This window comes from Pagrus major, chromosome 21, assembly GCF_040436345.1.
Source record: "Pagrus major chromosome 21, Pma_NU_1.0".
NCBI lineage: Eukaryota > Metazoa > Chordata > Actinopteri > Spariformes > Sparidae > Pagrus > Pagrus major.
The window spans coordinates 30,134,729-30,206,298 of record NC_133235.1 but is presented as its reverse complement, the minus strand read 5'-3'; the positions used below and the strand labels follow the sequence as shown (position 1 = coordinate 30,206,298).

Sequence of the window (71,570 nt, the reverse complement as noted above, 5' to 3'; positions counted from 1 at the left end):
CCACTTTTTTCTTTAAAATATTCACCAAAAATACAATTTTCACCGGAATCCGATGGGGACTGCTGTGTCTCATTCAGCGAGTAGAGGACCACATTCGTGACGAATTTCGAGTCAATCGGTCAAAAGACGACCGTAACCCTAACCCTAGCTCCATAACCCTAACCCTAACCCTAACCCTAATGCCAGCCTTAAGGCAGTCTCATGAAACATTGTCTCTTTTCACTAAAATATTCACCAAAAATACAAATTTCACCGGAATCCGATGGGGACTGCTGTGTCTCGTTCAGCCAGTATAGGAGCACATTTGGGAGCGATTTTGAGTCAATCGGTCAAAAGACGACCGTAACCCTACCCCTAGCTCCATAACCCTAACCCTAACCCTAACCCTAATGCCAGCCTTAAGGCAGTCTCATGAAACATTGTCTCTTTTCACTAAAATATTCACCAAAAATACAAATTTCACCGGAATCCGATGGGGACTGCTGTGTCTCGTTCAGCCAGTATAGGAGCACATTTGGGAGCGATTTCGAGTCAATCGGTCCAAAGACCTGGAAGCTATTGAAAAAATGGGCCACTTTTTTCTTTAAAATATTCACCAAAAATACAAATTTCACCGGAATCCGATGGGGACTGCTGTGTCTCGTTCAGCCAGTATAGGAGCACATTTGGGAGCGATTTCAAGTCAATCGGTCCAAAGACCTGGTAGCTATTGAAAAATGGGCCACTTTTTTCTTTAAAATATTCACCAAAAATACAATTTTCACCGGAATCCGATGGGGACTGCTGTGTCTCATTCAGCGAGTAGAGGACCACATTCGTGACCAATTTCGAGTCAATCGGTCAAAAGACGACCGTAACCCTAACCCTAGCTCCATAACCCTAACCCTAACCCTAACCCTAATGCCAGCCTTAAGGCAGTCTCATGAAACATTGTCTCTTTTCACTAAAATATTCACCAAAAATACAAATTTCACCGGAATGCGATGGGGACTGCTGTGTCTCGTTCAGCCAGTATAGGAGCACATTTGGGAGCGATTTCGAGTCAATCGGTCCAAAGACCTGGAAGCTATTGAAAAAATGGGCCACTTTTTTCTTTAAAATATTCACCAAAAATACAAATTTCACCGGAATCCGATGGGGACTGCTGTGTCTCATTCAGCGAGTAGAGGACCACATTCGTGACGAATTTCAAGTCAATCGGTCAAAAGACGACCGTAACCCTAACCCTAGCTCCATAACCCTAACCCTAACCCTAACCCTAATGCCAGCCTTAAGGCAGTCTCATGAAACATTGTCTCTTTTCACTAAAATATTCACCAAAAATACAAATTTCACCGGAATCCGATGGGGACTGCTGTGTCTCGTTCAGCCAGTATAGGAGCACATTTGGGAGCGATTTCGAGTCAATCGGTCCAAAGACCTGGAAGCTATTGAAAAAATGGGCCACTTTTTTCTTTAAAATATTCACCAAAAATACAAATTTCACCGGAATCCGATGGGGACTGCTGTGTCTCGTTCAGCCAGTATAGGAGCACATTTGGGAGCGATTTCGAGTCAATCGGTCCAAAGACCTGGAAGCTATTGAAAAAATGGGCCACTTTTTTCTCTAAAATATTCACCAAAAATACAAATTTCACCGGAATCCGATGGGGACTGCTGTGTCTCATTCAGCGAGTAGAAGACCACATTCGTGACGAATTTCGAGTCAATCGGTCAAAAGACGACCGTAACCCTACCCCTAGCTCCATAACCCTAACCCTAACCCTAACCCTAATGCCAGCCTTAAGGCAGTCTCATGAAACATTGTCTCTTTTCACTAAAATATTCACCAAAAATACAAATTTCACCGGAATCCGATGGGGACTGCTGTGTCTCGTTCAGCCAGTATAGGAGCACATTTGGGAGCGATTTCGAGTCAATCGGTCCAAAGACCTGGAAGCTATTGAAAAAATGGGCCACTTTTTTCTTTAAAATATTCACCAAAAATACAAATTTCACCGGAATACGATGGGGACTGCTGTGTCTCGTTCAGCCACTATAGGAGCACATTTGGGAGCGATTTCGAGTCAATCGGTCCAAAGACCTGGAAGCTATTGAAAAAATGGGCCACTTTTTTCTTTAAAATATTCACCAAAAATACAAATTTCACCGGAATCCGATGGGGACTGCTGTGTCTGGTTCAGCCAGTATAGGAGCACATTTGGGAGCGATTTCGAGTCAATCGGTCCAAAGACCTGGTAGCTATTGAAAAAATGGGCCACTTTTTTCTTTAAAATATTCACCAAAAATACAATTTTCACCGGAATGTGATGGGGACTGCTGTGTCTCATTCAGCGAGTAGAGGACCACATTCGTGACGAATTTCGAGTCAATCGGTCAAAAGACGACCGTAACCCTAACCCTAGCTCCATAACCCTAACCCTAACCCTAACCCTAATGCCAGCCTTAAGGCAGTCTCATGAAACATTGTCTCTTTTCACTAAAATATTCAACAAAAATACAAATTTCACCGGAATCCGATGGGGACTGCTGTGTCTCGTTCAGCCAGTATAGGAGCACATTTGGGAGCGATTTTGAGTCAATCGGTCAAAAGACGACCGTAACCCTACCCCTAGCTCCATAACCCTAACCCTAACCCTAACCCTAATGCCAGCCTTAAGGCAGTCTCATGAAACATTGTCTCTTTTCACTAAAATATTCACCAAAAATACAAATTTCACCGGAATCCGATGGGGACTGCTGTGTCTCGTTCAGCCAGTATAGGAGCACATTTGGGAGCGATTTCGAGTCAATCGGTCCAAAGACCTGGAAGCTATTGAAAAAATGGGCCACTTTGTTCTTTAAAATATTCACCAAAAATACAAATTTCACCGGAATCCGATGGGGACTGCTGTGTCTGGTTCAGCCAGTATAGGAGCACATTTGGGAGCGATTTCGAGTCAATCGGTCCAAAGACCTGGTAGCTATTGAAAAAATGGGCCACTTTTTTCTTTAAAATATTTTCTTTAAAATATTCACCAAAAATACAATTTTCACCGGAATCCGATGGGGACTGCTGTGTCTCATTCAGCGAGTAGAGGACCACATTCGTGACGAATTTCGAGTCAATCGGTCAAAAGACGACCGTAACCCTAACCCTAGCTCCATAACCCTAACGCTAACCCTAACCCTAATGCCAGCCTTAAGGCAGTCTCATGAAACATTGTCTCTTTTCACTAAAATATTCACCAAAAATACAAATTTCACCGGAATCCGATGGGGACTGCTGTGTCTCGTTCAGCCAGTATAGGAGCACATTTGGGAGCGATTTTGAGTCAATCGGTCAAAAGACGACCGTAACCCTACCCCTAGCTCCATAACCCTAACCCTAACCCTAACCCTAATGCCAGCCTTAAGGCAGTCTCATGAAACATTGTCTCTTTTCACTAAAATATTCACCAAAAATACAAATTTCACCGGAATCCGATGGGGACTGCTGTGTCTCGTTCAGCCAGTATAGGAGCACATTTGGGAGCGATTTCGAGTCAATCGGTCCAAAGACCTGGAAGCTATTGAAAAAATGGGCCACTTTGTTCTTTAAAATATTCACCAAAAATACAAATTTCACCGGAATCCGATGGGGACTGCTGTGTCTCGTTCAGCCAGTATAGGAGCACATTTGGGAGCGATTTCGAGTCAATCGGTCCAAAGACCTGGAAGCTATTGAAAAAATGGGCCACTTTTTTCTTTAAAATATTCACCAAAAATACAAATTTCACCGGAATCCGATGGGGACTGCTGTGTCTCATTCAGCGAGTAGAAGACCACATTCGTGACGAATTTCGAGTCAATCGGTCAAAAGACGACCGTAACCCTACCCCTAGCTCCATAACCCTAACCCTAACCCTAACCCTAATGCCAGCCTTAAGGCAGTCTCATGAAACATTGTCTCTTTTCACTAAAATATTCACCAAAAATACAAATTTCACCGGAATCCGATGGGGTTCAGCCAGTATAGGAGCACATTTGGGAGCGATTTCGAGTCAATCGGTCCAAAGACCTGGAAGCTATTGAAAAAATGGGCCACTTTTTTCTTTAAAATATTCACCAAAAATACAAATTTCACCGGAATACGATGGGGACTGCTGTGTCTCGTTCAGCCACTATAGGAGCACATTTGGGAGCGATTTCGAGTCAATCGGTCCAAAGACCTGGAAGCTATTGAAAAAATGGGCCACTTTTTTCTTTAAAATATTCACCAAAAATACAAATTTCACCGGAATCCGATGGGGACTGCTGTGTCTGGTTCAGCCAGTATAGGAGCACATTTGGGAGCGATTTCGAGTCAATCGGTCCAAAGACCTGGTAGCTATTGAAAAAATGGGCCACTTTTTTCTTTAAAATATTCACCAAAAATACAATTTTCACCGGAATCCGATGGGGACTGCTGTGTCTCATTCAGCGAGTAGAGGACCACATTCGTGACGAATTTCGAGTCAATCGGTCAAAAGACGACCGTAACCCTAACCCTAGCTCCATAACCCTAACCCTAACCCTAACCCTAATGCCAGCCTTAAGGCAGTCTCATGAAACATTGTCTCTTTTCACTAAAATATTCACCAAAAATACAAATTTCACCGGAATCCGATGGGGACTGCTGTGTCTCGTTCAGCCAGTATAGGAGCACATTTGGGAGCGATTTTGAGTCAATCGGTCAAAAGACGACCGTAACCCTACCCCTAGCTCCATAACCCTAACCCTAACCCTAACCCTAATGCCAGCCTTAAGGCAGTCTCATGAAACATTGTCTCTTTTCACTAAAATATTCACCAAAAATACAAATTTCACCGGAATCCGATGGGGACTGCTGTGTCTCGTTCAGCCAGTATAGGAGCACATTTGGGAGCGATTTCGAGTCAATCGGTCCAAAGACCTGGAAGCTATTGAAAAAATGGGCCACTTTGTTCTTTAAAATATTCACCAAAAATACAAATTTCACCGGAATCCGATGGGGACTGCTGTGTCTGGTTCAGCCAGTATAGGAGCACATTTGGGAGCGATTTCGAGTCAATCGGTCCAAAGACCTGGTAGCTATTGAAAAAATGGGCCACTTTTTTCTTTAAAATATTCACCAAAAATACAATTTTCACCGGAATCCGATGGGGACTGCTGTGTCTCATTCAGCGAGTAGAGGACCACATTCGTGACGAATTTCGAGTCAATCGGTCAAAAGACGACCGTAACCCTAACCCTAGCTCCATAACCCTAACCCTAACCCTAACCCTAATGCCAGCCTTAAGGCAGTCTCATGAAACATTGTCTCTTTTCACTAAAATATTCACCAAAAATACAAATTTCACCGGAATCCGATGGGGACTGCTGTGTCTCGTTCAGCCAGTATAGGAGCACATTTGGGAGCGATTTTGAGTCAATCGGTCAAAAGACGACCGTAACCCTACCCCTAGCTCCATAACCCTAACCCTAACCCTAACCCTAATGCCAGCCTTAAGGCAGTCTCATGAAACATTGTCTCTTTTCACTAAAATATTCACCAAAAATACAAATTTCACCGGAATCCGATGGGGACTGCTGTGTCTCGTTCAGCCAGTATAGGAGCACATTTGGGAGCGATTTCGAGTCAATCGGTCCAAAGACCTGGAAGCTATTGAAAAAATGGGCCACTTTTTTCTTTAAAATATTCACCAAAAATACAAATTTCACCGGAATCCGATGGGGACTGCTGTGTCTCGTTCAGCCAGTATAGGAGCACATTTGGGAGCGATTTCGAGTCAATCGGTCCAAAGACCTGGTAGCTATTGAAAAATGGGCCACTTTTTTCTTTAAAATATTCACCAAAAATACAATTTTCACCGGAATCCGATGGGGACTGCTGTGTCTCATTCAGCGAGTAGAGGACCACATTCGTGACGAATTTCGAGTCAATCGGTCAAAAGACGACCGTAACCCTAACCCTAGCTCCATAACCCTAACCCTAACCCTAACCCTAATGCCAGCCTTAAGGCAGTCTCATGAAACATTGTCTCTTTTCACTAAAATATTCACCAAAAATACAAATTTCACCGGAATCCGATGGGGACTGCTGTGTCTCGTTCAGCCGGTATAGGAGCACATTTGGGAGCGATTTCGAGTCAATCGGTCCAAAGACCTGGAAGCTATTGAAAAAATGGGCCACTTTTTTCTTTAAAATATTCACCAAAAATACAAATTTCACCGGAATCCGATGGGGACTGCTGTGTCTCGTTCAGCCAGTATAGGAGCACATTTGGGAGCGATTTGGAGTCAATCGGTCCAAAGACCTGGAAGCTATTGAAAAAATGGGCCACTTTTTTCTTTAAAATATTCACCAAAAATACAAATTTCACCGGAATCCGATGGGGACTGCTGTGTCTCATTCAGCGAGTAGAGGACCACATTCGTGACGAATTTCGAGTCAATCGGTCAAAAGACGACCGTAACCCTAACCCTAGCTCCATAACCCTAACCCTAACCCTAACCCTAATGCCAGCCTTAAGGCAGTCTCATGAAACATTGTCTCTTTTCACTAAAATATTCACTAAAAATACAAATTTCACCGGAATCCGATGGGGACTGCTGTGTCTCATTCAGCGAGTAGAGGACCACATTCGTGACGAATTTCGAGTCAATCGGTCAAAAGACGACCGTAACCCTAACCCTAGCTCCATAACCCTAACCCTAACCCTAACCCTAACCCTAATGCCAGCCTTAAGGCAGTCTCATGAAACATTGTCTCTTTTCACTAAAATATTCACCAAAAATACAAATTTCACCGGAATCCGATCGGGACTGCTGTGTCTCATTCAGCGAGTAGAGGACCACATTCGTGACGAATTTCGAGTCAATCGGTCGAAAGACGACCGTAACCCTAACCCTATCTCCATAACCCTAACCCTAACCGTAATGCCAGCCTTAAGGCAGTCTCATGAAACATTGTCTCTTTTCACTAAAATATTCACTAAAAATACAAATTTCACCGGAATCCGATGGGGACTGCTGTGTCTCGTTCAGCCAGTATAGGAGCACATTTGGGAGCGATTTGGAGTCAATCGGTCCAAAGACCTGGAAGCTATTGAAAAAATGGGCCACTTTTTTCTTTAAAATATTCACCAAAAATACAAATTTCACCGGAATCCGATGGGGACTGCTGTGTCTCGTTCAGCCAGTATAGGAGCACATTTGGGAGCGATTTCGAGTCAATCGGTCCAAAGACCTGGAAGCTATTGAAAAAATGGGCCACTTTTTTCTTTAAAATATTCACCAAAAATACAAATTTCACCGGAATCCGATGGGGACTGCTGTGTCTCATTCAGCGAGTAGAGGACCACATTCGTGACGAATTTCGAGTCAATCGGTCAAAAGACGACCGTAACCCTAACCCTAGCTCCATAACCCTAACCCTAACCCTAACCCTAATGCCAGCCTTAAGGCAGTCTCATGAAACATTGTCTCTTTTCACTAAAATATTCACCAAAAATACAAATTTCACCGGAATCCGATGGGGACTGCTGTGTCTCGTTCAGCCAGTATAGGAGCACATTCGTGACGAATTTCGAGTCAATCGGTCCAAAGACCTGGAAGCTATTGAAAAAATGGGCCACTTTTTTCTTTAAAATATTCACCAAAAATACAAATGTCACCGGAATCCGATGGGGACTGCTGTGTCTCGTTCAGCCAGTATAGGAGCACATTTGGGAGCGATTTCGAGTCAATCGGTCCAAAGACCTGGAAGCTATTGAAAAAATGGGCCACTTTTTTCTTTAAAATATTCACCAAAAATACAAATTTCACCGGAATCCGATGGGGACTGCTGTGTCTCATTCAGCGAGTAGAGGACCACATTCGTGACGAATTTAGAGTCAATCGGTCAAAAGACGACAGTAACCCTAACCCTAGCTCCATAACCCTAACCCTAACCCTAACCCTAACCCTAATGCCAGCCTTAAGGCAGTCTCATGAAACATTGTCTCTTTTCACTAAAATATTCACCAAAAATACAAATTTCACCGGAATCCGATGGGGACTGCTGTGTCTCATTCAGCGAGTAGAGGACCACATTCGTGACGAATTTCGAGTCAATCGGTCGAAAGACGACCGTAACCCTAACCCTATCTCCATAACCCTAACCCTAACCGTAATGCCAGCCTTAAGGCAGTCTCATGAAACATTGTATCTTTTCACTAAAATATTCACCAAAAATACAAATTTCACCGGAATCCGATGGGGAGTGCTGTGTCTCGTTCAGCCAGTATAGGAGCACATTTGGGAGCGATTTGGAGTCAATCGGTCCAAAGACCTGGAAGCTATTGAAAAAATGGGCCACTTTTTTCTTTAAAATATTCACCAAAAATACAAATTTCACCGGAATCCGATGGGGACTGCTGTGTCTCATTCAGCGAGTAGAGGACCACATTCGTGACGAATTTCGAGTCAATCGGTCGAAAGACGACCGTAACCCTAACCCTATCTCCATAACCCTAACCCTAACCGTAATGCCAGCCTTAAGGCAGTCTCATGAAACATTGTATCTTTTCACTAAAATATTCACCAAAAATACAAATTTCACCGGAATCCGATGGGGAGTGCTGTGTCTCGTTCAGCCAGTATAGGAGCACATTTGGGAGCGATTTGGAGTCAATCGGTCCAAAGACCTGGAAGCTATTGAAAAAATGGGCCACTTTTTTCTTTAAAATATTCACCAAAAATACAAATTTCACCGGAATCCGATGGGGACTGCTGTGTCTCATTCAGCGAGTAGAGGACCACATTCGTGACGAATTTCGAGTCAATCGGTCAAAAGACGACCGTAACCCTAACCCTAGCTCCATAACCCTAACCCTAATGCCAGCCTTAAGGCAGTCTCATGAAACATTGTATCTTTTCACTAAAATATTCACCAAAAATACAAATTTCACCGGAATCCGATGGGGAGTGCTGTGTCTCGTTCAGCCAGTATAGGAGCACATTTGGGAGCGATTTGGAGTCAATCGGTCCAAAGACCTGGAAGCTATTGAAAAAATGGGCCACTTTTTTCTTTAAAATATTCACCAAAAATACAAATTTCACCGGAATCCGATGGGGACTGCTGTGTCTCGTTCAGCCACTATAGGAGCACAGTTGGGAGCGATTTCGAGTCAATCGGTCCAAAGACCTGGAAGCTATTGAAAAAATGGGCCACTTTTTTCACTAAAATATTCACCAAAAATACAAATTTCAACGGAATCCGATGGGGACTGCTGTGTCTCATTCAGCGAGTAGAGGACCACATTCGTGACGAATTTCGAGTCAATCGGTCAAAAGACGACCGTAACCCTAACCCTAGCTCCATAACCCTAACCCTAACCCTAACCCTAATGCCAGCCTTAAGGCAGTCTCATGAAACATTGTCTCTTTTCACTAAAATATTCACCAAAAATACAAATTTCACCGGAATCCGATGGGGACTGCTGTGTCTCGTTCAGCCAGTATAGGAGCACATTTGGGAGCGATTTCGAGTCAATCGGTCCAAAGACCTGGAAGCTATTGAAAAAATGGGCCACTTTGTTCTTTAAAATATTCACCAAAAATACAAATTTCACCGGAATCCGATGGGGACTGCTGTGTCTGGTTCAGCCAGTATAGGAGCACATTTGGGAGCGATTTCGAGTCAATCGGTCCAAAGACCTGGTAGCTATTGAAAAAATGGGCCACTTTTTTCTTTAAAATATTCACCAAAAATACAATTTTCACCGGAATCCGATGGGGACTGCTGTGTCTCATTCAGCGAGTAGAGGACCACATTCGTGACGAATTTCGAGTCAATCGGTCAAAAGACGACCGTAACCCTAACCCTAGCTCCATAACCCTAACCCTAACCCTAACCCTAATGCCAGCCTTAAGGCAGTCTCATGAAACATTGTCTCTTTTCACTAAAATATTCACCAAAAATACAAATTTCACCGGAATCCGATGGGGACTGCTGTGTCTCGTTCAGCCAGTATAGGAGCACATTTGGGAGCGATTTTGAGTCAATCGGTCAAAAGACGACCGTAACCCTACCCCTAGCTCCATAACCCTAACCCTAACCCTAACCCTAATGCCAGCCTTAAGGCAGTCTCATGAAACATTGTCTCTTTTCACTAAAATATTCACCAAAAATACAAATTTCACCGGAATCCGATGGGGACTGCTGTGTCTCGTTCAGCCAGTATAGGAGCACATTTGGGAGCGATTTCGAGTCAATCGGTCCAAAGACCTGGAAGCTATTGAAAAAATGGGCCACTTTTTTCTTTAAAATATTCACCAAAAATACAAATTTCACCGGAATCCGATGGGGACTGCTGTGTCTCGTTCAGCCAGTATAGGAGCACATTTGGGAGCGATTTCGAGTAAATCGGTCCAAAGACCTGGTAGCTATTGAAAAATGGGCCACTTTTTTCTTTAAAATATTCACCAAAAATACAATTTTCACCGGAATCCGATGGGGACTGCTGTGTCTCATTCAGCGAGTAGAGGACCACATTCGTGACGAATTTCGAGTCAATCGGTCAAAAGACGACCGTAACCCTAACCCTAGCTCCATAACCCTAACCCTAACCCTAACCCTAATGCCAGCCTTAAGGCAGTCTCATGAAACATTGTCTCTTTTCACTAAAATATTCACCAAAAATACAAATTTCACCGGAATCCGATGGGGTTCAGCCAGTATAGGAGCACATTTGGGAGCGATTTCGAGTCAATCGGTCCAAAGACCTGGAAGCTATTGAAAAAATGGGCCACTTTTTTCTTTAAAATATTCACCAAAAATACAAATTTCACCGGAATCCGATGGGGACTGCTGTGTCTCGTTCAGCCACTATAGGAGCACATTTGGGAGCGATTTCGAGTCAATCGGTCCAAAGACCTGGAAGCTATTGAAAAAATGGGCCACTTTTTTCTTTAAAATATTCACCAAAAATACAAATTTCACCGGAATCCGATGGGGACTGCTGTGTCTCGTTCAGCCACTATAGGAGCACATTTGGGAGCGATTTCGAGTCAATCGGTCCAAAGACCTGGAAGCTATTGAAAAAATGGGCCACTTTTTTCTTTAAAATATTCACCAAAAATACAAATTTCACCGGAATCCGATGGGGACTGCTGTGTCTCATTCAGCGAGTAGAGGACCACATTCGTGACGAATTTCGAGTCAATCGGTCAAAAGACGACCGTAACCCTAACCCTAGCTCCATAACCCTAACCCTAACCCTAACCCTAATGCCAGCCTTAAGGCAGTCTCATGAAACATTGTCTCTTTTCACTAAAATATTCACCAAAAATACAAATTTCACCGGAATCCGATGGGGACTGCTGTGTCTCGTTCAGCCAGTATAGGAGCACATTTGGGAGCGATTTCGAGTCAATCGGTCCAAAGACCTGGAAGCTATTGAAAAAATGGGCCACTTTTTTCTTTAAAATATTCACCAAAAATACAAATTTCACCGGAATCCGATGGGGACTGCTGTGTCTCATTCAGCGAGTAGAGGACCACATTCGTGACGAATTTCGAGTCAATCGGTCAAAAGACGACCGTAACTCTAACCCTAGCTCCATAACCCTAACCCTAACCCTAATGCGAGCCTTAAGGCAGTCTCATGAAACATTGTCTCTTTTCACTAAAATATTCACCAAAAATACAAATTTCACCGGAATCCGATGGGGTTCAGCCAGTATAGGAGCACATTTGGGAGCGATTTCGAGTCAATCGGTCCAAAGACCTGGAAGCTATTGAAAAAATGGGCCACTTTTTTCTTTAAAATATTCACCAAAAATACAAATTTCACCGGAATCCGATGGGGACTGCTGTGTCTCGTTCAGCCACTATAGGAGCACATTTGGGAGCGATTTCGAGTCAATCGGTCCAAAGACCTGGAAGCTATTGAAAAAATGGGCCACTTTTTTCTTTAAAATATTCACCAAAAATACAAATTTCACCGGAATCCGATGGGGACTGCTGTGTCTCGTTCAGCCACTATAGGAGCACATTTGGGAGCGATTTCGAGTCAATCGGTCCAAAGACCTGGAAGCTATTGAAAAAATGGGCCACTTTTTTCTTTAAAATATTCACCAAAAATACAAATTTCACCGGAATCCGATGGGGACTGCTGTGTCTAATTCAGCGAGTAGAGGACCACATTCGTGACGAATTTCGAGTCAATCGGTCAAAAGACGACCGTAACCCTAACCCTAATGCCAGCCTTAAGGCAGTCTCATGAAACATTGTCTCTTTTCACTAAAATATTCACCAAAAATACAAATTTCACCGGAATCCGATGGGGACTGCTGTGTCTCATTCAGCGAGTAGAGGACCACATTCGTGACGAATTTCGAGTCAATCGGTCAAAAGACGACCGTAACCCTAACCCTAGCTCCATAACCCTAACCCTAACCCTAATGCCAGCCTTAAGGCAGTCTCATGAAACATTGTCTCTTTTCACTAAAATATTCACCAAAAATACAAATTTCACCGGAATCCGATGGGGTTCAGCCAGTATAGGAGCACATTTGGGAGCGATTTTGAGTCAATCGGTCAAAAGACGACCGTAACCCTACCCCTAGCTCCATAACCCTAACCCTAACCCTAACCCTAATGCCAGCCTTAAGGCAGTCTCATGAAACATTGTCTCTTTTCACTAAAATATTCACCAAAAATACAAATTTCACCGGAATCCGATGGGGACTGCTGTGTCTCGTTCAGCCAGTATAGGAGCACATTTGGGAGCGATTTCGAGTCAATCGGTCCAAAGACCTGGAAGCTATTGAAAAAATGGGCCACTTTGTTCTTTAAAATATTCACCAAAAATACAAATTTCACCGGAATCCGATGGGGACTGCTGTGTCTGGTTCAGCCAGTATAGGAGCACATTTGGGAGCGATTTCGAGTCAATCGGTCCAAAGACCTGGTAGCTATTGAAAAAATGGGCCACTTTTTTCTTTAAAATATTCACCAAAAATACAATTTTCACCGGAATCCGATGGGGACTGCTGTGTCTCATTCAGCGAGTAGAGGACCACATTCGTGACGAATTTCGAGTCAATCGGTCAAAAGACGACCGTAACCCTAACCCTAGCTCCATAACCCTAACCCTAACCCTAACCCTAATGCCAGCCTTAAGGCAGTCTCATGAAACATTGTCTCTTTTCACTAAAATATTCACCAAAAATACAAATTTCACCGGAATCCGATGGGGACTGCTGTGTCTCGTTCAGCCAGTATAGGAGCACATTTGGGAGCGATTTCGAATCAATCGGTCCAAAGACCTGGAAGCTATTGAAAAAATGGGCCACTTTTTTCTTTAAAATATTCACCAAAAATACAAATTTCACCGGAATCCGATGGGGACTGCTGTGTCTCGTTCAGCCAGTATAGGAGCACATTTGGGAGCGATTTCGAGTCAATCGGTCCAAAGACCTGGTAGCTATTGAAAAATGGGCCACTTTTTTCTTTAAAATATTCACCAAAAATACAATTTTCACCGGAATCCGATGGGGACTGCTGTGTCTCATTCAGCGAGTAGAGGACCACATTCGTGACGAATTTCGAGTCAATCGGTCAAAAGACGACCGTAACCCTAACCCTAGCTCCATAACCCTAACCCTAACCCTAACCCTAATGCCAGCCTTAAGGCAGTCTCATGAAACATTGTCTCTTTTCACTAAAATATTCACCAAAAATACAAATTTCACCGGAATGCGATGGGGACTGCTGTGTCTCGTTCAGCCAGTATAGGAGCACATTTGGGAGCGATTTCGAGTCAATCGGTCCAAAGACCTGGAAGCTATTGAAAAAATGGGCCACTTTTTTCTTTAAAATATTCACCAAAAATACAAATTTCACCGGAATCCGATGGGGACTGCTGTGTCTCATTCAGCGAGTAGAGGACCACATTCGTGACGAATTTCGAGTCAATCGGTCAAAAGACGACCGTAACCCTAACCCTAGCTCCATAACCCTAACCCTAACCCTAATGCCAGCCTTAAGGCAGTCTCATGAAACATTGTCTCTTTTCACTAAAATATTCACCAAAAATACAAATTTCACCGGAATCCGATGGGGTTCAGCCAGTATAGGAGCACATTTGGGAGCGATTTCGAGTCAATCGGTCCAAAGACCTGGAAGCTATTGAAAAAATGGGCCACTTTTTTCTTTAAAATATTCACCAAAAATACAAATTTCACCGGAATCCGATGGGGACTGCTGTGTCTCGTTCAGCCACTATAGGAGCACATTTGGGAGCGATTTCGAGTCAATCGGTCCAAAGACCTGGAAGCTATTGAAAAAATGGGCCACTTTTTTCTTTAAAATATTCACCAAAAATACAAATTTCACCGGAATCCGATGGGGACTGCTGTGTCTAATTCAGCGAGTAGAGGACCACATTCGTGACGAATTTCGAGTCAATCGGTCAAAAGACGACCGTAACCCTAACCCTAATGCCAGCCTTAAGGCAGTCTCATGAAACATTGTCTCTTTTCACTAAAATATTCACCAAAAATACAAATTTCACCGGAATCCGATGGGGACTGCTGTGTCTCATTCAGCGAGTAGAGGACCACATTCGTGACGAATTTCGAGTCAATCGGTCAAAAGACGACCGTAACCCTAACCCTAGCTCCATAACCCTAACCCTAACCCTAATGCCAGCCTTAAGGCAGTCTCATGAAACATTGTCTCTTTTCACTAAAACATTCACCAAAAATACAAATTTCACCGGAATCCGATGGGGTTCAGCCAGTATAGGAGCACATTTGGGAGCGATTTCGAGTCAATCGGTCCAAAGACCTGGAAGCTATTGAAAAAATGGGCCACTTTTTTCTTTAAAATATTCACCAAAAATACAAATTTCACCGGAATCCGATGGGGACTGCTGTGTCTCGTTCAGCCACTATAGGAGCACATTTGGGAGCGATTTCGAGTCAATCGGTCCAAAGACCTGGAAGCTATTGAAAAAATGGGCCACTTTTTTCTTTAAAATATTCACCAAAAATACAAATTTCACCGGAATCCGATGGGGACTGCTGTGTCTAATTCAGCGAGTAGAGGACCACATTCGTGACGAATTTCGAGTCAATCGGTCAAAAGACGACCGTAACCCTAACCCTAATGCCAGCCTTAAGGCAGTCTCATGAAACATTGTCTCTTTTCACTAAAATATTCACCAAAAATACAAATTTCACCGGAATCCGATGGGGACTGCTGTGTCTCATTCAGCGAGTAGAGGACCACATTCGTGACGAATTTCGAGTCAATCGGTCAAAAGACGACCGTAACCCTAACCCTAGCTCCATAACCCTAACCCTAACCCTAATGCCAGCCTTAAGGCAGTCTCATGAAACATTGTCTCTTTTCACTAAAATATTCACCAAAAATACAAATTTCACCGGAATCCGATGGGGTTCAGCCAGTATAGGAGCACATTTGGGAGCGATTTCGAGTCAATCGGTCCAAAGACCTGGAAGCTATTGAAAAAATGGGCCACTTTTTTCTTTAAAATATTCACCAAAAATACAAATTTCACCGGAATCCGATGGGGACTGCTGTGTCTCGTTCAGCCACTATAGGAGCACATTTGGGAGCGATTTCGAGTCAATCGGTCCAAAGACCTGGAAGCTATTGAAAAAATGGGCCACTTTTTTCTTTAAAATATTCACCAAAAATACAAATTTCACCGGAATCCGATGGGGACTGCTGTGTCTCGTTCAGCCACTATAGGAGCACATTTGGGAGCGATTTCGAGTCAATCGGTCCAAAGACCTGGAAGCTATTGAAAAAATGGGCCACTTTTTTCTTTAAAATATTCACCAAAAATAAAAATTTCACCGGAATCCGATGGGGACTGCTGTGTCTCATTCAGCGAGTAGAGGACCACATTTGGGAGCGATTTCGAGTCAATCGGTCCAAAGACCTGGAAGCTATTGAAAAAATGGGCCACTTTTTTCTTTAAAATATTCACCAAAAATACAAATTTCACCGGAATCCGATGGGGACTGCTGTGTCTCATTCAGCGAGTAGAGGACCACATTCGTGACGAATTTCGAGTCAATCGGTCAAAAGACGACCGTAACCCTAACCCTAGCTCCATAACCCTAACCCTAACCCTAACCCTAATGCCAGCCTTAAGGCAGTCTCATGAAACATTGTCTCTTTTCACTAAAATATTCACCAAAAATACAAATTTCACCGGAATCCGATGGGGACTGCTGTGTCTCGTTCAGCCAGTATAGGAGCACATTTGGGAGCGATTTCGAGTCAATCGGTCCAAAGACCTGGAAGCTATTGAAAAAATGGGCCACTTTTTTCTTTAAAATATTCACCAAAAATACAAATTTCACCGGAATCCGATGGGGACTGCTGTGTCTCATTCAGCGAGTAGAGGACCACATTCGTGACGAATTTCGAGTCAATCGGTCAAAAGACGACCGTAACCCTAACCCTAGCTCCATAACCCTAACCCTAACCCTAATGCCAGCCTTAAGGCAGTCTCATGAAACATTGTCTCTTTTCACTAAAATATTCACCAAAAATACAAATTTCACCGGAATCCGATGGGGTTCAGCCAGTATAGGAGCACATTTGGGAGCGATTTCGAGTCAATCGGTCCAAAGACCTGGAAGCTATTGAAAAAATGGGCCACTTTTTTCTTTAAAATATTCACCAAAAATACAAATTTCACCGGAATCCGATGGGGACTGCTGTGTCTCGTTCAGCCACTATAGGAGCACATTTGGGAGCGATTTCGAGTCAATCGGTCCAAAGACCTGGAAGCTATTGAAAAAATGGGCCACTTTTTTCTTTAAAATATTCACCAAAAATACAAATTTCACCGGAATCCGATGGGGACTGCTGTGTCTCGTTCAGCCACTATAGGAGCACATTTGGGAGCGATTTCGAGTCAATCGGTCCAAAGACCTGGAAGCTATTGAAAAAATGGGCCACTTTTTTCTTTAAAATATTCACCAAAAATACAAATTTCACCGGAATCCGATGGGGACTGCTGTGTCTAATTCAGCGAGTAGAGGACCACATTCGTGACGAATTTCGAGTCAATCGGTCAAAAGACGACCGTAACCCTAACCCTAATGCCAGCCTTAAGGCAGTCTCATGAAACATTGTCTCTTTTCACTAAAATATTCACCAAAAATACAAATTTCACCGGAATCCGATGGGGACTGCTGTGTCTCATTCAGCGAGTAGAGGACCACATTCGTGACGAATTTCGAGTCAATCGGTCAAAAGACGACCGTAACCCTAACCCTAGCTCCATAACCCTAACCCTAACCCTAATGCCAGCCTTAAGGCAGTCTCATGAAACATTGTCTCTTTTCACTAAAATATTCACCAAAAATACAAATTTCACCGGAATCCGATGGGGTTCAGCCAGTATAGGAGCACATTTGGGAGCGATTTCGAGTCAATCGGTCCAAAGACCTGGAAGCTATTGAAAAAATGGGCCACTTTTTTCTTTAAAATATTCACCAAAAATACAAATTTCACCGGAATCCGATGGGGACTGCTGTGTCTCGTTCAGCCACTATAGGAGCACATTTGGGAGCGATTTCGAGTCAATCGGTCCAAAGACCTGGAAGCTATTGAAAAAATGGGCCACTTTTTTCTTTAAAATATTCACCAAAAATACAAATTTCACCGGAATCCGATGGGGACTGCTGTGTCTCGTTCAGCCACTATAGGAGCACATTTGGGAGCGATTTCGAGTCAATCGGTCCAAAGACCTGGAAGCTATTGAAAAAATGGGCCACTTTTTTCTTTAAAATATTCACCAAAAATACAAATTTCACCGGAATCCGATGGGGACTGCTGTGTCTAATTCAGCGAGTAGAGGACCACATTCGTGACGAATTTCGAGTCAATCGGTCAAAAGACGACCGTAACCCTAACCCTAATGCCAGCCTTAAGGCAGTCTCATGAAACATTGTCTCTTTTCACTAAAATATTCACCAAAAATACAAATTTCACCGGAATCCGATGGGGACTGCTGTGTCTCGTTCAGCCAGTATAGGAGCACATTTGGGAGCGATTTCGAGTCAATCGGTCCAAAGACCTGGAAGCTATTGAAAAAATGGGCCACTTTTTTCTTTAAAATATTCACCAAAAATACAAATTTCACCGGAATCCGATGGGGACTGCTTTGTCTCGTTCAGCCACTATAGGAGCACATTTGGGAGCGATTTCGAGTCAATCGGTCCAAAGACCTGGAAGCTATTGAAAAAATGGGCCACTTTTTTCTTTAAAATATTCACCAAAAATACAAATTTCACCGGAATCCGATGGGGACTGCTGTGTCTCATTCAGCGAGTAGAGGACCACATTCGTGACGAATTTCGAGTCAATCGGTCAAAAGACGACCGTAACCCTAACCCTAGCTCCATAACCCTAACCCTAACCCTAACCCTAATGCCAGCCTTAAGGCAGTCTCATGAAACATTGTCTCTTTTCACTAAAATATTCACCAAAAATACAAATTTCACCGGAATCCGATGGGGACTGCTGTGTCTCGTTCAGCCAGTATAGGAGCACATTTGGGAGCGATTTCGAGTCAATCGGTCCAAAGACCTGGAAGCTATTGAAAAAATGGGCCACTTTTTTCTTTAAAATATTCACCAAAAATACAAATTTCACCGGAATCCGATGGGGACTGCTGTGTCTCATTCAGCGAGTAGAAGACCACATTCGTGACGAATTTCGAGTCAATCGGTCAAAAGACGACCGTAACCCTACCCCTAGCTCCATAACCCTAACCCTAACCCTAACCCTAATGCCAGCCTTAAGGCAGTCTCATGAAACATTGTCTCTTTTCACTAAAATATTCACCAAAAATACAAATTTCACCGGAATCCGATGGGGACTGCTGTGTCTCGTTCAGCCAGTATAGGAGCACATTTGGGAGCGATTTCGAGTCAATCGGTCCAAAGACCTGGAAGCTATTGAAAAAATGGGCCACTTTTTTCTTTAAAATATTCACCAAAAATACAAATTTCACCGGAATCCGATGGGGACTGCTGTGTCTCGTTCAGCCAGTATAGGAGCACATTTGGGAGCGATTTCGAGTCAATCGGTCCAAAGACCTGGTAGCTATTGAAAAAATGGGCCACTTTTTTCTTTAAAATATTCACCAAAAATACAATTTTCACCGGAATCCGATGGGGACTGCTGTGTCTCATTCAGCGAGTAGAGGACCACATTCGTGACGAATTTCGAGTCAATCGGTCAAAAGACGACCGTAACCCTAACCCTAGCTCCATAACCCTAACCCTAACCCTAACCCTAATGCCAGCCTTAAGGCAGTCTCATGAAACATTGTCTCTTTTCACTAAAATATTCACCAAAAATACAAATTTCACCGGAATCCGATGGGGACTGCTGTGTCTCGTTCAGCCAGTATAGGAGCACATTTGGGAGCGATTTCGAGTCAATCGGTCCAAAGACCTGGAAGCTATTGAAAAAATGGGCCACTTTTTTCTTTAAAATATTCACCAAAAATACAAATTTCACCGGAATCCGATGGGGACTGCTGTGTCTCATTCAGCGAGTAGAGGACCACATTCGTGACGAATTTCAAGTCAATCGGTCAAAAGACGACCGTAACCCTAACCCTAGCTCCATAACCCTAACCCTAACCCTAACCCTAATGCCAGCCTTAAGGCAGTCTCATGAAACATTGTCTCTTTTCACTAAAATATTCACAAAAAATACAAATTTCACCGGAATCCGATGGGGACTGCTGTGTCTCGTTCAGCCAGTATAGGAGCACATTTGGGAGCGATTTTGAGTCAATCGGTCAAAAGACGACCGTAACCCTACCCCTAGCTCCATAACCCTAACCCTAACCCTAATGCCAGCCTTAAGGCAGTCTCATGAAACATTGTCTCTTTTCACTAAAATATTCACCAAAAAAACAAATTTCACCGGAATCCGATGGGGACTGCTGTGTCTCGTTCAGCCAGTATAGGAGCACATTTGGGAGCGATTTCGAGTCAATCGGTCCAAAGACCTGGAAGCTATTGAAAAAATGGGCCACTTTTTTCCTTAAAATATTCACCAAAAATACAAATTTCACCGGAATCCGATGGGGACTGCTGTGTCTCATTCAGCCAGTATAGGAGCACATTTGGGAGCGATTTCGAGTCAATCGGTCCAAAGACCTGGAAGCTATTGAAAAAATGGGCCACTTTTTTCTTTAAAATATTCACCAAAAATACAAATTTCACCGGAATCCGATGGGGACTGCTGTGTCTCATTCAGCGTGTAGAGGACCACATTCGTGACGAATTTCGAGTCAATCGGTCAAAAGACGACCGTAACCCTAACCCTAGCTCCATAACCCTAACCCTAACCCTAACCCTAATGCCAGCCTTAAGGCAGTCTCATGAAACATTGTCTCTTTTCACTAAAATATTCACCAAAAATTCAAATTTCACCGGAATCCGATGGGGACTGCTGTGTCTCGTTCAGCCAGTATAGGAGCACATTCGTGACGAATTTCGAGTCAATCGGTCAAAAGACGACCGTAACCCTAACCCTAGCTCGATAACCCTAAACCTAACCCTAACCCTAATGCCAGCCTTAAGGCAGTCTCATGAAACATTGTCTCTTTTCACTAAAATATTCACCAAAAATACAAATTTCACCGGAATCCGATGGGGACTGCTGTGCCTCGTTCAGCCAGTATAGGAGCACATTCGTGACGAATTTCTAGTCAATCGGTCAAAAGACGATCGTAACCCTAACCCTAGCTCCATAACCCTAACCCTAACCCTAACCCTAATGCCAGCCTTAAGGCAGTCTCATGAAACATTGTCTCTTTTCACTAAAATATTCACCAAAAATACAAATTTCACCGGAATCCGATGGGGACTGCTGTGTCTCGTTCAGCCAGTATAGGAGCACATTTGGGAGCGATTTCGAGTCAATCGGTCCAAAGACCTGGAAGCTATTGAAAAAATGGGCCACTTTTTTCTTTAAAATATTCACCAAAAATACAAATTTCACCGGAATCCGATGGGGACTGCTGTGTCTCGTTCAGCCAGTATAGGAGCACATTTGGGAGCGATTTCGAGTCAATCGGTCCAAAGACCTGGAAGCTATTGAAAAAATGGGCCACTTTTTTCTTTAAAATATTCACCAAAAATACAAATTTCACCGGAATCCGATGGGGACTGCTGTGTCTCGTTCAGCCAGTATAGGAGCACATTTGGGAGCGATTTCGAGTCAATCGGTCCAAAGACCTGGAAGCTATTGAAAAAATGGGCCACTTTTTTCTTTAAAATATTCACCAAAAATACAAATTTCACCGGAATCCGATGGGGACTGCTGTGCCTCGTTCAGCCAGTATAGGAGCACATTCGTGACGAATTTCTAGTCAATCGGTCAAAAGACGACCGTAACCCTAACCCTAGCTCCATAACCCTAACCCTAACCCTAATGCCAGCCTTAAGGCAGTCTCATGAAACATTGTCTCTTTTCACTAAAATATTCACCAAAAAAACAAATTTCACCGGAATCCGATGGGGACTGCTGTGTCTCGTTCAGCCAGTATAGGAGCACATTTGGGAGCGATTTTGAGTCAATCGGTCAAAAGACGACCGTAACCCTAACCCTAGCTCCATAACCCTAACCCTAACCCTAACCCTAATGCCAGCCTTAAGGCAGTCTCATGAAACATTGTCTCTTTTCACTAAAATATTCACCAAAAATACAAATTTCACCGGAATCCGATGGGGACTGCTGTGTCTCGTTCAGCCAGTATAGGAGCACATTTGGGAGCGATTTCGAGTCAATCGGTCCAAAGACCTGGAAGCTATTGAAAAAATGGGCCACTTTTTTCTTTAAAATATTCACCAAAAATACAAATTTCACCGGAATCCGATGGGGACTGCTGTGTCTCATTCAGCGAGTAGAGGACCACATTCGTGACGAATTTCAAGTCAATCGGTCAAAAGACGACCGTAACCCTAACCCTAGCTCCATAACCCTAACCCTAACCCTAACCCTAATGCCAGCCTTAAGGCAGTCTCATGAAACATTGTCTCTTTTCATTAAAATATTCACCAAAAATACAAATTTCACCGGAATCCGATGGGGACTGCTGTGTCTCGTTCAGCCAGTATAGGAGCACATTTGGGAGCGATTTCGAGTCAATCGGTCCAAAGACCTGGAAGCTATTGAAAAAATGGGCAACTTTTTTCTTTAAAATATTCACCAAAAATACAAATTTCACCGGAATCCGATGGGGACTGCTGTGTCTCATTCAGCGAGTAGAGGACCACATTCGTGACGAATTTCGAGTCAATCGGTCAAAAGAAGACCGTAACCCTAACCCTAGCTCCATAACCCTAACCCTAACCCTAACCCTAATGCCAGCCTTAAGGCAGTCTCATGAAACATTGTCTCTTTTCACTAAAATATTCACCAAAAATACAAATTTCACCGGAATCCGATGGGGACTGCTGTGTCTCGTTCAGCCAGTATAGGAGCACATTTGGGAGCGATTTCGAGTCAATCGGTCCAAAGACCTGGAAGCTATTGAAAAAATGGGCCACTTTTTTCTTTAAAATATTCACCAAAAATACAAATTTCACCGGAATCCGATGGGGACTGCTGTGTCTCATTCAGCGTGTAGAGGACCACATTCGTGACGAATTTCGAGTCAATCGGTCAAAAGACGACCGTAACCCTAACCCTAGCTCCATAACCCTAACCCTAACCCTAACCCTAATGCCAGCCTTAAGGCAGTCTCATGAAACATTGTCTCTTTTCACTAAAATATTCACCAAAAATACAAATTTCACCGGAATCCGATGGGGACTGCTGTGTCTCGTTCAGCCAGTATAGGAGCACATTTGTGACGAATTTCGAGTCAATCGGTCAAAAGACGACCGTAACCCTAACCCTAGCTCGATAACCCTGAACCTAACCCTAACCCGAATGCCAGCCTTAAGGCAGTCTCATGAAACATTGTCTCTTTTCACTAAAATATTCACCAAAAATACAAATTTCACCGGAATCCGATGGGGACTGCTGTGTCTCGTTCAGCCAGTATAGGAGCACATTTGGGAGCGATTTCGAGTCAATCGGTCCAAAGACCTGGAAGCTATTGAAAAAATGGGCCACTTTTTTCTTTAAAATATTCACCAAAAATACAAATTTCACCGGAATCCGATGGGGACTGCTGTGTCTCGTTCAGCCAGTATAGGAGCACATTTGGGAGCGATTTCGAGTCAATCGGTCCAAAGACCTGGAAGCTATTGAAAAAATGGGCCACTTTTTTCTTTAAAATATTCACCAAAAATACAAATTTCACCGGAATCCGATGGGGACTGCTGTGTCTCATTCAGCGAGTAGAGGACCACATTCGTGACGAATTTCGAGTCAATCGGTCAAAAGACGACCGTAACCCTAACCCTAGCTCCATAACCCTAACCCTAACCCTAACCCTAACCCTAATGCCAGCCTTAAGGCAGTCTCATGAAACATTGTCTCTTTTCACTAAAATATTCACCAAAAATACAAATTTCACCGGAATCCGATGGGGACTGCTGTGTCTCGTTCAGCCAGTATAGGAGCACATTTGGGAGCGATTTCGAGTCAATCGGTCCAAAGACCTGGAAGCTATTGAAAAAATGGGCCACTTTTTTCTTTAAAATATTCACCAAAAATACAAATTTCACCGGAATCCGATGGGGACTGCTGTGTCTCATTCAGCGTGTAGAGGACCACATTCGTGACGAATTTCGAGTCAATCGGTCAAAAGACGACCGTAACCCTAACCCTAGCTCCATAACCCTAACCCTAACCCTAACCCTAATGCCAGCCTTAAGGCAGTCTCATGAAACATTGTCTCTTTTCACTAAAATATTCACCAAAAATACAAATTTCACCGGAATCCGATGGGGACTGCTGTGTCTCGTTCAGCCAGTATAGGAGCACATTTGTGACGAATTTCGAGTCAATCGGTCAAAAGACGACCGTAACCCTAACCCTAGCTCGATAACCCTGAACCTAACCCTAACCCTAATGCCAGCCTTAAGGCAGTCTCATGAAACATTGTCTCTTTTCACTAAAATATTCACCAAAAATACAAATTTCACCGGAATCCGATGGGGACTGCTGTGTCTCGTTCAGCCAGTATAGGAGCACATTTGGGAGCGATTTCGAGTCAATCGGTCCAAAGACCTGGAAGCTATTGAAAAAATGGGCCACTTTTTTCTTTAAAATATTCACCAAAAATACAAATTTTACCGGAATCCGATGGGGACTGCTGTGTCTCGTTCAGCCAGTATCGGAGCACATTTGGGAGCGATTTCGAGTCAATCGGTCCAAAGACCTGGAAGCTATTGAAAAAATGGGCCACTTTTTTCTTTAAAATATTCACCAAAAATACAAATTTCACCGGAATCCGATGGGGACTGCTGTGTCTCATTCAGCGAGTAGAGGACCACATTCGTGACGAATTTCGAGTCAATCGGTCAAAAGACGACCGTAACCCTAACCCTAGCTCCATAACCCTAACCCTAAGCCTAACCCTAATGCCAGCCTTAAGGCAGTCTCATGAAACATTGTCTCTTTTCACTAAAATATTCACCAAAAATTCAAATTTCACCGGAATCCGATGGGGACTGCTGTGTCTCGTTCAGCCAGTATAGGAGCACATTCGTGACGAATTTCGAGTCAATCGGTCAAAAGACGACCGTAACCCTAACCCTAGCTCGATAACCCTAAACCTAACCCTAACCCTAATGCCAGCCTTAAGGCAGTCTCATGAAACATTGTCTCTTTTCACTAAAATATTCACCAAAAATACAAATTTCACCGGAATCCGATGGGGACTGCTGTGTCTCGTTCAGCCAGTATAGGAGCACATTTGGGAGCGATTTCGAGTCAATCGGTCCAAAGACCTGGAAGCTATTGAAAAAATGGGCCACTTTTTTCTTTAAAATATTCACCAAAAATACAAATTTCACCGGAATCCGATGGGGACTGCTGTGTCTCGCTCAGCCAGTATAGGAGCACATTTGGGAGCGATTTCGAGTCAATCGGTCCAAAGACCTGGAAGCTATTGAAAAAATGGGCCACTTTTTTCTTTAAAATATTCACCAAAAATACAAATTTCACCGGAATCCGATGGGGACTGCTGTGTCTCATTCAGCGAGTAGAGGACCACATTCGTGACGAATTTCGAGTCAATCGGTCAAAAGACGACCGTAACCCTAACCCTAGCTCCATAACCCTAACCCTAACCCTAACCCTAATGCCAGCCTTAAGGCAGTCTCATGAAACATTGTCTCTTTTCACTAAAATATTCACCAAAAATACAAATTTCACTGGATTCCGATGGGGACTGCTGTGTCTCGTTCAGCCAGTATAGGAGCACATTTGGGAGCGATTTCGAGTCAATCGGTCCAAAGACCTGGAAGCTATTGAAAAAATGGGCCACTTTTTTCTTTAAAATATTCACCAAAAATACAAATTTCACCGGAATCCGATGGGGACTGCTGTGTCTCATTCAGCGAGTAGAGGACCACATTCGTGACGAATTTCGAGTCAATCGGTCAAAAGACGACCGTAACCCTAACCCTAGCTCCATAACCCTAACCCTAACCCTAACCCTAATGCCAGCCTTAAGGCAGTCTCATGAAACATTGTCTCTTTTCACTAAAATATTCACCAAAAATACAAATTTCACCGGAATCCGATGGGGACTGCTGTGTCTCGTTCAGCCAGTATAGGAGCACATTCGTGACGAATTTCGAGTCAATCGGTCAAAAGACGACCGTAACCCTAACCCTAGCTCGATAACCCTAAACCTAACCCTAACCCTAATGCCAGCCTTAAGGCAGTCTCATGAAACATTGTCTCTTTTCACTAAAATATTCACCAAAAATACAAATTTCACCGGAATCCGATGGGGACTGCTGTGTCTCATTCAGCGAGTAGAGGACCACATTCGTGACGAATTTCGAGTCAATCGGTCAAAAGACGACCGTAACCCTAACCCTAGCTCCATAACCCTAACCCTAACCCTAACCCTAATGCCAGCCTTAAGGCAGTCTCATGAAACATTGTCTCTTTTCACTAAAATATTCACCAAAAATACAAATTTCAACGGAATCCGATGGGGACTGCTGTGCCTCGTTCAGCCAGTATAGGAGCACATTCGCGACGAATTTCTAGTCAATCGGTCAAAAGACGACCGTAACCCTAACCCTAGCTCCATAACCCTAACCCTAACCCTAACCCTAATGCCAGCCTTAAGGCAGTCTCATGAAACATTGTCTCTTTTCACTAAAATATTCACCAAAAATACAAATTTCACCGGAATCCGATGGGGACTGCTGTGTCTCGTTCAGCCAGTATAGGAGCACATTTGGGAGCGATTTCGAGTCAATCGGTCCAAAGACCTGGAAGCTATTGAAAAAATGGGCCACTTTTTTCTTTAAAATATTCACCAAAAATACAAATTTTACCGGAATCCGATGGGGACTGCTGTGTCTCGTTCAGCCAGTATAGGAGCACATTTGGGAGCGATTTCGAGTCAATCGGTCCAAAGACCTGGAAGCTATTGAAAAAATGGGCCACTTTTTTCTTTAAAATATTCACCAAAAATACAAATTTCACCGGAATCCGATGGGGACTGCTGTGTCTCGTTCAGCCAGTATAGGAGCACATTTGGGAGCGATTTCGAGTCAATCGGTCCAAAGACCTGGAAGCTATTGAAAAAATGGGCCACTTTTTTCTTTAAAATATTCACCAAAAATACAAATTTCACCGGAATCCGATGGGGACTGCTGTGTCTCATTCAGCGAGTAGAGGACCACATTCGTGACGAATTTCGAGTCAATCGGTCAAAAGACGACCGTAACCCTAACCCTAGCTCCATAACCCTAACCCTAACCCTAACCCTAACCCTAATGCCAGCCTTAAGGCAGTCTCATGAAACATTGTCTCTTTTCACTAAAATATTCACCAAAAATACAAATTTCACCGGAATCCGATGGGGACTGCTGTGTCTCGTTCAGCCAGTATAGGAGCACATTTGGGAGCGATTTCGAGTCAATCGGTCCAAAGACCTGGAAGCTATTGAAAAAATGGGCCACTTTTTTCTTTAAAATATTCACCAAAAATACAAATTTCACCGGAATCCGATGGGGACTGCTGTGTCTCATTCAGCGTGTAGAGGACCACATTCGTGACGAATTTCGAGTCAATCGGTCAAAAGACGACCGTAACCCTAACCCTAGCTCCATAACCCTAACCCTAACCCTAACCCTAATGCCAGCCTTAAGGCAGTCTCATGAAACATTGTCTCTTTTCACTAAAATATTCACCAAAAATACAAATTTCACCGGAATCCGATGGGGACTGCTGTGTCTCGTTCAGCCAGTATAGGAGCACATTTGTGACGAATTTCGAGTCAATCGGTCAAAAGACGACCGTAACCCTAACCCTAGCTCGATAACCCTGAACCTAACCCTAACCCTAATGCCAGCCTTAAGGCAGTCTCATGAAACATTGTCTCTTTTCACTAAAATATTCACCAAAAATACAAATTTCACCGGAATCCGATGGGGACTGCTGTGTCTCGTTCAGCCAGTATAGGAGCACATTTGGGAGCGATTTCGAGTCAATCGGTCCAAAGACCTGGAAGCTATTGAAAAAATGGGCCACTTTTTTCTTTAAAATATTCACCAAAAATACAAATTTTACCGGAATCCGATGGGGACTGCTGTGTCTCGTTCAGCCAGTATCGGAGCACATTTGGGAGCGATTTCGAGTCAATCGGTCCAAAGACCTGGAAGCTATTGAAAAAATGGGCCACTTTTTTCTTTAAAATATTCACCAAAAATACAAATTTCACCGGAATCCGATGGGGACTGCTGTGTCTCATTCAGCGAGTAGAGGACCACATTCGTGACGAATTTCGAGTCAATCGGTCAAAAGACGACCGTAACCCTAACCCTAGCTCCATAACCCTAACCCTAACCCTAACCCTAATGCCAGCCTTAAGGCAGTCTCATGAAACATTGTCTCTTTTCACTAAAATATTCACCAAAAATTCAAATTTCACCGGAATCCGATGGGGACTGCTGTGTCTCGTTCAGCCAGTATAGGAGCACATTCGTGACGAATTTCGAGTCAATCGGTCAAAAGACGACCGTAACCCTAACCCTAGCTCGATAACCCTAAACCTAACCCTAACCCTAATGCCAGCCTTAAGGCAGTCTCATGAAACATTGTCTCTTTTCACTAAAATATTCACCAAAAATACAAATTTCACCGGAATCCGATGGGGACTGCTGTGTCTCGTTCAGCCAGTATAGGAGCACATTTGGGAGCGATTTCGAGTCAATCGGTCCAAAGACCTGGAAGCTATTGAAAAAATGGGCCACTTTTTTCTTTAAAATATTCACCAAAAATACAAATTTCACCGGAATCCGATGGGGACTGCTGTGTCTCGCTCAGCCAGTATAGGAGCACATTTGGGAGCGATTTCGAGTCAATCGGTCCAAAGACCTGGAAGCTATTGAAAAAATGGGCCACTTTTTTCTTTAAAATATTCACCAAAAATACAAATTTCACCGGAATCCGATGGGGACTGCTGTGTCTCATTCAGCGAGTAGAGGACCACATTCGTGACGAATTTCGAGTCAATCGGTCAAAAGACGACCGTAACCCTAACCCTAGCTCCATAACCCTAACCCTAACCCTAACCCTAATGCCAGCCTTAAGGCAGTCTCATGAAACATTGTCTCTTTTCACTAAAATATTCACCAAAAATACAAATTTCACTGGATTCCGATGGGGACTGCTGTGTCTCGTTCAGCCAGTATAGGAGCACATTTGGGAGCGATTTCGAGTCAATCGGTCCAAAGACCTGGAAGCTATTGAAAAAATGGGCCACTTTTTTCTTTAAAATATTCACCAAAAATACAAATTTCACCGGAATCCGATGGGGACTGCTGTGTCTCATTCAGCGAGTAGAGGACCACATTCGTGACGAATTTCGAGTCAATCGGTCAAAAGACGACCGTAACCCTAACCCTAGCTCCATAACCCTAACCCTAACCCTAACCCTAATGCCAGCCTTAAGGCAGTCTCATGAAACATTGTCTCTTTTCACTAAAATATTCACCAAAAATACAAATTTCACCGGAATCCGATGGGGACTGCTGTGTCTCGTTCAGCCAGTATAGGAGCACATTCGTGACGAATTTCGAGTCAATCGGTCAAAAGACGACCGTAACCCTAACCCTAGCTCGATAACCCTAAACCTAACCCTAACCCTAATGCCAGCCTTAAGGCAGTCTCATGAAACATTGTCTCTTTTCACTAAAATATTCACCAAAAATACAAATTTCACCGGAATCCGATGGGGACTGCTGTGTCTCGTTCAGCCAGTATAGGAGCACATTTGGGAGCGATTTCGAGTCAATCGGTCCAAAGACCTGGAAGCTATTGAAAAAATGGGCCACTTTTTTCTTTAAAATATTCACCAAAAATACAAATGTCACCGGAATCCGATGGGGACTGCTGTGTCTCATTCAGCGAGTAGAGGACCACATTCGTGACGAATTTCGAGTCAATCGGTCAAAAGACGACCGTAACCCTAACCCTAGCTCCATAACCCTAACCCTAACCCTAACCCTAATGCCAGCCTTAAGGCAGTCTCATGAAACATTGTCTCTTTTCACTAAAATATTCACCAAAAATACAAATTTCAACGGAATCCGATGGGGACTGCTGTGCCTCGTTCAGCCAGTATAGGAGCACATTCGCGACGAATTTCTAGTCAATCGGTCAAAAGACGACCGTAACCCTAACCCTAGCTCCATAACCCTAACCCTAACCCTAACCCTAATGCCAGCCTTAAGGCAGTCTCATGAAACATTGTCTCTTTTCACTAAAATATTCACCAAAAATACAAATTTCACCGGAATCCGATGGGGACTGCTGTGTCTCGTTCAGCCAGTATAGGAGCACATTTGGGAGCGATTTCGAGTCAATCGGTCCAAAGACCTGGAAGCTATTGAAAAAATGGGCCACTTTTTTCTTTAAAATATTCACCAAAAATACAAATTTTACCGGAATCCGATGGGGACTGCTGTGTCTCGTTCAGCCAGTATAGGAGCACATTTGGGAGCGATTTCGAGTCAATCGGTCCAAAGACCTGGAAGCTATTGAAAAAATGGGCCACTTTTTTCTTTAAAATATTCACCAAAAATACAAATTTCACCGGAATCCGATGGGGACTGCTGTGTCTCATTCAGCGAGTAGAGGACCACATTCGTGACGAATTTCGAGTCAATCGGTCAAAAGACGACCGTAACCCTAACCCTAGCTCCATAACCCTAACCCTAACCCGAACCCTAATGCCAGCCTTAAGGCAGTCTCATGAAACATTGTCTCTTTTCACTAAAATATTCACCAAAAATACAAATTTCACCGGAATCCGATGGGGACTGCTGTGTCTCGTTCAGCCAGTATAGGAGCACATTCGTGACGAATTTCGAGTCAATCGGTCAAAAGACGACCGTAACCCTAACCCTAGCTCGATAACCCTAAACCTAACCCTAACCCTAATGCCAGCCTTAAGGCAGTCTCATGAAACATTGTCTCTTTTCACTAAAATATTCACCAAAAATACAAATTTCACCGGAATCCGATGGGGACTGCTGTGTCTCGTTCAGCCACTATAGGAGCACATTTGGGAGCGATTTCGAGTCAATCGGTCCAAAGACCTGGAAGCTATTGAAAAAATGGGCCACTTTTTTCTTTAAAATATTCACCAAAAATACAAATTTCACCGGAATCCGATGGGGACTGCTGTGTCTCATTCAGCGAGTAGAGGACCACATTCGTGACGAATTTCGAGTCAATCGGTCAAAAGACGACCGTAACCCTAACCCTAGCTCCATAACCCTAACCCTAACCCTAACCCTAATGCCAGCCTTAAGGCAGTCTCATGAAACATTGTCTCTTTTCACTAAAATATTCACCAAAAATACAAATTTCACCGGAATCCGATGGGGACTGCTGTGCCTCGTTCAGCCAGTATAGGAGCACATTCGTGACGAATTTCTAGTCAATCGGTCAAAAGACGACCGTAACCCTAACCCTAGCTCCATAACCCTAACCCTAACCCTAACCCTAATGCCAGCCTTAAGGCAGTCTCATGAAACATTGTCTCTTTTCACTAAAATATTCACCAAAAATACAAATTTCACCGGAATCCGATGGGGACTGCTGTGTCTCGTTCAGCCAGTATAGGAGCACATTCGTGACGAATTTCGAGTCAATCGGTCAAAAGACGACCGTAACCCTAACCCTAGCTCGATAACCCTAAACCTAACCCTAACCCTAATGCCAGCCTTAAGGCAGTCTCATGAAACATTGTCTCTTTTCACTAAAATATTCACCAAAAATACAAATTTCACCGGAATCCGATGGGGACTGCTGTGTCTCGTTCAGCCAGTATAGGAGCACATTTGGGAGCGATTTCGAGTCAATCGGTCCAAAGACCTGGAAGCTATTGAAAAAATGGGCCACTTTTTTCTTTAAAATATTCACCAAAAATACAAATGTCACCGGAATCCGATGGGGACTGCTGTGTCTCATTCAGCGAGTAGAGGACCACATTCGTGACGAATTTCGAGTCAATCGGTCAAAAGACGACCGTAACCCTAACCCTAGCTCCATAACCCTAACCCTAACCCTAACCCTAATGCCAGCCTTAAGGCAGTCTCATGAAACATTGTCTCTTTTCACTAAAATATTCACCAAAAATACAAATTTCAACGGAATCCGATGGGGACTGCTGTGCCTCGTTCAGCCAGTATAGGAGCACATTCGCGACGAATTTCTAGTCAATCGGTCAAAAGACGACCGTAACCCTAACCCTAGCTCCATAACCCTAACCCTAACCCTAACCCTAATGCCAGCCTTAAGGCAGTCTCATGAAACATTGTCTCTTTTCACTAAAATATTCACCAAAAATACAAATTTCACCGGAATCCGATGGGGACTGCTGTGTCTCGTTCAGCCAGTATAGGAGCACATTTGGGAGCGATTTCGAGTCAATCGGTCCAAAGACCTGGAAGCTATTGAAAAAATGGGCCACTTTTTTCTTTAAAATATTCACCAAAAATACAAATTTTACCGGAATCCGATGGGGACTGCTGTGTCTCGTTCAGCCAGTATAGGAGCACATTTGGGAGCGATTTCGAGTCAATCGGTCCAAAGACCTGGAAGCTATTGAAAAAATGGGCCACTTTTTTCTTTAAAATATTCACCAAAAATACAAATTTCACCGGAATCCGATGGGGACTGCTGTGTCTCGTTCAGCCAGTATAGGAGCACATTTGGGAGCGATTTCGAGTCAATCGGTCCAAAGACCTGGAAGCTATTGAAAAAATGGGCCACTTTTTTCTTTAAAATATTCACCAAAAATACAAATTTCACCGGAATCCGATGGGGACTGCTGTGTCTCATTCAGCGAGTAGAGGACCACATTCGTGACGAATTTCGAGTCAATCGGTCAAAAGACGACCGTAACCCTAACCCTAGCTCCATAACCCTAACCCTAACCCTAACCCTAACCCTAATGCCAGCCTTAAGGCAGTCTCATGAAACATTGTCTCTTTTCACTAAAATATTCACCAAAAATACAAATTTCACCGGAATCCGATGGGGACTGCTGTGTCTCGTTCAGCCAGTATAGGAGCACATTTGGGAGCGATTTCGAGTCAATCGGTCCAAAGACCTGGAAGCTATTGAAAAAATGGGCCACTTTTTTCTTTAAAATATTCACCAAAAATACAAATTTCACCGGAATCCGATGGGGACTGCTGTGTCTCATTCAGCGTGTAGAGGACCACATTCGTGACGAATTTCGAGTCAATCGGTCAAAAGACGACCGTAACCCTAACCCTAGCTCCATAACCCTAACCCTAACCCTAACCCTAATGCCAGCCTTAAGGCAGTCTCATGAAACATTGTCTCTTTTCACTAAAATATTCACCAAAAATACAAATTTCACCGGAATCCGATGGGGACTGCTGTGTCTCGTTCAGCCAGTATAGGAGCACATTTGTGACGAATTTCGAGTCAATCGGTCAAAAGACGACCGTAACCCTAACCCTAGCTCGATAACCCTGAACCTAACCCTAACCCTAATGCCAGCCTTAAGGCAGTCTCATGAAACATTGTCTCTTTTCACTAAAATATTCACCAAAAATACAAATTTCACCGGAATCCGATGGGGACTGCTGTGTCTCGTTCAGCCAGTATAGGAGCACATTTGGGAGCGATTTCGAGTCAATCGGTCCAAAGACCTGGAAGCTATTGAAAAAATGGGCCACTTTTTTCTTTAAAATATTCACCAAAAATACAAATTTTACCGGAATCCGATGGGGACTGCTGTGTCTCGTTCAGCCAGTATCGGAGCACATTTGGGAGCGATTTCGAGTCAATCGGTCCAAAGACCTGGAAGCTATTGAAAAAATGGGCCACTTTTTTCTTTAAAATATTCACCAAAAATACAAATTTCACCGGAATCCGATGGGGACTGCTGTGTCTCATTCAGCGAGTAGAGGACCACATTCGTGACGAATTTCGAGTCAATCGGTCAAAAGACGACCGTAACCCTAACCCTAGCTCCATAACCCTAACCCTAACCCTAACCCTAATGCCAGCCTTAAGGCAGTCTCATGAAACATTGTCTCTTTTCACTAAAATATTCACCAAAAATTCAAATTTCACCGGAATCCGATGGGGACTGCTGTGTCTCGTTCAGCCAGTATAGGAGCACATTCGTGACGAATTTCGAGTCAATCGGTCAAAAGACGACCGTAACCCTAACCCTAGCTCGATAACCCTAAACCTAACCCTAACCCTAATGCCAGCCTTAAGGCAGTCTCATGAAACATTGTCTCTTTTCACTAAAATATTCACCAAAAATACAAATTTCACCGGAATCCGATGGGGACTGCTGTGTCTCGTTCAGCCAGTATAGGAGCACATTTGGGAGCGATTTCGAGTCAATCGGTCCAAAGACCTGGAAGCTATTGAAAAAATGGGCCACTTTTTTCTTTAAAATATTCACCAAAAATACAAATTTCACCGGAATCCGATGGGGACTGCTGTGTCTCGCTCAGCCAGTATAGGAGCACATTTGGGAGCGATTTCGAGTCAATCGGTCCAAAGACCTGGAAGCTATTGAAAAAATGGGCCACTTTTTTCTTTAAAATATTCACCAAAAATACAAATTTCACCGGAATCCGATGGGGACTGCTGTGTCTCATTCAGCGAGTAGAGGACCACATTCGTGACGAATTTCGAGTCAATCGGTCAAAAGACGACCGTAACCCTAACCCTAGCTCCATAACCCTAACCCTAACCCTAACCCTAATGCCAGCCTTAAGGCAGTCTCATGAAACATTGTCTCTTTTCACTAAAATATTCACCAAAAATACAAATTTCACTGGATTCCGATGGGGACTGCTGTGTCTCGTTCAGCCAGTATAGGAGCACATTTGGGAGCGATTTCGAGTCAATCGGTCCAAAGACCTGGAAGCTATTGAAAAAATGGGCCACTTTTTTCTTTAAAATATTCACCAAAAATACAAATTTCACCGGAATCCGATGGGGACTGCTGTGTCTCATTCAGCGAGTAGAGGACCACATTCGTGACGAATTTCGAGTCAATCGGTCAAAAGACGACCGTAACCCTAACCCTAGCTCCATAACCCTAACCCTAACCCTAACCCTAATGCCAGCCTTAAGGCAGTCTCATGAAACATTGTCTCTTTTCACTAAAATATTCACCAAAAATACAAATTTCACCGGAATCCGATGGGGACTGCTGTGTCTCGTTCAGCCAGTATAGGAGCACATTCGTGACGAATTTCGAGTCAATCGGTCAAAAGACGACCGTAACCCTAACCCTAGCTCGATAACCCTAAACCTAACCCTAACCCTAATGCCAGCCTTAAGGCAGTCTCATGAAACATTGTCTCTTTTCACTAAAATATTCACCAAAAATACAAATTTCACCGGAATCCGATGGGGACTGCTGTGTCTCGTTCAGCCAGTATAGGAGCACATTTGGGAGCGATTTCGAGTCAATCGGTCCAAAGACCTGGAAGCTATTGAAAAAATGGGCCACTTTTTTCTTTAAAATATTCACCAAAAATACAAATGTCACCGGAATCCGATGGGGACTGCTGTGTCTCATTCAGCGAGTAGAGGACCACATTCGTGACGAATTTCGAGTCAATCGGTCAAAAGACGACCGTAACCCTAACCCTAGCTCCATAACCCTAACCCTAACCCTAACCCTAATGCCAGCCTTAAGGCAGTCTCATGAAACATTGTCTCTTTTCACTAAAATATTCACCAAAAATACAAATTTCAACGGAATCCGATGGGGACTGCTGTGCCTCGTTCAGCCAGTATAGGAGCACATTCGCGACGAATTTCTAGTCAATCGGTCAAAAGACGACCGTAACCCTAACCCTAGCTCCATAACCCTAACCCTAACCCTAACCCTAATGCCAGCCTTAAGGCAGTCTCATGAAACATTGTCTCTTTTCACTAAAATATTCACCAAAAATACAAATTTCACCGGAATCCGATGGGGACTGCTGTGTCTCGTTCAGCCAGTATAGGAGCACATTTGGGAGCGATTTCGAGTCAATCGGTCCAAAGACCTGGAAGCTATTGAAAAAATGGGCCACTTTTTTCTTTAAAATATTCACCAAAAATACAAATTTTACCGGAATCCGATGGGGACTGCTGTGTCTCGTTCAGCCAGTATAGGAGCACATTTGGGAGCGATTTCGAGTCAATCGGTCCAAAGACCTGGAAGCTATTGAAAAAATGGGCCACTTTTTTCTTTAAAATATTCACCAAAAATACAAATTTCACCGGAATCCGATGGGGACTGCTGTGTCTCATTCAGCGAGTAGAGGACCACATTCGTGACGAATTTCGAGTCAATCGGTCAAAAGACGACCGTAACCCTAACCCTAGCTCCATAACCCTAACCCTAACCCGAACCCTAATGCCAGCCTTAAGGCAGTCTCATGAAACATTGTCTCTTTTCACTAAAATATTCACCAAAAATACAAATTTCACCGGAATCCGATGGGGACTGCTGTGTCTCGTTCAGCCAGTATAGGAGCACATTCGTGACGAATTTCGAGTCAATCGGTCAAAAGACGACCGTAACCCTAACCCTAGCTCGATAACCCTAAACCTAACCCTAACCCTAATGCCAGCCTTAAGGCAGTCTCATGAAACATTGTCTCTTTTCACTAAAATATTCACCAAAAATACAAATTTCACCGGAATCCAATGGGGACTGCTGTGTCTCGTTCAGCCACTATAGGAGCACATTTGGGAGCGATTTCGAGTCAATCGGTCCAAAGACCTGGAAGCTATTGAAAAAATGGGCCACTTTTTTCTTTAAAATATTCACCAAAAATACAAATTTCACCGGAATCCGATGGGGACTGCTGTGTCTCATTCAGCGAGTAGAGGACCACATTCGTGACGAATTTCGAGTCAATCGGTCAAAAGACGACCGTAACCCTAACCCTAGCTCCATAACCCTAACCCTAACCCTAACCCTAATGCCAGCCTTAAGGCAGTCTCATGAAACATTGTCTCTTTTCACTAAAATATTCACCAAAAATACAAATTTCACCGGAATCCGATGGGGACTGCTGTGCCTCGTTCAGCCAGTATAGGAGCACATTCGTGACGAATTTCTAGTCAATCGGTCAAAAGACGACCGTAACCCTAACCCTAGCTCCATAACCCTAACCCTAACCCTAACCCTAATGCCAGCCTTAAGGCAGTCTCATGAAACATTGTCTCTTTTCACTAAAATATTCACCAAAAATACAAATTTCACCGGAATCCGATGGGGACTGCTGTGTCTCGTTCAGCCAGTATAGGAGCACATTCGTGACGAATTTCGAGTCAATCGGTCAAAAGACGACCGTAACCCTAACCCTAGCTCGATAACCCTAAACCTAACCCTAACCCTAATGCCAGCCTTAAGGCAGTCTCATGAAACATTGTCTCTTTTCACTAAAATATTCACCAAAAATACAAATTTCACCGGAATCCGATGGGGACTGCTGTGTCTCGTTCAGCCAGTATAGGAGCACATTTGGGAGCGATTTCGAGTCAATCGGTCCAAAGACCTGGAAGCTATTGAAAAAATGGGCCACTTTTTTCTTTAAAATATTCACCAAAAATACAAATTTCACCGGAATCCGATGGGGACTGCTGTGTCTCATTCAGCGAGTAGAGGACCACATTCGTGACGAATTTCGAGTCAATCGGTCAAAAGACGACCGTAACCCTAACCCTAGCTCCATAACCCTAACCCTAACCCTAACCCTAATGCCAGCCTTAAGGCAGTCTCATGAAACATTGTCTCTTTTCACTAAAATATTCACCAAAAATACAAATTTCACCGGAATCCGATGGGGACTGCTGTGCCTCGTTCAGCCAGTATAGGAGCACATTCGTGACGAATTTCTAGTCAATCGGTCAAAAGACGACCGTAACCCTAACCCTAGCTCCATAACCCTAACCCTAACCCTAACCCTAATGCCAGCCTTAAGGCAGTCTCATGAAACATTGTCTCTTTTCACTAAAATATTCACCAAAAATACAAATTTCACCGGAATCCGATGGGGACTGCTGTGTCTCGTTCAGCCAGTATAGGAGCACATTCGTGACGAATTTCGAGTCAATCGGTCAAAAGACGACCGTAACCCTAACCCTAGCTCGATAACCCTAAACATAACCCTAACCCTAATGCCAGCCTTAAGGCAGTCTCATGAAACATTGTCTCTTTTCACTAAAATATTCACCAAAAATACAAATTTCACCGGAATCCGATGGGGACTGCTGTGTCTCGTTCAGCCAGTATAGGAGCACATTTGGGAGCGATTTCGAGTCAATCGGTCCAAAGACCTGGAAGCTATTGAAAAAATGGGCCACTTTTTTCTTTAAAATATTCACCAAAAATACAAATGTCACCGGAATCCGATGGGGACTGCTGTGTCTCGTTCAGCCAGTATAGGAGCACATTTGGGAGCGATTTCGAGTCAATCGGTCCAAAGACCTGGAAGCTATTGAAAAAATGGGCCACTTTTTTCTTTAAAATATTCACCAAAAATACAAATTTCACCGGAATCCGATGGGGACTGCTGTGTCTCATTCAGCGAGTAGAGGACCACATTCGTGACGAATTTCGAGTCAATCGGTCAAAAGACGACCGTAACCCTAACCCTAGCTCCATAACCCTAACCCTAACCCTAACCCTAATGCCAGCCTTAAGGCAGTCTCATGAAACATTGTCTCTTTTCACTAAAATATTCACCAAAAATACAAATTTCACCGGAATCCGATGGGGACTGCTGTGTCTCGTTCAGCCAGTATAGGAGCACATTCGTGACGAATTTCGAGTCAATCGGTCAAAAGACGACCGTAACCCTAACCCTAGCTCGATAACCCTAAACCTAACCCTAACCCTAATGCCAGCCTTAAGGCAGTCTCATGAAACATTGTCTCTTTTCACTAAAATATTCACCAAAAATACAAATTTCACCGGAATCCGATGGGGACTGCTGTGTCTCGTTCAGCCAGTATAGGAGCACATTTGGGAGCGATTTCGAGTCAATCGGTCCAAAGACCTGGAAGCTATTGAAAAAATGGGCCACTTTTTTCTTTAAAATATTCACCAAAAATACAAATTTCACCGGAATCCGATGGGGACTGCTGTGTCTCATTCAGCGAGTAGAGGACCACATTCGTGACGAATTTCGAGTCAATCGGTCAAAAGACGACCGTAACCCTAACCCTAGCTCCATAACCCTAACCCTAACCCTAACCCTAATGCCAGCCTTAAGGCAGTCTCATGAAACATTGTCTCTTTTCACTAAAATATTCACCAAAAATACAAATTTCACCGGAATCCGATGGGGACTGCTGTGCCTCGTTCAGCCAGTATAGGAGCACATTCGTGACGAATTTCTAGTCAATCGGTCAAAAGACGACCGTAACCCTAACCCTAGCTCCATAACCCTAACCCTAACCCTAACCCTAATGCCAGCCTTAAGGCAGTCTCATGAAACATTGTCTCTTTTCACTAAAATATTCACCAAAAATACAAATTTCACCGGAATCCGATGGGGACTGCTGTGTCTCGTTCAGCCAGTATAGGAGCACATTCGTGACGAATTTCGAGTCAATCGGTCAAAAGACGACCGTAACCCTAACCCTAGCTCGATAACCCTAAACCTAACCCTAACCCTAATGCCAGCCTTAAGGCAGTCTCATGAAACATTGTCTCTTTTCACTAAAATATTCACCAAAAATACAAATTTCACCGGAATCCGATGGGGACTGCTGTGTCTCGTTCAGCCAGTATAGGAGCACATTTGGGAGCGATTTCGAGTCAATCGGTCCAAAGACCTGGAAGCTATTGAAAAAATGGGCCACTTTTTTCTTTAAAATATTCACCAAAAATACAAATTTCACCGGAATCCGATGGGGACTGCTGTGTCTCATTCAGCGAGTAGAGGACCACATTCGTGACGAATTTCGAGTCAATCGGTCAAAAGACGACCGTAACCCTAACCCTAGCTCCATAACCCTAACCCTAACCCTAACCCTAATGCCAGCCTTAAGGCAGTCTCATGAAACATTGTCTCTTTTCACTAAAATATTCACCAAAAATACAAATTTCACCGGAATCCGATGGGGACTGCTGTGCCTCGTTCAGCCAGTATAGGAGCACATTCGTGACGAATTTCTAGTCAATCGGTCAAAAGACGACCGTAACCCTAACCCTAGCTCCATAACCCTAAACATAACCCTAACCCTAATGCCAGCCTTAAGGCAGTCTCATGAAACATTGTCTCTTTTCACTAAAATATTCACCAAAAATACAAATTTCACCGGAATCCGATGGGGACTGCTGTGTCTCGTTCAGCCAGTATAGGAGCACATTTGGGAGCGATTTCGAGTCAATCGGTCCAAAGACCTGGAAGCTATTGAAAAAATGGGCCACTTTTTTCTTTAAAATATTCACCAAAAATACAAATTTCACCGGAATCCGATGGGGACTGCTGTGTCTCATTCAGCGAGTAGAGGACCACATTCGTGACGAATTTCGAGTCAATCGGTCAAAAGACGACCGTAACCCTAACCCTAGCTCCATAACCCTAACCCTAACCCTAACCCTAATACCAGCCTTAAGGCAGTCTCATGAAACATTGTCTCTTTACACTAAAATATTCACCAAAAATACAAATTTCACCGGAATCCGATGGGGACTGCTGTGCCTCGTTCAGCCAGTATAGGAGCACATTCGTGACGAATTTCTAGTCAATCGGTCAAAAGACGACCGTAACCCTAACCCTAGCTCCATAACCCTAACCCTAACCCTAACACTAATGCCAGCCTTAAGGCAGTCTCATGAAACATTGTCTCTTTTCACTAAAATATTCACCAAAAATACAAATTTCACCGGAATCCGATGGGGACTGCTGTGTCTCGTTCAGCCAGTATAGGAGCACATTTGGGAGCGATTTCGAGTCAATCGGTCCAAAGACCTGGAAGCTATTGAAAAAATGGGCCACTTTTTTCTTTAAAATATTCACCAAAAATACAAATTTCACCGGAATCCGATGGGGACTGCTGTGTCTCATTCAGCGAGTAGAGGACCACATTCGTGACGAATTTCGAGTCAATCGGTCAAAAGACGACCGTAACCCTAACCCTAGCTCCATAACCCTAACCCTAACCCTAACCCTAATGCCAGCCTTAAGGCAGTCTCATGAAACATTGTCTCTTTTCACTAAAATATTCACCAAAAATACAAATTTCACCGGAATCCGATGGGGACTGCTGTGCCTCGTTCAGCCAGTATAGGAGCACATTCGTGACGAATTTCGAGTCAATCGGTCAAAAGACGACCGTAACCCTAACCCTAGCTCGATAACCCTAAACCTAACCCTAACCCTAATGCCAGCCTTAAGGCAGTCTCATGAAACATTGTCTCTTTTCACTAAAATATTCACCAAAAATACAAATTTCACCGGAATCCGATGGGGACTGCTGTGTCTCGTTCAGCCAGTATAGGAGCACATTTGGGAGCGATTTCGAGTCAATCGGTCCAAAGACCTGGAAGCTATTGAAAAAATGGGCCACTTTTTTCTTTAAAATATTCACCAAAAATACAAATTTCACCGGAATCCGATGGGGACTGCTGTGTCTCGTTCAGCCAGTATAGGAGCACATTTGGGAGCGATTTCGAGTCAATCGGTCCAAAGACCTGGAAGCTATTGAAAAAATGGGCCACTTTTTTCTTTAAAATATTCACCAAAAATACAAATTTCACCGGAATCCGATGGGGACTGCTGTGTCTCATTCAGCGAGTAGAGGACCACATTCGTGACGAATTTCGAGTCAATCGGTCAAAAGACGACCGTAACCCTAACCCTAGCTCCATAACCCTAACCCTAACCCTAACCCTAATGCCAGCCTTAAGGCAGTCTCATGAAACATTGTCTCTTTTCACTAAAATATTCACCAAAAATACAAATTTCACCGGAATCCGATGGGGACTGCTGTGTCTCGTTCAGCCAGTATAGGAGCACATTTGGGAGCGATTTCGAGTCAATCGGTCCAAAGACCTGGAAGCTATTGAAAAAATGGGCCACTTTTTTCTTTAAAATATTCACCAAAAATACAAATTTCACCGGAATCCGATGGGGACTGCTGTGTCTCGTTCAGCCAGTATAGGAGCACATTTGGGAGCGATTTCGAGTCAATCGGTCCAAAGACCTGGAAGCTATTGAAAAAATGGGCCACTTTTTTCTTTAAAATATTCACCAAAAATACAAATTTCACCGGAATCCGATGGGGACTGCTGTGTCTCATTCAGCGAGTAGAGGACCACATTCGTGACGAATTTCGAGTCAATCGGTCAAAAGACGACCGTAACCCTAACCCTAGCTCCATAACCCTAACCCTAACCCTAACCCTAATGCCAGCCTTAAGGCAGTCTCATGAAACATTGTCTCTTTTCACTAAAATATTCACCAAAAATACAAATTTCACCGGAATCCGATGGGGACTGCTGTGTCTCGTTCAGCCAGTATAGGAGCACATTTGGGAGCGATTTCGAGTCAATCGGTCCAAAGACCTGGAAGCTATTGAAAAAATGGGCCACTTTTTTCTTTAAAATATTCACCAAAAATACAAATTTCACCGGAATCCGATGGGGACTGCTCTGTCTCGTTCAGCCAGTATAGGAGCACATTTGTGACGAATTTCGAGTCAATCGGTCAAAAGACGACCGTAACCCTAACCCTAGCTCGATAACCCTGAACCTAACCCTAACCCTAATGCCAGCCTTAAGGCAGTCTCATGAAACATTGTCTCTTTTCACTAAAATATTCACCAAAAATACAAATTTCACCGGAATCCGATGGGGACTGCTGTGTCTCGTTCAGCCAGTATAGGAGCACATTTGGGAGCGATTTCGAGTCAATCGGTCCAAAGACCTGGAAGCTATTGAAAAAATGGGCCACTTTTTTCTTTAAAATATTCACCAAAAATACAAATTTCACCGGAATCCGATGGGGACTGCTGTGTCTCATTCAGCGAGTAGAGGACCACATTCGTGACGAATTTCGAGTCAATCGGTCAAAAGACGACCGTAACCCTAACCCTAGCTCCATAACCCTAACCCTAACCCTAACCCTAATGCCAGCCTTAAGGCAGTCTCATGAAACATTGTCTCTTTTCACTAAAATATTCACCAAAAATACAAATTTCACCGGAATCCGATGGGGACTGCTGTGTCTCGTTCAGCCAGTATAGGAGCACATTCGTGACGAATTTCGAGTCAATCGGTCAAAAGACGACCGTAACCCTAACCCTAGCTCGATAACCCTAAACATAACCCTAACCCTAATGCCAGCCTTAAGGCAGTCTCATGAAACATTGTCTCTTTTCACTAAAATATTCACCAAAAATACAAATTTCACCGGAATCCGATGGGGACTGCTGTGTCTCGTTCAGCCAGTATAGGAGCACATTTGGGAGCGATTTCGAGTCAATCGGTCCAAAGACCTGGAAGCTATTGAAAAAATGGGCCACTTTTTTCTTTAAAATATTCACCAAAAATACAAATTTCACCGGAATCCGATGGGGACTGCTGTGTCTCATTCAGCGAGTAGAGGACCACATTCGTGACGAATTTCGAGTCAATCGGTCAAAAGACGACCGTAACCCTAACCCTAGCTCCATAACCCTAACCCTAACCCTAACCCTAATGCCAGCCTTAAGGCAGTCTCATGAAACATTGTCTCTTTACACTAAAATATTCACCAAAAATACAAATTTCACCGGAATCCGATGGGGACTGCTGTGTCTCATTCAGCGAGTAGAGGACCACATTCGTGACGAATTTCGAGTCAATCGGTCAAAAGACGACCGTAACCCTAACCCTAGCTCCATAACCCTAACCCTAACCCTAACCCTAATGCCAGCCTTAAGGCAGTCTCATGAAACATTGTCTCTTTTCACTAAAATATTCACCAAAAATACAAATTTCACCGGAATCCGATGGGGACTGCTGTGCCTCGTTCAGCCAGTATAGGAGCACATTCGTGACGAATTTCGAGTCAATCGGTCAAAAGACGACCGTAACCCTAACCCTAGCTCGATAACCCTAAACCTAACCCTAACCCTAATGCCAGCCTTAAGGCAGTCTCATGAAACATTGTCTCTTTTCACTAAAATATTCACCAAAAATACAAATTTCACCGGAATCCGATGGGGACTGCTGTGTCTCGTTCAGCCAGTATAGGAGCACATTTGGGAACGATTTCGAGTCAATCGGTCCAAAGACCTGGAAGCTATTGAAAAAATGGGCCACTTTTTTCTTTAAAATATTCACCAAAAATACAAATTTCACCGGAATCCGATGGGGACTGCTGTGTCTCGTTCAGCCAGTATAGGAGCACATTTGGGAGCGATTTCGAGTCAATCGGTCCAAAGACCTGGAAGCTATTGAAAAAATGGGCCACTTTTTTCTTTAAAATATTCACCAAAAATACAAATTTCACCGGAATCCGATGGGGACTGCTGTGTCTCATTCAGCGAGTAGAGGACCACATTCGTGACGAATTTCGAGTCAATCGGTCAAAAGACGACCGTAACCCTAACCCTAGCTCCATAACCCTAACCCTAACCCTAACCCTAATGCCAGCCTTAAAGCTAGGGTCTGTAATCCTGTTCAAAAGCACTTTTTCTTATACTGGGGGAAATGGCCCGTCTAATTTCAGAGGAATCGGTACGCTATGTCAGCAGGAAAAGGAATGGAAAATAACAGAGCTCTGTGACAGCCGCAAGACTGAGAAAACTCCCCCCTATCCGTTCCCTTCGGTCTGAATAGCACGGATTGGTCGAAGTTTGCTCGGAGACTAAGGAACCAATCAGATGCCTTCATGTCTAGTTCTGCACCCGCCCCCTCCTACGGAGCGCGCACCGCCTTCAGGTCTTGCTGCCTGCTGCCGATTCAGTAAACCTCTGCAGGACTACAGAGTTATAGAACGGATTTCGTGATCATTTGAGCAATGGCTGAGAAAACGCAGCCCAAACCGCCTCAACGGTTACTTGTTACGGCTCTTCCAGAGAAAAAGGCAAAAAAGAGAAAGCCAGAGGAAGAAAAGTCTGCAAACAAAAAGCTTCTGGATAAAGCAAGAGCGAAAACCAGAGTCAACATTGGTTCAGCTTTTGAGCGGTGGAGACAACTGAGGGATCTGAAGAGACTCAAAAGTGATGCCGAGGTTGCCGTCTTTCTGTTGGACAGGTAATTATTTGTTTAGCCTCAGGGAGGATTTCTTATTTTCATGAAAATGTAGGCTAACTTTTGCTAACGTAGCTACTATTGTAGCTTGTATTAGCCAAATGCTAATATTAGCTTCTCTGTGGTGTAAAACGGGCCGATGACGCTAGTATTGAATAGATTATAGTATATTGATTTTATACAAGATATTACTCTACTACCATAGTCGTCTGTGTCTGTGTTATTGTGATAAAAGACGCATGGCTTTTACAACCGCGGTGACGTAGCTCATTTATGTTTCATAGCTATGAGAAGGATCCATCAACCTCGACGCCGTCTAAAGGATTGATGAGGCCACCTCCCCCGCCAGTTTCAACTATTGTGTCTGAGTCTCTTTCCGACCGGTGAGTTCAACTGGCTGCTGCTGCTGCTGCTGCTGCTATGAATATGAATTTGTCAACGCTTTTACATCTAGCCTTTTCTGTTTTATGTGCCTCAAAGTGCTATTTGAGGTATTATTATCAGTGATATCTGCCATATCATTATACAAACATTATAAATACATGTAAATGTTAGTGATTAGATCACTGTCCTTCACCATAGGAGGTCCAGCACTCAACACAGAGTTGTTAACATCAACTAAAACAACAACCAACACTAAAATAAAACACAGCTACCATAAGTTGTACCTCTAACTTTGTGTGGTGTTGGTGGAGTAATTGATCATGTTACAAGCTTGTCATGGGCTGCAGTAGTCTGTACATGCTATGCAGTGAGGATAGGGACAACTGTGGATCTTCAGTTTATATCAATCTTTATGCTTTTTTGGTCCAACTGCCAAACCCAAGACTTCTATTTCTACATTATACATACACAAACAGTTCCATGTTTTGTCCTCTATGAATGAAGGGTAAATGTATGTTGATGCTGCACTGACAGTATTCTCTAATTGTGTAATCTTCACAGCGATGAAGACTTCTCAGTAGCTGGGGTTCAGGATTTGGACATAAGCTGCCCAGAGGAGACAGCTCTTCAGCAATTGGATGCAAGGTATGTTACTGACCACACACGCCATGCTTAGTTTATTTTGTTCTTTTTGCGTTTTTTGTTAATTGAATCCTTGTGTGCTTCTCCTTCCTTTGTCACGGCCGTGCGGCCCAGTTTGTGACGAGGGAGGAAGAAGCACACCAGGTCCAATTTATTTTAAGATTAGTCAGATGGTTTTGTCCAATAATTTGCAGAGTAAAATTTACTGTAAAATCATAGTCAATCTCTATGTAGATTGATATAGCTGGATTTAAAAAATATCATCTACTGAAATTTCAGAAACTAATTTGACATTCCTACAATGTAATTCTGATGCAATGTCCAGGCAGGACAACAAAAGGGGTGTGCCATCCTTCAGATGTGGACCAAAGACATCTGCAACCACTTCTGGTATTGCTGCAAGACTGCAGATACATACACAGAGTTCTTTGTAAGTATTATAGAAATAAAAATATCTAGGCCAGATTTTATTTTGTAATAGTTATTTTGGAGAAATTGATTCTTTTGTTATTGACCACATTTATTTTTCTTAGGACATGTGGGCTGGCCTGCTTCACCACGTGTCAGGAACACATGCGTGGGCCTTAGGTGCCTGTCACCATGGTCCCTTGGTGGAGGACAGAGAGAAGACCTGGATCGAGAAGAATTCTGTAGCACACCAGAGACTGAGAGAAGTTGTCCTTGACGCACGCTGGCTAAAGAATGTACACAAATATCTACATTTCCGGTAAGTCAGTATAGGTCTATGTTCCACTTACTGTTTTCACAATGAAACTTTGACTTCTTGTCAGTCATAATTGTCATAATCAGATTCTGAAGTAATTGTAAATGCTCTCTGTGCTCTCAGGTCTACTGCAGAATTGGAGTCGTTCCATAATCACATTTTGATGTATGCGAGCAAACGCTTCTCCTTTTCACCGCCTGTGTACGCCGCTCGAGTCATGTTGGCTGTCCTGGACTACAACCACCATGTTGACAGACCAGTCAAGAAAAGGACTGATGGCTCGATTCAGTATGTTCATTTTTATCTTATAAAAATAAAATACTTATTTTTAATTTCCAGAATTCAAGAGGACATCACAGTGCACAGATTTTGGTTAAAAACATACATTAAAGGTTTATTTTTTTATAGGAGGATTAGCACAGTCAAGCATGTGAACACTGATGAGCAAAAAAAAAGGCCAAAAAATATTAAGATACCTTTCTTGGTGTTTTTGAAGAGGACATCTTTGTCCCCAAATGTTAAGAACGTACATTTTTCATAAGGGTGCACAAGGGTGAAGAATAGAGACTTCCTTCAGCCAACAAGGTTTTTATTTTCTTTGCAAAGAAAAGGTCAATCAACATGCTTGCGGTTCAAAATGAAGGGAAACATTTACACCTGAGTAAAAGCCCACCTCTGATGTGTGCTTTACGTCCTTTGTCTGCTGTAGGGTCGTCCTCTTACCTAGGGTGTGTTTTCACACTCTTTTGTCTTTCACAGATGGGCAGTGACCCCCTGAAGTGTGAAGCTAAGAGGTCTAGTCAGCACAATTTAAAATACAAAAGGATTTGAGTATTGATGAGAAAGTGAGATGTTTGGTGTCTCAGGTAGTTGAAATCTAAAGGGATTCAATTTACAATTACAATTTAAAAGTCTGATATTTTGGTGAGAATGTGGGAGGTTGTGTGTCTTAGAAATAAGTTGAAATTACAGTGGTTATGATAGATGTTGCTCCCTTCAGACATTGTTCAACTGCGGGCAGAGCTTTATGCCTCAGACCTTGACGCATACAACTCCACCCTGACTAAATTCTATGCTAATATGAATGTATCACAAAGCTTCTTATCTTTTCTCTTATTACAGATACGGCAAGGTGTACAACAAAAAGTCAAAGAAGTGGAGCCTGTACACAGAAAAGGTGGAGAAGGACTACAGCTACATTCCAGACCTTCAAAGTGCAATTCTGCGGTGCAGGCTGTCTGCTACTGGGGGTTTGCCACGGACTGCAAGGAAAAGGCCAGATGATCCACGTCAACATGGGGTTCTGTCAGGTGTCCCAGCTCCATCGATGCAGGAACTTTTGCAGACCCAACTCAGCAGAGGCCTAGGTGAGTTTTCTTACAATATTGTAGCTTGATGAAGTTATAACATAATGTACACATTATGTACACGCTCTAAGTATTCTTATTCATTGATTGTCTCAAAAAATTTATTAATTATTATCAGATGTGTAATTGTGATATTCTTCCTAAAGGTAAATCACTGCCAAAGGAGTAGATCACCACAGCTGACAACTACTCCACACAGCCTGACCTGTCTCCCATCCCTGGAAACACCATGTATATACTATTCTTGAAAATCTACAGATTATTTATGTAACAATAAAAAGAGTTATACCAATTTTGTTGTTGTTTGTAATCACTTATTTTGAATGTGGTGGTGAGAAAATCTATTGCTTGTTTTGCAGATATAGTACAATGAAAGGCATTCATCTTTTTCAAAAGTTTTATTCAAAAATGACAAAATATAAATAACAAGAGACAAATTTTAAATAAAAGTAAAATATAAACAACCTTGTTATGTGCATAATGTAAACCTCAGTCCAAATGTTGCCATATAAATGGCAGGGCTTCAGTGTAAATCTTTAGATCTCTTTTCAGACTCTGCTAGGGACAAAACCCTTGTACTGTCCATTGGGGTCTGGGTAGCGGTCTCTGATTTTCCAGACACAGCAACTAGGAATAACCACTCTGTGCCCAGCACCCAGTGCCCCATATTGCCACTGATGCTGAGATCTGCAGGACGTCGAACAGGAGGCTTGGGTCCCTTGTAAGGCAGATCTGAAGCACCTGATGGGATTCTTCCAAGCTCAGTCGTCCAATTCTAGCCTGTAAAAAAAAACAGTTCATCAAGAAGATTAGACCTTGTCCTTTATTATTACTAATATTATTTTTGGTTTGTTGCCAGACCAGAGTTGAAAATTTAATTTGTTTATATTTTTCTTTTACAGTTTATGAATGACAATAAACTAAAAGAAATGTTGTGCTCACAGTAAATGGCATGTCATTGTTTACCGTTCTAGATAATGTGGAGATCATGGGGGGCAAAAGGCTATTTTAGAAAGGCTACCTGCTCTTCTGCAATTCTTTGAGCTTGCAGATTCTCCATTCGTTGAATATCCTCATCTTGTAAACGCTCTCCAGTCGCAGTCCGGCTTGCTCCACGTCCTTGACCTCGAGTTCCTCGGCCTCTGCCCCTTGCAGCCCCTCGAGCACGGCCTCCTCTGGCTCTAGCACGACCGCGTCCTCTTGGAGCTGAAGACGTGCTCGGTTGCGGACTGTAGCTCGGATCTGAGCCAGTGCTCTGATCATGTAAACTCTAACAATCAAACAACAAAGATATCGTTAGCCTAATAGCATTTCTGTCTAACTAATTTTTAGAGTAAAATTGACATATTGGCCCAAATTTACTTCTCTAACACTTCTGCATTACCCTGCATTATTGTCAATGAAAAAACCGAGTTGCTATTACATGCTATGTGACTAATAACAATAATAATAAAAATAAAACACGTTTGTCAGTGAATAACACGTAACACGTATTACAATGTAATTTAGCTGATGGGTCTGTATCCAGCCGGATCCTTGGAGAGATTCGGCAGATTCAGACCCGACCTGCCTCTGGGTCTGCACACAGACTGATGTGCTAGAAAACAAAACAAAAAACATAATAATATAGTTTACTTACAGATAAATGAGACATGATTCTGTTCGTTGTTGTCCTCCAAAATACTCCGAAATAGCTAGCTCTTTAGGTTAGCTCCAGGTTAGCTTCCCTCTCCGTGCCGCTTGTCATTTTTGGTGTGCGGCTGTGCGCGTTCCTGTGTGTGGGGGCGTGGCTTGGACGGACTCACTGACGGGAGGGGGAGCAGGGGGGAGGAACTTAGAGGAGGCAGGAGGAGGTGCATTTTTCAATTCTTGCTCGCTCTCTTGCTAGTTTTCCAGGATTACAGACCCTAGCTTTAAGGCAGTCTCATGAAACATTGTCTCTTTTCACTAAAATATTCACCAAAAATACAAATTTCACCGGAATCCGATGGGGACTGCTGTGTCTCGTTCAGCCAGTATAGGAGCACATTTGGGAGCGATTTCGAGTCAATCGGTCCAAAGACCTGGAAGCTATTGAAAAAATGGGCCACTTTTTTCTTTAAAATATTCACCAAAAATACAAATTTCACCGGAATCCGATGGGGACTGCTGTGTCTCATTCAGCGTGTAGAGGACCACATTCGTGACGAATTTCGAGTCAATCGGTCAAAAGACAACCGTAACCCTAACCCTAGCTCCATAACCCTAACCCTAACCCTAACCCTAATGCCAGCCTTAAGGCAGTCTCATGAAACATTGTCTCTTTTCACTAAAATATTCACCAAAAATACAAATTTCACCGGAATCCGATGGGGACTGCTGTGTCTCGTTCAGCCAGTATAGGAGCACATTTGTGACGAATTTCGAGTCAATCGGTCAAAAGACGACCGTAACCCTAACCCTAGCTCGATAACCCTGAACCTAACCCTAACCCTAATGCCAGCCTTAAGGCAGTCTCATGAAACATTGTCTCTTTTCACTAAAATATTCACCAAAAATACAAATTTCACCGGAATCCGATGGGGACTGCTGTGTCTCGTTCAGCCAGTATAGGAGCACATTTGGGAGCGATTTCGAGTCAATCGGTCCAAAGACCTGGAAGCTATTGAAAAAATGGGCCACTTTTTTCTTTAAAATATTCACCAAAAATACAAATTTCACCGGAATCCGATGGGGACTGCTGTGTCTCATTCAGCGAGTAGAGGACCACATTCGTGACGAATTTCGAGTCAATCGGTCAAAAGACGACCGTAACCCTAACCCTAGCTCCATAACCCTAACCCTAACCCTAACCCTAATGCCAGCCTTAAGGCAGTCTCATGAAACATTGTCTCTTTTCACTAAAATATTCATCAAAAATACAAATTTCACCGGAATCCGATGGGGACTGCTGTGCCTCGTTCAGCCAGTATAGGAGCACATTCGTGACGAATTTCGAGTCAATCGGTCAAAAGACGACCGTAACCCTAACCCTAGCTCGATAACCCTAAACCTAACCCTAACCCTAATGCCAGCCTTAAGGCAGTCTCATGAAACATTGTCTCTTTTCACTAAAATATTCACCAAAAATACAAATTTCACCGGAATCCGATGGGGACTGCTGTGTCTCGTTCAGCCAGTATAGGAGCACATTTGGGAGCGATTTCGAGTCAATCGGTCCAAAGACCTGGAAGCTATTGAAAAAATGGGCCACTTTTTTCTTTAAAATATTCACCAAAAATACAAATTTCACCGGAATCCGATGGGGACTGCTGTGTCTCGTTCAGCCAGTATAGGAGCACATTTGGGAGCGATTTCGAGTCAATCGGTCCAAAGACCTGGAAGCTATTGAAAAAATGGGCCACTTTTTTCTTTAAAATATTCACCAAAAATACAAATTTCACCGGAATCCGATGGGGACTGCTGTGTCTCATTCAGCGAGTAGAGGACCACATTCGTGACGAATTTCGAGTCAATCGGTCAAAAGACGACCGTAACCCTAACCCTAGCTCCATAACCCTAACCCTAACCCTAACCCTAATGCCAGCCTTAAGGCAGTCTCATGAAACATTGTCTCTTTTCACTAAAATATTCACCAAAAATACAAATTTCACCGGAATCCGATGGGGACTGCTGTGTCTCGTTCAGCCAGTATAGGAGCACATTTGGGAGCGATTTCGAGTCAATCGGTCCAAAGACCTGGAAGCTATTGAAAAAATGGGCCACTTTTTTCTTTAAAATATTCACCAAAAATACAAATTTCACCGGAATCCGATGGGGACTGCTGTGTCTCATTCAGCGAGTAGAGGACCACATTCGTGACGAATTTCGAGTCAATCGGTCAAAAGACGACCGTAACCCTAACCCTAGCTCCATAACCCTAACCCTAACCCTAACCCTAATGCCAGCCTTAAGGCAGTCTCATGAAACATTGTCTCTTTTCACTAAAATATTCACCAAAAATACAAATTTCACCGGAATCCGATGGGGACTGCTGTGCCTCGTTCAGCCAGTATAGGAGCACATTCGTGACGAATTTCGAGTCAATCGGTCAAAAGACGACCGTAACCCTAACCCTAGCTCGATAACCCTAAACCTAACCCTAACCCTAATGCCAGCCTTAAGGCAGTCTCATGAAACATTGTCTCTTTTCACTAAAATATTCACCAAAAATACAAATTTCACCGGAATCCGATGGGGACTGCTGTGTCTCGTTCAGCCAGTATAGGAGCACATTTGGGAGCGATTTCGAGTCAATCGGTCCAAAGACCTGGAAGCTATTGAAAAAATGGGCCACTTTTTTCTTTAAAATATTCACCAAAAATACAAATTTCACCGGAATCCGATGGGGACTGCTGTGTCTCGTTCAGCCAGTATAGGAGCACATTTGGGAGCGATTTCGAGTCAATCGGTCCAAAGACCTGGAAGCTATTGAAAAAATGGGCCACTTTTTTCTTTAAAATATTCACCAAAAATACAAATTTCACCGGAATCCGATGGGGACTGCTGTGTCTCATTCAGCGAGTAGAGGACCACATTCGTGACGAATTTCGAGTCAATCGGTCAAAAGACGACCGTAACCCTAACCCTAGCTCCATAACCCTAACCCTAACCCTAACCCTAATGCCAGCCTTAAGGCAGTCTCATGAAACATTGTCTCTTTTCACTAAAATATTCACCAAAAATACAAATTTCACCGGAATCCGATGGGGACTGCTGTGTCTCGTTCAGCCAGTATAGGAGCACATTTGGGAGCGATTTCGAGTCAATCGGTCCAAAGACCTGGAAGCTATTGAAAAAATGGGCCACTTTTTTCTTTAAAATATTCACCAAAAATACAAATTTCACCGGAATCCGATGGGGACTGCTGTGTCTCGTTCAGCCAGTATAGGAGCACATTTGGGAGCGATTTCGAGTCAATCGGTCCAAAGACCTGGAAGCTATTGAAAAAATGGGCCACTTTTTTCTTTAAAATATTCACCAAAAATACAAATTTCACCGGAATCCGATGGGGACTGCTGTGTCTCATTCAGCGAGTAGAGGACCACATTCGTGACGAATTTCGAGTCAATCGGTCAAAAGACGACCGTAACCCTAACCCTAGCTCCATAACCCTAACCCTAACCCTAACCCTAATGCCAGCCTTAAGGCAGTCTCATGAAACATTGTCTCTTTTCACTAAAATATTCACCAAAAATACAAATTTCACCGGAATCCGATGGGGACTGCTGTGTCTCGTTCAGCCAGTATAGGAGCACATTTGGGAGCGATTTCGAGTCAATCGGTCCAAAGACCTGGAAGCTATTGAAAAAATGGGCCACTTTTTTCTTTAAAATATTCACCAAAAATACAAATTTCACCGGAATCCGATGGGGACTGCTGTGTCTCATTCAGCGAGTAGAGGACCACATTCGTGACGAATTTCGAGTCAATCGGTCAAAAGACGACCGTAACCCTAACCCTAGCTCCATAACCCTAACCCTAACCCTAACCCTAATGCCAGCCTTAAGGCAGTCTCATGAAACATTGTCTCTTTTCACTAAAATATTCACCAAAAATACAAATTTCACCGGAATCCGATGGGGACTGCTGTGTCTCGTTCAGCCAGTATAGGAGCACATTCGTGACGAATTTCGAGTCAATCGGTCAAAAGACGACCGTAACCCTAACCCTAGCTCCATAACCCTAAACCTAACCCTAACCCTAATGCCAGCCTTAAGGCAGTCTCATGAAACATTGTCTCTTTTCACTAAAATATTCACCAAAAATACAAATTTCACCGGAATCCGATGGGGACTGCTGTGTCTCGTTCAGCCAGTATAGGAGCACATTTGGGAGCGATTTCGAGTCAATCGGTCCAAAGACCTGGAAGCTATTGAAAAAATGGGCCACTTTTTTCTTTAAAATATTCACCAAAAATACAAATTTCACCGGAATCCGATGGGGACTGCTGTGTCTCGTTCAGCCAGTATAGGAGCACATTTGGGAGCGATTTCGAGTCAATCGGTCCAAAGACCTGGAAGCTATTGAAAAAATGGGCCACTTTTTTCTTTAAAATATTCACCAAAAATACAAATTTCACCGGAATCCGATGGGGACTGCTGTGTCTCATTCAGCGAGTAGAGGACCACATTCGTGACGAATTTCGAGTCAATCGGTCAAAAGACGACCGTAACCCTAACCCTAGCTCCATAACCCTAACCCTAACCCTAACCCTAATGCCAGCCTTAAGGCAGTCTCATGAAACATTGTCTCTTTTCACTAAAATATTCACCAAAAATACAAATTTCACCGGAATCCGATGGGGACTGCTGTGTCTCGTTCAGCCAGTATAGGAGCACATTTGGGAGTGATTTCGAGTCAATCGGTCCAAAGACCTGGAAGCTATTGAAAAAATGGGCCACTTTTTTCTTTAAAATATTCACCAAAAATACAAATTTCACCGGAATCCGATGGGGACTGCTGTGTCTCGTTCAGCCAGTATAGGAGCACATTTGTGACGAATTTCGAGTCAATCGGTCAAAAGACGACCGTAACCCTAACCCTAGCTCGATAACCCTGAACCTAACCCTAACCCTAATGCCAGCCTTAAGGCAGTCTCATGAAACATTGTCTCTTTTCACTAAAATATTCACCAAAAATACAAATTTCACCGGAATCCGATGGGGACTGCTGTGTCTCGTTCAGCCAGTATAGGAGCACATTTGGGAGCGATTTCGAGTCAATCGGTCCAAAGACCTGGAAGCTATTGAAAAAATGGGCCACTTTTTTCTTTAAAATATTCACCAAAAATACAAATTTCACCGGAATCCGATGGGGACTGCTGTGTCTCATTCAGCGAGTAGAGGACCACATTCGTGACGAATTTCGAGTCAATCGGTCAAAAGACGACCGTAACCCTAACCCTAGCTCCATAACCCTAACCCTAACCCTAACCCTAATGCCAGCCTTAAGGCAGTCTCATGAAACATTGTCTCTTTTCACTAAAATATTCACCAAAAATACAAATTTCACCGGAATCCGATGGGGACTGCTGTGTCTCGTTCAGCCAGTATAGGAGCACATTTGGGAGCGATTTCGAGTCAATCGGTCCAAAGACCTGGAAGCTATTGAAAAAATGGGCCACTTTTTTCTTTAAAATATTCACCAAAAATACAAATTTCACCGGAATCCGATGGGGACTGCTGTGTCTCATTCAGCGTGTAGAGGACCACATTCGTGACGAATTTCGAGTCAATCGGTCAAAAGACGACCGTAACCCTAACCCTAGCTCCATAACCCTAACCCTAACCCTAACCCTAATGCCAGCCTTAAGGCAGTCTCATGAAACATTGTCTCTTTTCACTAAAATATTCACCAAAAATACAAATTTCACCGGAATCCGATGGGGACTGCTGTGCCTCGTTCAGCCAGTATAGGAGCATATTCGTGACGAATTTCTAGTCAATCGGTCAAAAGACGACCTTAACCCTAACCCTAGCTCCATAACCCTAACCCTAACCCTAACCCTAATGCCAGCCTTAAGGCAGTCTCATGAAACATTGTCTCTTTTCACTAAAATATTCACCAAAAATACAAATTTCACCGGAATCCGATGGGGACTGCTGTGTCTCGTTCAGCCAGTATAGGAGCACATTTGGGAGCGATTTCGAGTCAATCGGTCCAAAGACCTGGAAGCTATTGAAAAAATGGGCCACTTTTTTCTTTAAAATATTCACCAAAAATACAAATTTCACCGGAATCCGATGGGGACTGCTGTGTCTCATTCAGCGAGTAGAGGACCACATTCGTGACGAATTTCGAGTCAATCGGTCAAAAGACGACCGTAACCCTAACCCTAGCTCCATAACCCTAACCCTAACCCTAACCCTAATGCCAGCCTTAAGGCAGTCTCATGAAACATTGTCTCTTTTCACTAAAATATTCACCAAAAATACAAATTTCACCGGAATCCGATGGGGACTGCTGTGTCTCGTTCAGCCAGTATAGGAGCACATTCGTGACGAATTTCGAGTCAATCGGTCAAAAGACGACCGTAACCCTAACCCTAGCTCGATAACACTAAACCTAACCCTAACCCTAATGCCAGCCTTAAGGCAGTCTCATGAAACATTGTCTCTTTTCACTAAAATATTCACCAAAAATACAAATTTCACCGGAATCCGATGGGGACTGCTGTGTCTCGTTCAGCCAGTATAGGAGCACATTTGGGAGCGATTTCGAGTCAATCGGTCCAAAGACCTGGAAGCTATTGAAAAAATGGGCCACTTTTTTCTTTAAAATATTCACCAAAAATACAAATTTCACCGGAATCCGATGGGGACTGCTGTGTCTCGTTCAGCCAGTATAGGAGCACATTCGTGACGAATTTCGAGTCAATCGGTCAAAAGACGACCGTAACCCTAACCCTAGCTCGATAACCCTAAACCTAACCCTAACCCTAATGCCAGCCTTAAGGCAGTCTCATGAAACATTGTCTCTTTTCACTAAAATATTCACCAAAAATACAAATTTCACCGGAATCCGATGGGGACTGCTGTGTCTCGTTCAGCCAGTATAGGAGCACATTTGGGAGCGATTTCGAGTCAATCGGTCCAAAGACCTGGAAGCTATTGAAAAAATGGGCCACTTTTTTCTTTAAAATATTCACCAAAAATACAAATTTCACCGGAATCCAATGGGGACTGCTGTGTCTCATTCAGCGAGTAGAGGACCACATTCGTGACGAATTTCGAGTCAATCGGTCAAAAGACGACCGTAACCCTAACCCTAGCTCCATAACCCTAACCCTAACCCTAACCCTAATGCCAGCCTTAAGGCATTCTCATGAAACATTGTCTCTTTTCACTAAAATATTCACCAAAAATTCAAATTTCACCGGAATCCGATGGGGACTGCTGTGTCTCGTTCAGCCAGTATAGGAGCACATTCGTGACGAATTTCGAGTCAATCGGTCAAAAGACGACCGTAACCCTAACCCTAGCTCGATAACCCTAAACCTAACCCTAACCCTAATGCCAGCCTTAAGGCAGTCTCATGAAACATTGTCTCTTTTCACTAAAATATTCACCAAAAATACAAATTTCACCGGAATCCGATGGGGACTGCTGTGTCTCGTTCAGCCAGTATAGGAGCACATTTGGGAGCGATTTCGAGTCAATCGGTCCAAAGACCTGGAAGCTATTGAAAAAATGGGCCACTTTTTTCTTTAAAATATTCACCAAAAATACAAATTTCACCGGAATCCGATGGGGACTGCTGTGTCTCGTTCAGCCAGTATAGGAGCACATTTGGGAGCGATTTCGAGTCAATCGGTCCAAAGACCTGGAAGCTATTGAAAAAATGGGCCACTTTTTTCTTTAAAATATTCACCAAAAATACAAATTTCACCGGAATCCGATGGGGACTGCTGTGTCTCATTCAGCGAGTAGAGGACCACATTCGTGACGAATTTCGAGTCAATCGGTCAAAAGACGACCGTAACCCTAACCCTAGCTCCATAACCCTAACCCTAACCCTAACCCTAATGCCAGCCTTAAGGCAGTCTCATGAAACATTGTCTCTTTTCACTAAAATATTCACCAAAAATACAAATTTCACCGGAATCCGATGGGGACTGCTGTGCCTCGTTCAGCCAGTATAGGAGCACATTCGTGACGAATTTCTAGTCAATCGGTCAAAAGACGACCTTAACCCTAACCCTAGCTCCATAACCCTAACCCTAACCCTAACCCTAATGCCAGCCTTAAGGCAGTCTCATGAAACATTGTCTCTTTTCACTAAAATATTCACCAAAAATACAAATTTCACCGGAATCCGATGGGGACTGCTGTGTCTCGTTCAGCCAGTATAGGAGCACATTTGGGAGCGATTTCGAGTCAATCGGTCCAAAGACCTGGAAGCTATTGAAAAAATGGGCCACTTTTTTCTTTAAAATATTCACCAAAAATACAAATTTCACCGGAATCCGATGGGGACTGCTGTGTCTCATTCAGCGAGTAGAGGACCACATTCCTGACGAATTTCGAGTCAATCGATCAAAAGACGACCGTAACCCTAACCCTAGCTCCATAACCCTAACCCTAACCCTAACCCTAATGCCAGCCTTAAGGCAGTCTCATGAAACATTGTCTCTTTTCACTAAAATATTCACCAAAAATACAAATTTCACCGGAATCCGATGGGGACTGCTGTGCCTCGTTCAGCCAGTATAGGAGCACATTCGTGACGAATTTCTAGTCAATCGGTCAAAAGACGACCGTAACCTTAACCCTAGCTCCATAACCCTAACCCTAACCCTAACCCTAATGCCAGCCTTAAGGCAGTCTCATGAAACATTGTCTCTTTTCACTAAAATATTCACCAAAAATACAAATTTCACCGGAATCCGATGGGGACTGCTGTGTCTCGTTCAGCCAGTATAGGAGCACATTTGGGAGCGATTTCGAGTCAATCGGTCCAAAAACCTGGAAGCTATTGAAAAAATGGGCCACTTTTTTCTTTAAAATATTCACCAAAAATACAAATTTCACCGGAATCCGATGGGGACTGCTGTGTCTCGTTCAGCCAGTATAGGAGCACATTTGGGAGCGATTTCGAGTCAATCGGTCCAAAGACCTGGAAGCTATTGAAAAAATGGGCCACTTTTTTCTTTAAAATATTCACCAAAAATACAAATTTCACCGGAATCCGATGGGGACTGCTGTGTCTCATTCAGCGAGTAGAGGACCACATTCGTGACGAATTTCGAGTCAATCGGTCAAAAGACGACCGTAACCCTAACCCTAGCTCCATAACCCTAACCCTAACCCTAACCCTAATGCCAGCCTTAAAGCTAGGGTCTGTAATCCTGTTCAAAAGCACTTTTTCTTATACTGGGGGAAATGGCCCGTCTAATTTCAGAGGAATCGGTACGCTATGTCAGCAGGAAAAGGAATGGAAAATAACAGAGCTCTGTGACAGCCGCAAGACTGAGAAAACTCCCCCCTATCCGTTCCCTTCGGTCTGAATAGCACGGATTGGTCGAAGTTTGCTCGGAGACTAAGGAACCAATCAGATGCCTTCATGTCTAGTTCTGCACCCGCCCCCTCCTACGGAGCGCGCACCGCCTTCAGGTCTTGCTGCCTGCTGCCGATTCAGTAAACCTCTGCAGGACTACAGAGTTATAGAACGGATTTCGTGATCATTTGAGCAATGGCTGAGAAAACGCAGCCCAAACCGCCTCAACGGTTACTTGTTACGGCTCTTCCAGAGAAAAAGGCAAAAAAGAGAAAGCCAGAGGAAGAAAAGTCTGCAAACAAAAAGCTTCTGGATAAAGCAAGAGCGAAAACCAGAGTCAACATTGGTTCAGCTTTTGAGCGGTGGAGACAACTGAGGGATCTGAAGAGACTCAAAAGTGATGCCGAGGTTGCCGTCTTTCTGTTGGACAGGTAATTATTTGTTTAGCCTCAGGGAGGATTTCTTATTTTCATGAAAATGTAGGCTAACTTTTGCTAACGTAGCTACTATTGTAGCTTGTATTAGCCAAATGCTAATATTAGCTTCTCTGTGGTGTAAAACGGGCCGATGACGCTAGTATTGAATAGATTATAGTATATTGATTTTATACAAGATATTACTCTACTACCATAGTCGTCTGTGTCTGTGTTATTGTGATAAAAGACGCATGGCTTTTACAACCGCGGTGACGTAGCTCATTTATGTTTCATAGCTATGAGAAGGATCCATCAACCTCGACGCCGTCTAAAGGATTGATGAGGCCACCTCCCCCGCCAGTTTCAACTATTGTGTCTGAGTCTCTTTCCGACCGGTGAGTTCAACTGGCTGCTGCTGCTGCTGCTGCTGCTATGAATATGAATTTGTCAACGCTTTTACATCTAGCCTTTTCTGTTTTATGTGCCTCAAAGTGCTATTTGAGGTATTATTATCAGTGATATCTGCCATATCATTATACAAACATTATAAATACATGTAAATGTTAGTGATTAGATCACTGTCCTTCACCATAGGAGGTCCAGCACTCAACACAGAGTTGTTAACATCAACTAAAACAACAACCAACACTAAAATAAAACACAGCTACCATAAGTTGTACCTCTAACTTTGTGTGGTGTTGGTGGAGTAATTGATCATGTTACAAGCTTGTCATGGGCTGCAGTAGTCTGTACATGCTATGCAGTGAGGATAGGGACAACTGTGGATCTTCAGTTTATATCAATCTTTATGCTTTTTTGGTCCAACTGCCAAACCCAAGACTTCTATTTCTACATTATACATACACAAACAGTTCCATGTTTTGTCCTCTATGAATGAAGGGTAAATGTATGTTGATGCTGCACTGACAGTATTCTCTAATTGTGTAATCTTCACAGCGATGAAGACTTCTCAGTAGCTGGGGTTCAGGATTTGGACATAAGCTGCCCAGAGGAGACAGCTCTTCAGCAATTGGATGCAAGGTATGTTACTGACCACACACGCCATGCTTAGTTTATTTTGTTCTTTTTGCGTTTTTTGTTAATTGAATCCTTGTGTGCTTCTCCTTCCTTTGTCACGGCCGTGCGGCCCAGTTTGTGACGAGGGAGGAAGAAGCACACCAGGTCCAATTTATTTTAAGATTAGTCAGATGGTTTTGTCCAATAATTTGCAGAGTAAAATTTACTGTAAAATCATAGTCAATCTCTATGTAGATTGATATAGCTGGATTTAAAAAATATCATCTACTGAAATTTCAGAAACTAATTTGACATTCCTACAATGTAATTCTGATGCAATGTCCAGGCAGGACAACAAAAGGGGTGTGCCATCCTTCAGATGTGGACCAAAGACATCTGCAACCACTTCTGGTATTGCTGCAAGACTGCAGATACATACACAGAGTTCTTTGTAAGTATTATAGAAATAAAAATATCTAGGCCAGATTTTATTTTGTAATAGTTATTTTGGAGAAATTGATTCTTTTGTTATTGACCACATTTATTTTTCTTAGGACATGTGGGCTGGCCTGCTTCACCACGTGTCAGGAACACATGCGTGGGCCTTAGGTGCCTGTCACCATGGTCCCTTGGTGGAGGACAGAGAGAAGACCTGGATCGAGAAGAATTCTGTAGCACACCAGAGACTGAGAGAAGTTGTCCTTGACGCACGCTGGCTAAAGAATGTACACAAATATCTACATTTCCGGTAAGTCAGTATAGGTCTATGTTCCACTTACTGTTTTCACAATGAAACTTTGACTTCTTGTCAGTCATAATTGTCATAATCAGATTCTGAAGTAATTGTAAATGCTCTCTGTGCTCTCAGGTCTACTGCAGAATTGGAGTCGTTCCATAATCACATTTTGATGTATGCGAGCAAACGCTTCTCCTTTTCACCGCCTGTGTACGCCGCTCGAGTCATGTTGGCTGTCCTGGACTACAACCACCATGTTGACAGACCAGTCAAGAAAAGGACTGATGGCTCGATTCAGTATGTTCATTTTTATCTTATAAAAATAAAATACTTATTTTTAATTTCCAGAATTCAAGAGGACATCACAGTGCACAGATTTTGGTTAAAAACATACATTAAAGGTTTATTTTTTTATAGGAGGATTAGCACAGTCAAGCATGTGAACACTGATGAGCAAAAAAAAAGGCCAAAAAATATTAAGATACCTTTCTTGGTGTTTTTGAAGAGGACATCTTTGTCCCCAAATGTTAAGAACGTACATTTTTCATAAGGGTGCACAAGGGTGAAGAATAGAGACTTCCTTCAGCCAACAAGGTTTTTATTTTCTTTGCAAAGAAAAGGTCAATCAACATGCTTGCGGTTCAAAATGAAGGGAAACATTTACACCTGAGTAAAAGCCCACCTCTGATGTGTGCTTTACGTCCTTTGTCTGCTGTAGGGTCGTCCTCTTACCTAGGGTGTGTTTTCACACTCTTTTGTCTTTCACAGATGGGCAGTGACCCCCTGAAGTGTGAAGCTAAGAGGTCTAGTCAGCACAATTTAAAATACAAAAGGATTTGAGTATTGATGAGAAAGTGAGATGTTTGGTGTCTCAGGTAGTTGAAATCTAAAGGGATTCAATTTACAATTACAATTTAAAAGTCTGATATTTTGGTGAGAATGTGGGAGGTTGTGTGTCTTAGAAATAAGTTGAAATTACAGTGGTTATGATAGATGTTGCTCCCTTCAGACATTGTTCAACTGCGGGCAGAGCTTTATGCCTCAGACCTTGACGCATACAACTCCACCCTGACTAAATTCTATGCTAATATGAATGTATCACAAAGCTTCTTATCTTTTCTCTTATTACAGATACGGCAAGGTGTACAACAAAAAGTCAAAGAAGTGGAGCCTGTACACAGAAAAGGTGGAGAAGGACTACAGCTACATTCCAGACCTTCAAAGTGCAATTCTGCGGTGCAGGCTGTCTGCTACTGGGGGTTTGCCACGGACTGCAAGGAAAAGGCCAGATGATCCACGTCAACATGGGGTTCTGTCAGGTGTCCCAGCTCCATCGATGCAGGAACTTTTGCAGACCCAACTCAGCAGAGGCCTAGGTGAGTTTTCTTACAATATTGTAGCTTGATGAAGTTATAACATAATGTACACATTATGTACACGCTCTAAGTATTCTTATTCATTGATTGTCTCAAAAAATTTATTAATTATTATCAGATGTGTAATTGTGATATTCTTCCTAAAGGTAAATCACTGCCAAAGGAGTAGATCACCACAGCTGACAACTACTCCACACAGCCTGACCTGTCTCCCATCCCTGGAAACACCATGTATATACTATTCTTGAAAATCTACAGATTATTTATGTAACAATAAAAAGAGTTATACCAATTTTGTTGTTGTTTGTAATCACTTATTTTGAATGTGGTGGTGAGAAAATCTATTGCTTGTTTTGCAGATATAGTACAATGAAAGGCATTCATCTTTTTCAAAAGTTTTATTCAAAAATGACAAAATATAAATAACAAGAGACAAATTTTAAATAAAAGTAAAATATAAACAACCTTGTTATGTGCATAATGTAAACCTCAGTCCAAATGTTGCCATATAAATGGCAGGGCTTCAGTGTAAATCTTTAGATCTCTTTTCAGACTCTGCTAGGGACAAAACCCTTGTACTGTCCATTGGGGTCTGGGTAGCGGTCTCTGATTTTCCAGACACAGCAACTAGGAATAACCACTCTGTGCCCAGCACCCAGTGCCCCATATTGCCACTGATGCTGAGATCTGCAGGACGTCGAACAGGAGGCTTGGGTCCCTTGTAAGGCAGATCTGAAGCACCTGATGGGATTCTTCCAAGCTCAGTCGTCCAATTCTAGCCTGTAAAAAAAAACAGTTCATCAAGAAGATTAGACCTTGTCCTTTATTATTACTAATATTATTTTTGGTTTGTTGCCAGACCAGAGTTGAAAATTTAATTTGTTTATATTTTTCTTTTACAGTTTATGAATGACAATAAACTAAAAGAAATGTTGTGCTCACAGTAAATGGCATGTCATTGTTTACCGTTCTAGATAATGTGGAGATCATGGGGGGCAAAAGGCTATTTTAGAAAGGCTACCTGCTCTTCTGCAATTCTTTGAGCTTGCAGATTCTCCATTCGTTGAATATCCTCATCTTGTAAACGCTCTCCAGTCGCAGTCCGGCTTGCTCCACGTCCTTGACCTCGAGTTCCTCGGCCTCTGCCCCTTGCAGCCCCTCGAGCACGGCCTCCTCTGGCTCTAGCACGACCGCGTCCTCTTGGAGCTGAAGACGTGCTCGGTTGCGGACTGTAGCTCGGATCTGAGCCAGTGCTCTGATCATGTAAACTCTAACAATCAAACAACAAAGATATCGTTAGCCTAATAGCATTTCTGTCTAACTAATTTTTAGAGTAAAATTGACATATTGGCCCAAATTTACTTCTCTAACACTTCTGCATTACCCTGCATTATTGTCAATGAAAAAACCGAGTTGCTATTACATGCTATGTGACTAATAACAATAATAATAAAAATAAAACACGTTTGTCAGTGAATAACACGTAACACGTATTACAATGTAATTTAGCTGATGGGTCTGTATCCAGCCGGATCCTTGGAGAGATTCGGCAGATTCAGACCCGACCTGCCTCTGGGTCTGCACACAGACTGATGTGCTAGAAAACAAAACAAAAAACATAATAATATAGTTTACTTACAGATAAATGAGACATGATTCTGTTCGTTGTTGTCCTCCAAAATACTCCGAAATAGCTAGCTCTTTAGGTTAGCTCCAGGTTAGCTTCCCTCTCCGTGCCGCTTGTCATTTTTGGTGTGCGGCTGTGCGCGTTCCTGTGTGTGGGGGCGTGGCTTGGACGGACTCACTGACGGGAGGGGGAGCAGGGGGGAGGAACTTAGAGGAGGCAGGAGGAGGTGCATTTTTCAATTCTTGCTCGCTCTCTTGCTAGTTTTCCAGGATTACAGACCCTAGCTTTAAGGCAGTCTCATGAAACATTGTCTCTTTTCACTAAAATATTCACCAAAAATACAAATTTCACCGGAATCCGATGGGGACTGCTGTGTCTCGTTCAGCCAGTATAGGAGCACATTTGGGAGCGATTTCGAGTCAATCGGTCCAAAGACCTGGAAGCTATTGAAAAAATGGGCCACTTTTTTCTTTAAAATATTCACCAAAAATACAAATTTCACCGGAATCCGATGGGGACTGCTGTGTCTCATTCAGCGTGTAGAGGACCACATTCGTGACGAATTTCGAGTCAATCGGTCAAAAGACAACCGTAACCCTAACCCTAGCTCCATAACCCTAACCCTAACCCTAACCCTAATGCCAGCCTTAAGGCAGTCTCATGAAACATTGTCTCTTTTCACTAAAATATTCACCAAAAATACTAATTTCACCGGAATCCGATGGGGACTGCTGTGTCTCGTTCAGCCAGTATAGGAGCACATTTGTGACGAATTTCGAGTCAATCGGTCAAAAGACGACCGTAACCCTAACCCTAGCTCGATAACCCTGAACCTAACCCTAACCCTAATGCCAGCCTTAAGGCAGTCTCATGAAACATTGTCTCTTTTCACTAAAATATTCACCAAAAATACAAATTTCACCGGAATCCGATGGGGACTGCTGTGTCTCGTTCAGCCAGTATAGGAGCACATTTGGGAGCGATTTCGAGTCAATCGGTCCAAAGACCTGGAAGCTATTGAAAAAATGGGCCACTTTTTTCTTTAAAATATTCACCAAAAATACAAATTTCACCGGAATCCGATGGGGACTGCTGTGTCTCGTTCAGCCAGTATAGGAGCACATTTGGGAGCGATTTCGAGTCAATCGGTCCAAAGACCTGGAAGCTATTGAAAAAATGGGCCACTTTTTTCTTTAAAATATTCACCAAAAATACAAATTTCACCGGAATCCGATGGGGACTGCTGTGTCTCATTCAGCGAGTAGAGGACCACATTCGTGACGAATTTCGAGTCAATCGGTCAAAAGACGACCGTAACCCTAACCCTAGCTCCATAACCCTAACCCTAACCCTAACCCTAATGCCAGCCTTAAGGCAGTCTCATGAAACATTGTCTCTTTTCACTAAAATATTCACCAAAAATTCAAATTTCACCGGAATCCGATGGGGACTGCTGTGTCTCGTTCAGCCAGTATAGGAGCACATTCGTGACGAATTTCGAGTCAATCGGTCAAAAGACGACCATAACCCTAACCCTAGCTCGATAACCCTAAACCTAACCCTAACCCTAATGCCAGCCTTAAGGCAGTCTCATGAAACATTGTCTCTTTTCACTAAAATATTCACCAAAAATACAAATTTCACCGGAATCCGATGGGGACTGCTGTGTCTCGTTCAGCCAGTATAGGAGCACATTTGGGAGCGATTTCGAGTCAATCGGTCCAAAGACCTGGAAGCTATTGAAAAAATGGGCCACTTTTTTCTTTAAAATATTCACCAAAAATACAAATGTCACCGGAATCCGATGGGGACTGCTGTGTCTCGTTCAGCCAGTATAGGAGCACATTTGGGAGCGATTTCGAGTCAATCGGTCCAAAGACCTGGAAGCTATTGAAAAAATGGGCCACTTTTTTCTTTAAAATATTCACCAAAAATACAAATTTCACCGTAATCCGATGGGGACTGCTGTGTCTCATTCAGCGAGTAGAGGACCACATTCGTGACGAATTTCGAGTCAATCGGTCAAAAGACGACCGTAACCCTAACCCTAGCTCCATAACCCTAACCCTAATGCCAGCCTTAAGGCAGTCTCATGAAACATTGTCTCTTTTCACTAAAATATTCACCAAAAATACAAATTTCACCGGAATCCGATGGGGACTGCTGTGCCTCGTTCAGCCAGTATAGGAGCACATTCGTGACGAATTTCTAGTCAATCGGTCAAAAGACGACCGTAACCCTAACCCTAGCTCCATAACCCTAACCCTAACCCTAACCCTAATGCCAGCCTTAAGGCAGTCTCATGAAACATTGTCTCTTTTCACTAAAATATTCACCAAAAATACAAATTTCACCGGAATCCGATGGGGACTGCTGTGTCTCATTCAGCGAGTAGAGGACCACATTCGTGACGAATTTCGAGTCAATCGGTCAAAAGACGACCGTAACCCTAACCCTAGCTCCATAACCCTAACCCTAACCCTAACCCTAATGCCAGCCTTAAGGCAGTCTCATGAAACATTGTCTCTTTTCACTAAAATATTCACCAAAAATACAAATTTCACCGGAATCCGATGGGGACTGCTGTGTCTCGTTCAGCCAGTATAGGAGCACATTTGGGAGCGATTTCGAGTCAATCGGTCCAAAAACCTGGAAGCTATTGAAAAAATGGGCCACTTTTTTCTTTAAAATATTCACCAAAAATACAAATTTCACCGGAATCCGATGGGGACTGCTGTGTCTCGTTCAGCCAGTATAGGAGCACATTTGGGAGCGATTTCGAGTCAATCGGTCCAAAGACCTGGAAGCTATTGAAAAAATGGGCCACTTTTTTCTTTAAAATATTCACCAAAAATACAAATTTCACCGGAATCCGATGGGGACTGCTGTGTCTCATTCAGCGAGTAGAGGACCACATTCGTGACGAATTTCGAGTCAATCGGTCAAAAGACGACCGTAACCCTAACCCTAGCTCCATAACCCTAACCCTAACCCTAACCCTAATGCCAGCCTTAAGGCAGTCTCATGAAACATTGTCTCTTTTCACTAAAATATTCACCAAAAATACAAATTTCACCGGAATCCGATGGGGACTGCTGTGTCTCGTTCAGCCAGTATAGGAGCACATTTGGGAGCGATTTCGAGTCAATCGGTCCAAAAACCTGGAAGCTATTGAAAAAATGGTCCACTTTTTTCTTTAAAATATTCACCAAAAATACAAATTTCACCGGAATCCGATGGGGACTGCTGTGTCTCGTTCAGCCAGTATAGGAGCACATTTGGGAGCGATTTCGAGTCAATCGGTCCAAAGACCTGGAAGCTATTGAAAAAATGGGCCACTTTTTTCTTTAAAATATTCACCAAAAATACAAATTTCACCGGAATCCGATGGGGACTGCTGTGTCTCATTCAGCGAGTAGAGGACCACATTCGTGACGAATTTCGAGTCAATCGGTCAAAAGACGACCGTAACCCTAACCCTAGCTCCATAACCCTAACCCTAACCCTAACCCTAATGCCAGCCTTAAGGCAGTCTCATGAAACATTGTCTCTTTTCACTAAAATATTCACCAAAAATACAAATTTCACCGGAATCCGATGGGGACTGCTGTGTCTCGTTCAGCCAGTATAGGAGCACATTCGTGACGAATTTCTAGTCAATCGGTCAAAAGACGACCGTAACCCTAACCCTAGCTCCATAACCCTAACCCTAACCCTAACCCTAATGCCAGCCTTAAGGCAGTCTCATGAAACATTGTCTCTTTTCACTAAAATATTCACCAAAAATACAAATTTCACCGGAATCCGATGGGGACTGCTGTGTCTCGTTCAGCCAGTATAGGAGCACATTTGGGAGCGATTTCGAGTCAATCGGTCCAAAGACCTGGAAGCTATTGAAAAAATGGGCCACTTTTTTCTTTAAAATATTCACCAAAAATACAAATTTCACCGGAATCCGATGGGGACTGCTGTGTCTCATTCAGCGTGTAGAGGACCACATTCGTGACGAATTTCGAGTCAATCGGTCAAAAGACGACCGTAACCCTAACCCTAGCTCCATAACCCTAACCCTAACCCTAACCCTAATGCCAGCCTTAAGGCAGTCTCATGAAACATTGTCTCTTTTCACTAAAATATTCACCAAAAATACAAATTTCACCGGAATCCGATGGGGACTGCTGTGTCTCGTTCAGCCAGTATAGGAGCACATTTGTGACGAATTTCGAGTCAATCGGTCAAAAGACGACCGTAACCCTAACCCTAGCTCGATAACCCTGAACCTAACCCTAACCCTAATTCCAGCCTTAAGGCAGTCTCATGAAACATTGTCTCTTTTCACTAAAATATTCACCAAAAATACAAATTTCACCGGAATCCGATGGGGACTGCTGTGTCTCGTTCAGCCAGTATAGGAGCACATTTGGGAGCGATTTCGAGTCAATCGGTCCAAAGACCTGGAAGCTATTGAAAAAATGGGCCACTTTTTTCTTTAAAATATTCACCAAAAATACAAATCTCACCGGAATCCGATGGGGACTGCTGTGTCTCGTTCAGCCAGTATAGGAGCACATTTGGGAGCGATTTCGAGTCAATCGGTCCAAAGACCTGGAAGCTATTGAAAAAATGGGCCACTTTTTTCTTTAAAATATTCACCAAAAATACAAATTTCACCGGAATCCGATGGGGACTGCTGTGTCTCATTCAGCGAGTAGAGGACCACATTCGTGACGAATTTCGAGTCAATCGGTCAAAAGACGACCGTAACCCTAACCCTAGCTCCATAACCCTAACCCTAACCCTAACCCTAATGCCAGCCTTAAGGCAGTCTCATGAAACATTGTCTCTTTTCACTAAAATATTCACCAAAAATTCAAATTTCACCGGAATCCGATGGGGACTGCTGTGTCTCGTTCAGCCAGTATAGGAGCACATTCGTGACGAATTTCGAGTCAATCGGTCAAAAGACGACCGTAACCCTAACCCTAGCTCGATAACCCTAAACCTAACCCTAACCCTAATGCCAGCCTTAAGGCAGTCTCATGAAACATTGTCTCTTTTCACTAAAATATTCACCAAAAATACAAATTTCACCGGAATCCGATGGGGACTGCTGTGTCTCGTTCAGCCAGTATAGGAGCACATTTGGGAGCGATTTCGAGTCAATCGGTCCAAAGACCTGGAAGCTATTGAAAAAATGGGCCACTTTTTTCTTTAAAATATTCACCAAAAATACAAATTTCACCGGAATCCGATGGGGACTGCTGTGTCTCGTTCAGCCAGTATAGGAGCACATTTGGGAGCGATTTCGAGTCAATCGGTCCAAAGACCTGGAAGCTATTGAAAAAATGGGCCACTTTTTTCTTTAAAATATTCACCAAAAATACAAATTTCACCGGAATCCGATGGGGACTGCTGTGTCTCATTCAGCGAGTAGAGGACCACATTCGTGACGAATTTCGAGTCAATCGGTCAAAAGACGACCGTAACCCTAACCCTAGCTCCATAACCCTAACCCTAACCCTAACCCTAATGCCAGCCTTAAGGCAGTCTCATGAAACATTGTCTCTTTTCACTAAAATATTCACCAAAAATACAAATTTCACCGGAATCCGATGGGGACTGCTGTGTCTCGTTCAGCCAGTATAGGAGCACATTCGTGACAAATTTCGAGTCAATCGGTCAAAAGACGACCGTAACCCTAACCCTAGCTCGATAACCCTAAACCTAACCCTAACCCTAATGCCAGCCTTAAGGCAGTCTCATGAAACATTGTCTCTTTTCACTAAAATATTCACCAAAAATACAAATTTCACCGGAATCCGATGGGGACTGCTGTGTCTCATTCAGCCAGTATAGGAGCACATTTGGGAGCGATTTCGAGTCAATCGGTCCAAAGACCTGGAAGCTATTGAAAAAATGGGCCACTTTTTTCTTTAAAATATTCACCAAAAATACAAATGTCACCGGAATCCGATGGGGACTGCTGTGTCTCGTTCAGCCAGTATAGGAGCACATTTGGGAGCGATTTCGAGTCAATCGGTCCAAAGACCTGGAAGCTATTGAAAAAATGGGCCACTTTTTTCTTTAAAATATTCACCAAAAATACAAATTTCACCGGAATCCGATGGGGACTGCTGTGCCTCGTTCAGCCAGTATAGGAGCACATTCATGACGAATTTCTAGTCAATCGGTCAAAAGACGACCGTAACCCTAACCCTAGCTCCATAACCCTAACCCTAACCCTAACCCTAATGCCAGCCTTAAGGCCGTCTCATGAAACATTGTCTCTTTTCACTAAAATATTCACCAAAAATACAAATTTCACCGGAATCCGATGGGGACTGCTGTGTCTCGTTCAGCCAGTATAGGAGCACATTTGGGAGCGATTTCGAGTCAATCGGTCCAAAGACCTGGAAGCTATTGAAAAAATGGGCCACTTTTTTCTTTAAAATATTCACCAAAAATACAAATTTCACCGGAATCCGATGGGGACTGCTGTGTCTCGTTCAGCCAGTACAGGAGCACATTTGGGAGCGATTTCGAGTCAATCGGTCCAAAGACCTGGAAGCTATTGAAAAAATGGGCCACTTTTTTCTTTAAAATATTCACCAAAAATACAAATTTCACCGGAATCCGATGGGGACTGCTGTGTCTCATTCAGCGTGTAGAGGACCACATTCGTGACGAATTTCGAGTCAATCGGTCAAAAGACGACCGTAACCCTAACCCTAGCTCCATAACCCTAACCCTAACCCTAACACTAATGCCAGCCTTAAGGCAGTCTCATGAAACATTGTCTCTTTTCACTAAAATATTCACCAAAAATACAAATTTCACCGGAATCCGATGGGGACTGCTGTGTCTCGTTCAGCCAGTATAGGAGCACATTTGGGAGCGATTTGGAGTCAATCGGTCCAAAGACCTGGAAGCTATTGAAAAAATGGGCCACTTTTTTCTTTAAAATATTCACCAAAAATACAAATTTCACCGGAATCCGATGGGGACTGCTGTGTCTCATTCAGCGAGTAGAGGACCACATTCGTGACGAATTTCGAGTCAATCGGTCAAAAGACGACCGTAACCCTAACCCTAGCTCCATAACCCTAACCCTAACCCTAACCCTAATGCCAGCCTTAAGGCAGTCTCATGAAACATTGTCTCTTTTCACTAAAATATTCACCAAAAATACAAATTTCACCGGAATCCGATGGGGACTGCTGTGCCTCGTTCAGCCAGTATAGGAGCACATTCGTGACGAATTTCTAGTCAATCGGTCAAAAGACGACCGTAACCCTAACCCTAGCTCCATAACCC

The 71,570-nt window shown here is 43.2% G+C and overlaps 2 protein-coding genes and 2 long non-coding RNA genes across 6 annotated transcripts; 2 read left to right on the top strand and 2 right to left on the bottom strand.

The window, feature by feature from the left end:
* The first annotated feature begins 44,358 nt into the window (after positions 1-44,358).
* On the top strand, positions 44,359-48,360 carry LOC141016880 (uncharacterized). The gene is made up of 8 exons (XM_073491452.1): positions 44,359-44,954; positions 45,236-45,334; positions 45,897-45,980; positions 46,303-46,407; positions 46,511-46,704; positions 46,825-46,989; positions 47,824-48,068; positions 48,215-48,360. Exons 4-8 carry the CDS (start codon positions 46,336-46,338, stop codon positions 48,235-48,237), a joined length of 699 nt encoding a protein of 232 aa, XP_073347553.1. The 5' UTR covers positions 44,359-44,954; positions 45,236-45,334; positions 45,897-45,980; positions 46,303-46,335; the 3' UTR covers positions 48,238-48,360.
* A 130-nt stretch (positions 48,361-48,490) lies between these two features.
* Positions 48,491-49,980, bottom strand: LOC141017211 (uncharacterized). 2 transcript variants are annotated; one of them, XR_012180631.1, is made up of 3 exons: positions 49,708-49,980; positions 49,090-49,338; positions 48,492-48,848 (listed from the first exon to the last, which is right to left on the bottom strand). It is a non-coding gene; the product is annotated as an uncharacterized lncRNA (long non-coding RNA). The 2 variants fall into 2 exon arrangements; XR_012180632.1 differs by lacking the exon at positions 49,708-49,980 and having other exon boundaries at positions 48,491-48,848; positions 49,090-49,615.
* Positions 49,981-58,919: 8,939 nt separating this feature from the next.
* On the top strand, positions 58,920-62,921 carry LOC141016879 (uncharacterized). Its single transcript, XM_073491451.1, has 8 exons — positions 58,920-59,515; positions 59,797-59,895; positions 60,458-60,541; positions 60,864-60,968; positions 61,072-61,265; positions 61,386-61,550; positions 62,385-62,629; positions 62,776-62,921. Exons 4-8 carry the CDS (start codon positions 60,897-60,899, stop codon positions 62,796-62,798), a joined length of 699 nt encoding a protein of 232 aa, XP_073347552.1. The 5' UTR covers positions 58,920-59,515; positions 59,797-59,895; positions 60,458-60,541; positions 60,864-60,896; the 3' UTR covers positions 62,799-62,921.
* A 130-nt stretch (positions 62,922-63,051) lies between these two features.
* LOC141017214 (uncharacterized) lies at positions 63,052-64,541 on the bottom strand. 2 transcript variants are annotated; one of them, XR_012180634.1, is made up of 3 exons: positions 64,269-64,541; positions 63,651-63,899; positions 63,052-63,409 (listed from the first exon to the last, which is right to left on the bottom strand). It is a non-coding gene; the product is annotated as an uncharacterized lncRNA (long non-coding RNA). The 2 variants fall into 2 exon arrangements; XR_012180635.1 differs by lacking the exon at positions 64,269-64,541 and having other exon boundaries at positions 63,651-64,176.
* Between the last annotated feature and the right edge of the window lie 7,029 nt (positions 64,542-71,570).

What these genes read in the sequence shown, in the direction of transcription:
- LOC141016880 (XM_073491452.1), top strand. Translation starts at nt 46,336, where the DNA reads ATGTGGACCAAAGACATCTGCAACCACTTCTGGTATTGCTGCAAGACT. An exon ending in ATACATACACAGAGTTCTTT is followed by an intron (nt 46,408 to 46,510) that starts GTAAGTATTATA and finishes TATTTTTCTTAG; the next exon opens with GACATGTGGGCTGGCCTGCT. An exon ending in CACAAATATCTACATTTCCG is followed by an intron (nt 46,705 to 46,824) that starts GTAAGTCAGTAT and finishes CTGTGCTCTCAG; the next exon opens with GTCTACTGCAGAATTGGAGT.
- LOC141016879 (XM_073491451.1), top strand. Translation starts at nt 60,897, where the DNA reads ATGTGGACCAAAGACATCTGCAACCACTTCTGGTATTGCTGCAAGACT. An exon ending in ATACATACACAGAGTTCTTT is followed by an intron (nt 60,969 to 61,071) that starts GTAAGTATTATA and finishes TATTTTTCTTAG; the next exon opens with GACATGTGGGCTGGCCTGCT. An exon ending in CACAAATATCTACATTTCCG is followed by an intron (nt 61,266 to 61,385) that starts GTAAGTCAGTAT and finishes CTGTGCTCTCAG; the next exon opens with GTCTACTGCAGAATTGGAGT.